This window comes from Malus sylvestris, chromosome 4, assembly GCF_916048215.2.
Source record: "Malus sylvestris chromosome 4, drMalSylv7.2, whole genome shotgun sequence".
In the NCBI taxonomy this organism is placed as follows: Eukaryota; Viridiplantae; Streptophyta; class Magnoliopsida; order Rosales; family Rosaceae; genus Malus; species Malus sylvestris.
In genome coordinates this window covers 17,582,391-17,654,479 of record NC_062263.1, presented here as the reverse complement: position 1 = coordinate 17,654,479, position 72,089 = coordinate 17,582,391, and the positions used below count along the sequence as shown (strand labels likewise).

General features: G+C 38.1%; 4 protein-coding genes across 27 annotated transcripts; 1 reads left to right on the top strand and 3 right to left on the bottom strand.

Annotated features, from left to right (window-relative positions):
- Positions 1-9,694: 9,694 nt before the first annotated feature.
- LOC126617634 (probable E3 ubiquitin-protein ligase ZFP1) lies at positions 9,695-18,065 on the bottom strand. 18 transcript variants are annotated; one of them, XM_050285667.1, is made up of 10 exons: positions 17,899-18,065; positions 17,042-17,148; positions 15,043-16,816; positions 14,881-14,917; positions 13,126-14,787; positions 12,199-12,951; positions 11,718-12,121; positions 10,433-10,531; positions 10,208-10,345; positions 9,695-10,067 (listed from the first exon to the last, which is right to left on the bottom strand). In XM_050285667.1, exons 5-10 carry the CDS (start codon positions 13,223-13,225, stop codon positions 9,918-9,920), a joined length of 1,644 nt encoding a protein of 547 aa, XP_050141624.1. In that variant the 5' UTR covers positions 13,226-14,787; positions 14,881-14,917; positions 15,043-16,816; positions 17,042-17,148; positions 17,899-18,065; the 3' UTR covers positions 9,695-9,917. The 18 variants fall into 18 exon arrangements, with proteins under 18 accessions (XP_050141624.1, XP_050141626.1, XP_050141627.1 ...); XM_050285669.1 differs by having other exon boundaries at positions 13,126-15,165; positions 15,383-15,457; positions 15,553-16,816; XM_050285670.1 differs by having other exon boundaries at positions 13,126-15,770; positions 16,699-16,824.
- Positions 18,066-35,920: 17,855 nt separating this feature from the next.
- LOC126617636 (uncharacterized) lies at positions 35,921-38,230 on the bottom strand. 7 transcript variants are annotated; one of them, XM_050285683.1, is made up of 5 exons: positions 37,671-38,230; positions 37,502-37,565; positions 36,883-36,999; positions 36,515-36,645; positions 35,921-36,407 (listed from the first exon to the last, which is right to left on the bottom strand). In XM_050285683.1, the coding sequence occupies exons 1-5, from the start codon at positions 37,671-37,673 to the stop codon at positions 36,201-36,203; spliced, it is 522 nt and encodes a 173-aa protein (XP_050141640.1). In that variant the 5' UTR covers positions 37,674-38,230; the 3' UTR covers positions 35,921-36,200. The 7 variants fall into 7 exon arrangements, 2 of the variants coding, with proteins under 2 accessions (XP_050141640.1, XP_050141641.1); XM_050285684.1 differs by having other exon boundaries at positions 36,883-36,987; XR_007621448.1 differs by lacking the exon at positions 36,883-36,999 and having other exon boundaries at positions 35,921-36,645.
- A 15,910-nt stretch (positions 38,231-54,140) lies between these two features.
- Positions 54,141-57,521, top strand: LOC126619632 (syntaxin-71-like). The gene is made up of 9 exons (XM_050288048.1): positions 54,141-54,475; positions 54,694-54,819; positions 55,118-55,280; positions 55,399-55,484; positions 55,625-55,693; positions 55,778-55,822; positions 55,915-55,977; positions 56,078-56,154; positions 57,148-57,521. The coding sequence occupies exons 1-9, from the start codon at positions 54,320-54,322 to the stop codon at positions 57,161-57,163; spliced, it is 801 nt and encodes a 266-aa protein (XP_050144005.1). The 5' UTR covers positions 54,141-54,319; the 3' UTR covers positions 57,164-57,521.
- A 275-nt stretch (positions 57,522-57,796) lies between these two features.
- On the bottom strand, positions 57,797-59,792 carry LOC126619631 (NAC transcription factor 29-like). Its single transcript, XM_050288047.1, has 2 exons — positions 59,205-59,792; positions 57,797-58,772 (listed from the first exon to the last, which is right to left on the bottom strand). The coding sequence occupies exons 1-2, from the start codon at positions 59,667-59,669 to the stop codon at positions 58,173-58,175; spliced, it is 1,065 nt and encodes a 354-aa protein (XP_050144004.1). The 5' UTR covers positions 59,670-59,792; the 3' UTR covers positions 57,797-58,172.
- Positions 59,793-72,089: the final 12,297 nt, after the last annotated feature.

The window sequence follows — 72,089 nt, the reverse complement described above, 5'->3', positions numbered from 1 at the left end:
CATTGAACACTGAGAGCCAGAGAATCCTTAACAGCCAACTTATCAGACCGTTTGGAAAGTAGTTTGTTATTTTTGGGAGTGAGAAGGTTCCTGCCCACCACCGCAGCGGTCATATCATTCTTCATCACAGAGTCCCCAACGGTAAGAGGACCAGTAGGGGATAAAAAGGATGGGCGCCATATGTTGTCTTGAGAAGGCATGACTACCTCTTCACCAAAGTTTAAGTCAAAACGGCGGTCGGATGGGTCAAACATTCTCAGAAATGATGAAGGAGAAATGAGATGCAATAAATTAAGGGGAAAATTCCTATAAGCAATAACTCTCTGAATGTACTTCTTGCACACAATTGGTGCCCTTATAAAAGAAAGGGTAACAGGGTCGTTGGTTCAAAAATCGAAGAGGCACCACTCTTCGGATTCTGAAAAGGCACAATTTTCCACATGCAACATCAGCTCCTCAGGTACCACAGATAACTTTGCCAAAGATCTCTGACAAAGTTTAGACACATAAATTTTGAAGGTCCAGCTACCCTACTATTACCCACAAGGGTAAAGGAATAGCACCACTGCTTGATAACTAGAAAGTCTCAATGTGTGTCAACCTCCGTGCTCCATGGCAAGGTAGACTGGCAAAAATGCCCAACCTTTACTCATATTCGAGAAAACACTTCCAACAAGATTGTTTGCTCAAAAATCGAAGAGACAGAGATCTCCGAATCTCGAGAACCAGACTCCCAATAGGATTACTTTCTCAAAAATTGAAGAGACACTGCTATCCGAATCTCAATAGTCAGACTCCCTACAGGATTACTTTATCAAAAATCAAAGAGACACTGCTCTCCGAATCTCGAAAGCCAGACTCCCAACATGATTACTTTCTAAAAAATCGAAGAGACACTGCTCTCTGAATCTTAAGTGTCAGACGCCCTACAGGATTACTTATCAAAAATCAAAGAAACACTGCTTTCCGAATCTCGAGAGCCAGACTCCCAACAGGATTACTTTCTCAAAAATCGAAGAGACACTGCTCTACGAATCTCAAGAGTCAGGTTCCCAACAGGATTGCTTGCTCAAAAATCGAAGAGGCACCGCTCTCCGAATCTCGAGAGCCAGACTCTGAACAGGATTACGTGCTCAAAAATCGAAGAAGCACCGCCCTCCAAATCTCGATAGCCAGACTCCCAACAGGATTACTTTCTAAAAAATCGAAGAGCACTGCTCTCCGAATCTCAAAAGTCAGACTCCCAACAGGATTGCTTTCTCAAAAATCGAAGAAGCACCATTCTCTGAATCTCGAGAGCCAGATCCCCGACATGATTGCTAGTTCAAAAATCGAAGAGGCACCGCTATCTGAACTTCGAGAGCCAGATTTCCTTAGATAAAGCTTGTCTGCAATCATCACACGCAACATCAGCTTTCCAGATACCACATACCACTTTTTCAAAGTGCTCTGACAAAGTTAAAACACGTGAAGCTTGCAGCTCCCATTACATTGGTATGACCAATAAGGGTAAAGGAATAACACTACTACTTGTTGTTAGGGAGACTTCTATATATGTCAACCTTCATCCTCCATAACCAGGCAAACCTGTAAATAAAAAAAATGCTCAACTTTTCTTCACATCCAAGAAGGCACTCTCAGTAGAGTCTCTCGAAATACTCAGCTTATTTTCCTCCCGATAATACCTCTGCAAACAAGCCACACCAGAGCAAGGGTATCTCATATCATTAGGGTTAAAAGCAAGAGTATCCCATATCATGCTTTTTCCATGTCTTTTCCTTTGGTCTTGTTCTTACCTGCAAGACAAGGAGAAAGAGAGCAATCAGTCAGCACTTGGAATCAAGCTTCCAGTCAGAAACTGACTACCTGGAACCCCTTGCCTGATTACTTACCTAGCATTGCTCTCAAGTACTCATCTTCAACATCTTATGCTTTCAGAGAAGATACCACATCTGCCTGAGGAACAAATAGGGCAAGTAAGAAGGATACAAAGAAGTATGTGGAGATAAGCGTAACAAAACACGTGCTGATACATCCACTACTTTGTCAACAGCAAAAGTATCCCATATCATCAGGGTCGAACGTACTCTATATTTGATGGACTTATTTTGACCCTCAAATTCTTGAGTCGGCCTTATACTCGGGAAGAAACCAGAAAACCCTCCAGCCTAGTTCAAGAATAAGCCTGTGGAAAGTTACTTCTTCAAAAGCAAAAGCATCTCATATCATCTCCTCTCCATTTGCTTCTCCTTATCCTTGGTGCTATTTACGACACAAGGAGAAGGAGAACAATCAACCGGAAGCCGAAGTCGAACCTCCGATCCAGGTTGCTTGCTTGGAAGTCTGATTGCTTACCTTGTCTATTACCTCATTCGGCAAATCTCCTAGCTCAGCGACTTGGGGGACTCCTACTATAAGGTTTGTATCGCACTTCACCAAACCTGAAACTACAAGTAAGCTTCAAGTGAAATTGATACATTACCTTGTGCATCTTCATCAGTTAAAGATACCACCCCTAGATGGAGGAAAAGTACTTCCAGAGCAGATGCCACATCTACACATGAGATAGATAAGGCAAGTGAAAATGATACCACACTTTGGTACTTAGAAGTTTCGTGATTACTCAATGGCTTGGATCTTGCAAGTCCCCAACCGATGAGCTTCCCTCACTCGGGAACTTAGGGGAGCACTGTTTGTACCATACTTGACCAATCCCGAAACTACTGAGCACCGGTCAACGTTATACTGTCAAGGACCCAGAAGAGTTTCCCTCCAACCAGGAGGCCAATAACAGCACAACACGTGTCGACATCAGAAGCCAATCATAGCGCGACACGTGTTAACATCAGAAGCCAATCACAACACGACACGTGTCAATGTCAGAATGAAACTAGAAACTCTCTTCTATAAATAGAGATCATTCTCTCACAATATTTCCTAATGTCATTTGTACTAAATCATTCACTTGTACTCACTAAAGGAGAGCTTGAACCTATGTACTTGTGTAAACCCTTCACAATTAATGAGAACTCCTCTACTCCGTGGGGTAGCCAATCTGGGTGAACCATGTACATCTTGTGTTTGCTTCCCTGTCTCTATCCATTTACATACTTATCCACACCAGTGACCGGAGCAATCTAGCGAAGGTCACAAACTTAATATTTTCTGTTGTACCAAAGTCCTCACTGATTTTGTGCATCAACAAGGTATATAAACAATAATTCAATAATATTATAGCAGTAATATAACTAGGAATATGCCAAGTAATGATGTATCAAATGCCACAGTAATAATCATGTGATAATCAAGTATAACTAAGTGCTCATCCATCTAAGCTGACACACAAGTTCAAACAAATAGTTTCTGACACGAACAGGATTGGGTGTAATCAATATGCTCTAGTACTAGGATCACGTGAAGACTGGTGCAGAAGCACATCACATACAAGTCGAATTACCTAATGCAATCTACCCGACAGGATTGGTTCCTAACTTGGATCCAAGGTGAGCGAACGGTGTAATGTGAACTTACACGTGAAGGACTGACCTTGGCCCTGGGGCGAGTACTAACACTGGGGTGCAGCAAGATGAGCATGTACACAAGTATGTATGAATGTCATGGCAGTAATATCTCAGTCATATAGCAACATTTATCACAATATATATCACAATAACGATACTTGGCAAAATAAGCATAAAAGTGAAGTAAGAAACTATAAATATGTATAGGTATAAAACAACTGCCCACTCACAAGTACGTTGCTGGGTCATAGCCCTTGAGCCTAGCTTGGCCTCGTAAATCCTTGGGATAAGTTTCCCTTATATGTGAAATAACTAAAATAACATTAATTAAAGCACATAACGGAAATCTAAATAAAACCCTCATAGTTTGCTCAAACCTAGGGTTTAAATATATGAAATCGATCTACTCAATGACACGAACACACGTGTCAACCACACGTCGACCGAAGGCCGGAAGCGCTATCGCGCACCTCCCAAAGTGGCTGCACAAAATGGCCACGCGCCCGCAAGTACAGACGTACTCGTTATTTTCTACAGTTTTTGCATATTTTTGGCCAACTTCCAAAGCTCTTAACGAGCTCGATTCTCAACCAAATTCACTTTTACAAAAGCCAAATTAAAGTTAGGAATGTGATGTATCGATCCCAATTCACAGAAAGTTTGAATACGTTCCGTGTTGTTCAAAAATTTGGCCTGAAAGTGGCCAAATGACCACGGTTGCAAATTTTCCAGAAACTGAAATTTTCTTCCCAACTTCCAAAGTTGATTTCTAACTTGTTACTTAACCAAACTTAGTGATTCAAAAGGCATTTTGAAGTTAGGAATGTAGAGAACAAGTTTGTACCTAGTAGGAGCCCAGATGTGGTCGAGGTTGACCAGAAAAATGGGTTGAAAGTGACCAAATGGTCACGGTCCTTGACTGAAAAACGTGCAGGTTCTTCTTCTTCTTGAGTTTTCTGGGTAAAACCATACGTTCAAAACATAAACAAGAGATCAATACCAACCCATAGAAGTGAAATGAAGGTTTTAAGGGTTTCTTGAGGCTTACCTAAGCCATGAATGGCCTAAAAATCGTTATGTCGAACTCGCCAAGTCGACCTTCCTAGTTGGTGAGTCAAAACTCATCTACACCAGATTTCAAGGACATGGTTGTGATTGTGGGACTGAGATAAACACAATGGTGTAGTTGGTTTGTCATGTTTGTGAGTTTTGGCGTGTTTTTGTGAAGGTTGCAGAACGGAAAAGGGAGCTCGGCGAAGGAGAGAGAGAAAGAGTGATGTGAGGTTGCTTTTCTGATTGGGGGAGGGAGAGATGGGATAGGTGAGGGAGTAAATAATGGAGGAAGGTGCATGGGATGGACTAGGTAGAAGCTAGGGATAGGCTTTAGACTTTTGTATAGAAAAGAGTATCGAAAATTTATCCAGAATAGTATTTTCGTACTGAATATATATACGTACACATGCACCGACATGTACAATTAAATGCAATAGTAAGAAATAAAAAGGAAAGCGATAAGAATAAGTCCACATCACTTGCCAATAAGGGCATAATCATCAAATTACATATTCGGGGAGAAATTACATATGAAAATTAGGGATGGGTCGTCACATCAACCGTCATGTATTCACTCTCCAATCCTTCATGGATGTGGATGCGAATAAAGATCATAACTTTCACCCGATCTTGGGAGGATGCAAGGTTTCCTTTCTTAATGGTGTCCCCAAAATTTCGTGCGTCAAGATGAACCTTGGCATCTACAACCCAGGTAAGGTAGTTCTTTCTAGTGTTGTCAAGGGTGACAAAATCAAGCTTTGCCAAATTCATCATTTTCTTTCTTTGAAAAATAAAAATAAAAATAAGATGTATAAGAACTTGCAATAATATGAATTCTGGAGAAATGTAGTGTTAGAACTTCTAGTTCTTAAAAATTGTTTTTTTTGAATTTCAGGCTAAAATGATAAGCACTTAAAACTTCAGACTTGAGATTAACATCAGTATCGAGTATTACTACCAGAAAGAAAGAAAATTAACAAGGAGAGCAACGGTACAACACCACTCTCATTAGAATAATGTAGTGTAGAATGAGCAATTATACGACACCATTCAAGTAGCAGGAAAATTAATATGTAGTGTAGGATGGACGATTATACCTTACCATCTAAAATTGCAGTAAAATTAAATATGCAGTGCAGGATAAGCGATTATACTGCACATCTAAACTTGCAGTAAAATTAATATAAATAAATATTGGGTTAGTAATCAGGGGCTACAACAAATAAGAAATAAAAAAATATAAGTAATTATTAATTGAGGACTAGGAGAAAGCATGGTGGCAGTAGCTCTTCATTGTGGTGGTGAGGGATCACAAAGCAGGTAAGGAAGAGAAGGAAGAGGAATAGTAAGATCCTTATAGGAAACATTTTTCGGCAAAGAAAATGAAAATTCGTTAGGGATAGAGAGTCGTGCTGATAACGTGTTATAAATAGGCAAAAGTAAGAAAGATAACCTTTAGTAGAGATCGAAGTGGAAGGAGAGCAATGTACCACAATGTTTATTTTCGTAACTGTATCATACAATGAATATGGGTAAAGATAGGGAAGGGAGACTGGTATTATCACTATCTGCTTTTGATCTTGTGTGTAGTTTGATCATACTTTGCAAGCTCTTTATATGGAGTCATTTACACACAAAAGTTCACAAGAGAAGTTAATGGATGTTGAAGAGTTATGCCTTACAACAATAATAAATTTGACAATACATCTATACTACTGTTTTTGATCTTTATTACATTTATTTTCGGACAAGAATTGTCTGCTGATAGGATTAAAAGCACACCACAAAGTAGCACACAAATGTCCTATTGATTTTCCTTATTAACACTAAGATTTGTCAATTGTAGCATATGAAAATAAGGGTCTTTCCCGCAGAAGATTGTTTTATCTAACTACCTAAAATGTCACAAAAACTGGGTTGCTGTCCATACTGACCAGCCACCGAAAAATAATTATTAGACCGACTTATACTTATCTAAAGTCTACGAAATTTTATATGCAGATACTAGACACACAAAGCTACACTCACACAAAGTTTTGGGATTTTTGGATTAGATTTGATATTTAAATTAAATCAAACAAAAACAGGACAGAAACATATTTTAAGTAGATCACATATTAAGAAAAACGAGTTAGGGGAATTGCTATCCACCACCAAATAATCATGCAAACATGTTATGTTTCATTCAAATTCCTTTTATTTCCGGATGAAGATGCTCAAGTTGGCTCAATGTTAGAACTCAACTTATTACTCTTTCTTAGGTAGTATGTTAAGAGAATGGCGTTTTCAACTTAACTTAGTCCCTAGCATGCAATCTAGAATGGCGTGTTCATAGATTTAACAAGTAGGAATCATTAAGAACGAAAAGAGTTTGAGTCATCACAAGGCATCGTAAGTACTGACGTTGTCTTACTTATCCTAGAAATTGGTTCACATGTTAATCGCAATTAACAAATACTACTCTAGAACATATGTAGGTCCTCATTCGACAAGGGCAGGCACACACATATTCATAGCATTAGAATCCTAGATATGCTTACTACGTATGCATCCATAGAAAACAAATAAAGAATTCATCAATGAGACAAGTAGTGAACCAATTTTCATCCATTCATAAAAGTAATTCAACGAAATGTCATAACAAACTTGCAATCATATTCGGGGCTTCAAAACAGCCCCTAACTACTAAAAAGTTTAGTTACACACAATCCTTAAGTTAAAACAAAAGATAGACATGAGTTTAAGAAGATAGAACCGAAAGAAATCGACCGTGGCCTCCTCTCCTCTTCCTTCCTTCCCCAATGCTGCTTTTAAACCCATTCTTGCTACATCATTTTCTTCTCCTTAACTCACCCACTAATAGCCATTTAGTGATGACAATAAGTGAGAGGAAATGTGGTAAAACAATTGTAACACTTTAGGTAGCCTTTATGCCAATTACTCCCCTTTAATCCTCATTTTTAATTCCATTTCATCTGATATTTGAATAGGTGTCTGTTGACTTGTTCTTGGCTGCATCAGTTTTGGCTGCTAGTTTTATTGGATTTATTGCCTTCAATGCAGTTACAAACTGCTCAGCGTCTTGGAAACCTTTCAGTGTTAAAACGGCCATAACTTCTTCTAGAAAAATGATATTAACAATCCGCGAAATGTTCCAGAAAATAGACATCCGTAGCTTTCCAAGCATATAAGGCTCATTCTCTAATTCATTCTGAGCGGTTCGCAACTTGCTTCCAAAGTCAGCTGATCTGCATAGGCAGTTTTGACGAATTTGTTACTAAAAATCCTACTTGTGCTATTTTTCTTTTCTTTGCTTGACAAATCCTACTAAACACAAAAACAAAGTAAATAGCTCAAAAATATAAGGAACTAACTAAGAAAAGACAAGTGAATTTGATGTAAAATATATATAAATATGAGCTTATCATCTGCCCTCCCACTTCTGGTGCCCTCCTGTTTGTGTGGTCACGATTAAATCACGTCAACATTTTATATTACTATTCATTTTTTGTCTTATTATCTTTATAAAAAAATATATAAAATGTTGACGTGGCTTAACCGTGACCACACAAAACAGGAGGGCACGGGAAGGCAGACAATCCTTGTCCTTTATTTTCAGTCAAAGTATGCGGGCATTCCCACAACTTTGACAACGTTAGAAGATTTTAGCCATTTTCGGTTTTATAGATTGGTGTTAAGTATTGTCCCTTTGAAATGAAGTTTTAGGGTCCATTTGTTAAAGAAAAAGTTCTTAGTGGACTAACAAGATATAATCTAGGGATGTGTGGATAGCACACTCCTATTTACTTCTCACACACCTCTTATTAATTTATATTATTTGATCGTCATTAATTCATTCGATCCAACGGATGTGTGGGAAGTAAAAAACGGTGTGTGGATGTCACACCCTTGTAACCTATTATGGGGATTCTCTCCCCTCTCTTTTTTACTCCCCTCCTTCCCCTTCTCTCACAGTTTTTTTTTTCTTCTTTCTCTCTCTACTTCTTTCTTCTCTATCTACAGAGATGAAATCTTAAGCGTTCAAACATGAGAATAGAAGAGGAAAGGGGAAGGAAAAAAAAAGGAGAAAAAATCCTTGTCCATTAAAGAGACGTGTTAACATCAAGACGACACATACCACATGTTTGCCAGGTTTAATGTGAATGTCATATAAAATTATTTGGTATTAAGCAATGTTGTAACAAATTAGTTTGAACATTAGCAATCCAAATTGAACACCGCCTAATACTGGTAAAACTTAAGCGAGAGTGACATTTTCTGTAGCACTTTTTTTTTTCTTTTTATTTTTCACCAGAAACGATAGCGGTATTAATTTACCATTTCACAATCATACAAACTGTCAAATAAATAGATAATTAATCATAAAATCTTAATTGTTGAAAGCCTTGTTTTGCCATGTTCATTAGCAAGATAAAATATATTAAAAAATGTCTTCTTGTACTCATAATAAAAATTTTACTAAAAAGTCTAATTATCTGATTATCAACCATGTAAGATTTAAAAACTAAAATGTCACTTGTATATGAGTAATCCAGTAAAATTCATCTCCGCTTGTATCTTAAACTCGACATTCATGACTGGCAAGTTGTCTACAAATTATTGTTCTCTCATTACATGACTGGCAAGTTGTTTACAAATTATTGTTCCCACATTGTGTAATTGAGCTCAAGCAAAACCAAATATCGCCATATAAATTGTCACTCTGATTCTCCCCTTGCACACTTGACATCTATCAATTTCTAGTAGTCCTCTTACATGCATCTACCAATTTTTAGCCGTCTGATTAAATAGTTCAATGTTGGTCAGATTAGTCAACATTTATATGTTTCGATGCAATAAAGAGATATTATTTGTAACAAGTAGCTTTGTTGGTTGGTTAATTGGTCACATTTTATTCATGAAATGGGTTGGGATGGTACTTAGGCTGGATACAAAAAATAAAAATCAAAGAAACAAAAGTTAGAAAACCAAAACCAACAAACCAGAGTTCGTTTTTCCCTTCTTTTTTCTTAAGGTTTACCCCTTTTCATCGTAAACTAGCTAGCTTCTCAGTTCTAAAAGGAAAGATTCAGAAGAATGGACTCATAAAACAAAACAAATAAAAATAAAAAAAAAACATCTATCCACTAAAGCCCCATACAAAACAAGAGTTGCAAAAAGGCTTCACAACATTTAAATTGAAGCCTGAAACAAATGAATTTAAATTGGCTAACAATCTCTTTAAATTATTCGCAACAAGTTCGCTTCCCCCGTTTTCGGGATTATCTCTAAATATATATACAAGAATGGAAATTTAATGAAGCCGCTGGCAATGCGGTTAAATTATTTCTCCTTCATATTATCAGGAAGAACACAACCTTTGCAGATTGGACAAGAGTTTTTCATTGACAACCACTTCTTGATGCAGCTCACATGGTAATCGTGACCGCAACTTTTCAGCGCACCAACATCATCCCTGTCATTGTACTCTTCCTGTCAATTAGAGAAAAATGCTAGTTAGTTTTTCAGCAGTTTAAGCAATTTATAGTCCAATTGGTTGAAAAAGCTTAAGATAAAACCGTATGAACTGACAGTGCAATCTCATAATTTTCGGTTTCAAGTGTTACTCTTACCAGGCAAATTGCACATGAGACTTCCTCCTGGATTTGATCTGATGAACAATATATTGTTTCTGTCAAACACTTCGGTATCAGATCTTCAGACAAGCCTGTGCTCACATTCCCAATTGTTTCGCCAAGTGCAAGGAGTTCCTGTTTGTTCGGACATTTCAAGAAATTCAGAATACATTAAAGTCCATAGGAAGAGCAAAATAATAAGGGCAGGAATATCAATGTTACCTCGTAACTCATGTTGTCTATGTCCAGCCTCATATCTCTATGATGATCAGGCATATTTCTGGACCCATAAAAGGCTGGGCGATCCACAGTCATAAAACCCTGCAGTGGTATATGAACAATTGGCTCATCCGTATTCAGTGCTAAACAAGATTTACGCTATACAAAAGAATTTTATTAGCTTTATCGAATTTCAAAAGCTGATCAAAGACAGAATATATGGATTGCAAGTTCAGGCCAAAATGAGTTAGGAGTGAAGATCGGAGGTCAGGAAATACCAAAGAGCGACCGCTTTCGCTACATAGGATCTATCTTGCAAAAGAACGGAGAATTAAATGGAGACCTCAACCATAGAATACAAGCTAGATGGATGAAGTGGAAGAGTGCATCCGGCGTGTTGTGCGACCGGCGTGTTATGTAACCGCCGTATGCCACTGAAGCTCAAGGTAAAATTTTATAGGACGGCAATAAGGTCAGCGATGCTGTATGACACAGAATGTTGGGCGGTGAAGCATCAACACGTACATAAAATGGGTGTAGCGGAGATGAGGATGCTTCGTTGGATGTGTAAGCACACGAGAAAGGATAACATTAGGAATGAGGATATCCGAGGTAAAGTAGGAGTAGCTGAAATTGAAGGAAAGATGAGAGAAAACCGGTTACAGTGGTTTGGACATATGCAAAGAAGGCCTACTGACGCTCCTGTTCGAAGATGTGACTACGGGACAGAGGTTCAGGGCCGAAGGGGTAGAGGATGACCTAGGAAAACTTTGGAAGAGACCCTAAGAAAAGACTTAAGAGTACTTGGATCTAACGGAGGACATGACACAGAACCGACCGCAATGGCATTCTAGGATTCATATAGCCGACCCCACTTAGTGGGAAAAGGCTTTGTTGTTGTTGTTGTTGTTGTATCGAATTTCAAAAGCTTTAATTAACAATAAAATAAGTTTCATAAGAGCATATTGTCCATAGTCACATGGATTGCTTGTGAACATGTTAGTAATACTAGTCCATACAGATGTATGAACCTGATTAAACAAGAGCTTGAGTCTCATGTTTAAGTTAGGTTCTCAAAAGTCACAACAGAATGCACAATAGCCATCGGCTATGCATTTTCAGATTTTTAAGTACTCAGAACTAGCTTGAATAGTTACTGTGGAAAGTACACAACAATACGTATGCACCGATTGGGAAAACGGTGAAGTGTTTTTTGACAATCACAAACAAGCTGCAACCTTCTTGAAAATAACAAGACATGCTAACATGCAGCGATTGAACTACATACCTCAGAAGTAAACCGCTCCTGGAGAGCAGATGCTTCAGGGACTCGGTATCTATCATTAGACATCCTTAATCTACCACTCCTGTCATTATGACGCCACCCAACAGAGGCCACTGGCCTAGGATGTCTTGGGTAATTTTCTGGCATCAGCTGCAATCCTTCATCTGAATGTGCTACATGTCCCAATCGCAAGTTGCTTGAAGAAGCCCTGAAGGCTGGGGTAGATCTTTGAGAGTAGGTACTGCGAACACCCCTTACAGTTGGGGCTAAGGCACCAGGATAACTTTGAGGGACCGCATTACTTCTGCTCGACATGAAATCATGATGGTATAACCCAGTATCCGCAGAAGCATTACCACTACTTCCCACAAGGAAGTGGTTCGGATCATGACCGAAACCACTTGAATCTGCAATTTAAAAGAAATCAATCAGTAAAAAGTAGCATGACCCTGGATACAAAGACACAAATGAACCAAAAACTAACCTGGAGCTATAATCCTTCCATGAGGAGCCACACTAATATGGTTCCACTCATTGGTCAAACCAGTGGAACCCTGACCAGAGAGATCCATTGTACTAGAATGGTCAATAGGGAGATTTGTAGAATAAGAAGTGTGCAAAGGATTGGTCGATAAATGTGTCCTCGCTAGGTTGGACTCCAAATCATGTTCAGACCGGCTTCTCACATTTCTCATGGATCCTTCACCCCTAATCGAGAGTCCATTCCCTCTATAGCTGGGGCCCATAGAAATGTGATCCCAAGGCACGTGTGAGGTATCCATGTTTACTTTCTCCTGCTGCAACTCTGAAGATCTAGGGAGCTCAGAGGAACTACTGCCAGAGCTAAAGTATCTGCTGGTGCTGCCTCTCTCAGATACTGAAGGGATCCCTGGGCTTTTTCTCTTGTGAGGACCTCTTCCGTTGCTCACTGTAAGATCAACAAAACTACCCTCAACACCATGGAATGTACGCCGGTCATAACTAGAAGAAGGTGCATGGTGAGCATAATTCCCACTGGACATGCCAAAGGTACCAGCATTTATTGGATGCTGAAAAGGGTCATGAGACGGACCAGAAGCATCAGGTTGATAATGTGGTACATCAATATTGTGGTTCATGGAAGAGTACCCATATGACCTCGGAGCCGGGTTCCAATTTGAAGCAAAAGGCGCTCCATCTATAAACATATTTTCTACAGGATAAAAGAAAGAACCGTTCTCCCCAGAGCCAGCCTGGCCTGCAGTATTTGGTCCAAAATCAGACATAGTTAATCATGAATACAAAAGATATTCCACAGATCAGATATTCAAGGTTAATACACTCAAAACTCATAAATGACCAAAAACATTTTGCAATTATAGACCAGAAAAAAGGAAAAGAAGAATATACTCAAGGAAAATAAAGACAGTACCTAAATGCCCAAAAGGTTGTTCCGTATTCATATGATTCCAATTTTGATCATTTTCACTTTCAAAAACATGAGATGTGCTGAACTGATGTCTATGCCCCATAACTTTCGTCAGCTTACAGCCACGAACAAGTTATGAGCTGGAAATAGAATCTACCAAATAAAACCACAGCCTGCACAAAAAAGGGAAAGGCACCTCAAAACATAGAAAAGTAATTAACTTCATTACTTTTCAGACTGCGAGAGTCACGATACGCATCCAGGACTCATAAAATATTGGACAAATAACAAAGGAAAGAGAGCGGTGCTGCAGGTTCCCCTACATACTTTAATTCCAAAACAAGGGCAACATCTTTTTACTTTCTTTGTTATTCTCAAATCTCTACACAACTTCAACCAAACTTGTAATTACTTGTGTAAAAGTAAGCTGGTATTGATAAATAATAAAATATAACATATTTTTGTACAAATACAGTGCAAGTAGTAAGTAACCAGAATGTTTAAAGTTAGAAGATAGCAGAAACAGACTAAAAGATCAAAATGATTGACCAAAGAGGACGTATCTGTATAATTAAAGAAAATCACAAAATACCAACGAAGGCCGACTAAACAGATTTAAAGTCTAATGAGCATTGAGCAAGTAAAAAGGGCAACTATATAACAGCATCCTCAACCGTTTAAGGATTTTGAAAAGATCCAAGATTTTCCAACATCAACCTAAGAGTGTCACATCAAAACTTTAGTTTCAGAAGATACATCTAAATAAATGTCACTTATAAAAATTTATTTATTTAAAATGAAAAATACATTAGTATTAATTTCTGCACGCCTTTACTCCAAATCAGCGCTGTATCCAACAAAGATTTTCTTGAAACGTCACCGTTATTAGATATTTCTAAGGTTAATCATGCATGCAAATCTCTTCTTTCAACATTTTGCATTTATAACACATGGAGGCCCACATCTAGGCACTACAGTAAGAAGTTAGAACTATTAACCATAAAATCTTGATAAGTAGCCCATTACAAAAATATTGCTTGTAATAAGGATTTTACTTTTCTAAACAAGCAAACGAGAATTCTTGTGTAACTCAGAGCGTGGATGGGAGAAAGGAATCAGCATCCTCATACAAATTACATTAAAGAAATTGCCTTCAGCTCTTTTCAAAAGATAAGAAAAGAACCATCGAACCAAAGCCAGACAGGTTTCAAAGAAGTTAAAACTGGCCATCAAGTTCCAACAACCGAAGAGGGCAACCAACACAGATGTAGATAAATTTAACTTCTAGAGATGGGCAAAGTAAAATGCAGTTTATTTAAACAAATTATTCCAGCAAGTTCCGGCTTCACATACCAATCGAAAAATTTCAAAATAGTTTGACTGAGTATGAAAAATATGCCACAACATCACCAAATAGTTACTCGACCAGGAGTCCTGCCTATAAATATGGTTTCACACTTTGACCCACGATCTCTGTTCTATTCAAGGCCAATACTGAAGTAAAAGTCATGATTTGTTCTGCTTAAAACAATTGTGCTGCAGAGGATCTGTCAAGTCTAATTACACAAAGGCTAGCACCCTATATCACCATCAACCAACTCCCTTACTTGCATTCCTCTCCAATAAGATGGCTTTTCCAATGATAATAGGGAGAGCCATTTTTTTCTGAGGGATAAAAAAGAATGGAAAGTGTAAAGAAATAATTAGCTGAAAGTGAGATGTGAAAGATGGAATCAGGACCTTCCTTGAAGATATTACCTGCGTTTGGACTTTGAATCACAGGATTAGAGATCACCTAGCAGGTGTAAAGATGTAACAATCTCAATAACACACTATATTGATTTTTAAATTATTTCTTGATATCCAAATATCAACAGGAGAATTTTAAAATATATAAACTAAGACGAGAAAACCCACTACCAGATGGCCCCTCGCCTCCAAATTCTGAAAAAAAAAGGCACAGTTCTAAATACTTTCAGCCCTAAAGACATTTAAAAAGATGCTCTCATCAAGGTTAAAGGTCGGAACTGTTCCAGATGAAAGCTGAAAATATTATGAATGAAAGGTACAATTAGTATATTATAAAATAAGTTGAGATGAAAAAAGTAAAATAAATGGAAGAGAGCCTTTGTAGACTGATTGTGAAAAATACATACTATACCATTGCTGTTTTAAACAATTTTTAAAACTAGGTAATCAAGTAATTAAACATAAATCAATAATGCAAAATTTGTCAAAGTTATATTCCTGCCTACAATACCTTTCTATCATGTAAAATACCAAGATGAGGTTAAGTCACTGAACAGAAGGTAACACTAGATATAAACTCTGAAAACTGTCAATCCACAAGATCAAGTTAGTACAACCATCAAATATATGTATTGCTTAAACCTGGAGCCTTCTCTGTCTACAAAAAGTTTCTACACTTACAAAATCCCATAGCCCAATATGAAGAGAATCTTCGTCCGAAGACTTAAAAGGGTGTTGTCTTCACATCATATGCATCTTGAGACATTTGGCACTTGAAGCTATAGAGTACACATAGTCGGTATACTTGCACTCTAAAAGATAGGCTTGGAGATCTCCGAAGAAAGGATATTAGTATTTGCAAAACTCTCTCCACAGAGGCTCCTCAGCAAGATGATGTCCTAAGAAGTAACCAGGATATTCTCATAATCTCAAATCTGGAAAATTTTATTCGTGTGGAATACAGAAAAGAAACTGTACACGAGTCAAGGGTGCCATCCACCCGATAACCTATGCCAATCTGAAGAAACCCAAACCACCAATTATGAGTTAGCAGCCCACTACCTCCCATCCAGGTATGACATGTACAAGACCCCAACTACTCACTCCACCCTGTTAGCCTACACAAATCTTAGGGCACCAAGCTCTGTGTATCAGTGCTACAAACATCAGCTCCTCAGAGTTCTTAGTGAAGGTTTTTCCTTACTCACGGGCAAATCATCCACCACAAGGGTAATGATAAGTGGCACTAGAAAACTCCACATTCAAACCAAACTACATGGTTCCATCCCATCACCTGAGCACAAGATTCTCCAGAGATGGTATGTATCAATGTATCAAAAGCTGGTCCGCATGTTCACCATCCATTGACAACTCCTAAGCACACAATCATCAGTATATCCATCAGCTCACTGTTCTATTTGACACCAACGTACAGAAACATCATAGAGGTAACTCCAAATCCTAGGAAAATGAGAAGCATGAATTGACCACAGAAACTTTACGTAGTCAATTGAATTTTCCCATGGCATTATATTATAGCCAACCTCTCCGTCACCTTAGTATGCATAATGTAAACACAAGGAAGATCCTGTGTGCTTAGTTTAGATCAAAGACCTCCCTAAACAGCATTGAACTCTGACTTTTTCCATCAGTAAACAGAGGGCCATGCATTACCGATCTAAAAACCATGACACTATCACCATCAAGGCTACATTTTTTCTATCTCAAAAATGACCTCCACTAGGTCAGGTTGATAGACCCAGTTAAAGTGAAATCCAGTTCATTACTAGTTGAGCAAGTAAAAATGGAGTCTTTAGTAGTTAGTACCATATACTGTGCTCTCACAAAACTACAGCTGGCAGCAGAGCGTACCAATAAATCCTGAAGAAAAGACAAGGCTTGAATTGAGATCCTTTTTATAGAAGACGAATTGATCAAACGGTCCCTGCAACACTATTCATAATTCAGAGAATGAAAGGAACTAAACCCCCCCCCCCCGAGACACCCACCCACCCACCCACCCACCCACCCACACACACACCCACCACAAAAACACACATTGCCAACACAAAAAAAAAAAAAAAACAGTAACGTAAACCATCATGTACAAATATTGACCACCATACAGAACCGCAAACCTTAGAAAGATATGGCTCTAAGAAACTCTCACCTGCAGATGCAGTTGTATCACCTCTCAGAACTTGGGTATTAATGCTCCTCTCCAGTCGAACTCAACACAAGCATGCAATAACGATACATGACCAGCACAACCAAAACCTGCATAATAAGAACGGTCTAAACCTAGTCGATGCTAAGGTAATCCAGAACGAACAATTTATTATCTAAAAACCCTCAAATCCACCAAGCAAACCTCGGATTAAACTAAACCGCAGGGGAGGTATAACCATTTTCTTCGAAACAGTATTTGAGACCCTGATATTAGTTACAAAGCAAAATCATTCTCCCTGAATAACTAATAACCGAGGAAAGTGACTTTACGATTGCAATAACCATCACTATCATAATGGTCATCATATTATCCGCCCGCCCGGGTTCATTACATACATGTTGGAACAATTATACAACAGAATAAAACCAAACAACCACAATTCACAGCTCCATTTTACACAATACAGCATCCACATTAAAACAAAATAAAAATTACCCAAAAATCACAAATTCCTAAACAGAGGGTAGGCATATATATATATATATATATATATATAGATGTGTATGTATGTGTGTGTGTGTGTGTGTGTGTATATATATATATAACAATTTTATATAGCAGCACCACCAAACAAGCAAACCTCAACGATCAGAGGCCGGAAACGGCACCACAACAACAACAATCAGAAACGCAGAACAAGAATCGATCGAGAAAATGACGATCGGACCTCAAAAATTAAACTTTAAAAAAAAATTAAGAAAAATGTGAAGAAATTATAAAAAATCGTGCAGAAACAATAAAACGATGATCAAGCTCGAGAAACTGAAATAGTTAAGAAAATAAAGGAAAAGTCGTACCTTTGAAGTCGATGAAGGGCTGGTTCTTTCTCAAAGGAACAAACTTGGAGAGAGAGAGAGAGACTTGTGCTGTTGAGGAAGGAGAGAAAGATGAATAAAGCGGTAGGGTGCGTTGTATGCAGAAAATAAGAGGAGGAAAAATTGTCTGGACTGCCCAACAATTTACCGGATACCGGCATAAGCCGTATTTAAATTATAATATTACTCTACACCCGAAACGCTGTCGTAGTGTACAAGTCAATGTGAAAATTCGCCTGGGGATAAGAATCATTCGGGATTGCTCAGAGGCATTACGAATTATTTTATTTATTTATTATTAGAAAATGGTAGGATGCTTTTATCCCAACTAGTTCCAAGCTTCCTTCCTACTTCCAAGCAAGTGCGAGTCGTGGATGCCGTGTTTGAGGTCACCAAACGCGTGGCGCATGGTCTTTCTTTGTGTATTTACATTTCTTTTTCTTCAAAATACTTGCATGTTTCGAGAATCCGATACTCCGAATGTTTTAACTGTAAAATTTTAATTTTATATTTTTAACCAAACATTTTAACTAGAGTATCGGTTACTGGTTACTCCAAGGCCAAGGCAAACATTTTTCTTTTTATGAGAAAATGTAGCAATGGTCCCTTAATTTTAATCCAATTAGAGCAATGCTCATTCAATTAAAAACGTGCTGTTATAGTCTTTTTCGTCAACTCTATCAGAACTTCCGTTAAAATGAGTCATGTTGGAAAAATCATTGTTACAATTGAGTTAAATATTAAGAGACTATTTCTCTAATTGGTTTAAAGTTGAGGGATTATTTTTCCAATTTTCTCATTTAGTTTCCCACTTTGCCTCTTGATTCGGTCTCACATGGGTGGCACGTGACTCATTTTAATAGAAGTTTTAACGGAGTTGACGGAAAGGACCATAATTGCACGTTTTGATGAGTTAAGATATCAATGTTCATGAATTTTTAATTAAGGTACCATTGCTCTAATTAAGGTTAAGGGACCAATGCTACCATTTTTTCTATTTTTATCGTATTAGTGTTTATTTACGTAATGAGTATTTAAATTATTTTATTTCTTGTGAATCGGTAATCTAATGCTTTAAAGTCAGAAATTAACCTTGATTACAAAGTTCTTATTTTACATGGCTATTCCCTTATTTCTATAATATATTCAATTATTCATGACACTCCTCCCATTCGAGTTGAGTAATTCCTTTCATTTGAGTTGAAATTTTTTATTATTGATGAACTATCTAAAATAAGTCTAGATACAAGTATGACAAATGGATTGAATTTTAACATATTTATAAACTAAAGAGAAATATTTATAACTAACTAGCTAAACAATTTAATTGTCAATTCAAGAATATATCCACATTCACCCTTGAAAATTACTAGGTATAGAGTGGAAGAACTTGACGTGTCATGTTTTATACCTCTATCATTCTCTGTAACTCTCATTGTGCAACATCTTACGTGTCACATTTTATAGCTCTAAGACTTTAACTTGCATGTATATCTAACGCCTACTTTTTCCTTATTGCACTCTAAATATCTAATTTGGTTCATGGCATTCAATGTATGTTAAAAAATCAAAGAGGGGTTGGAGACAAATATTACTTTAGTCTAAAGTAGAGCTTGAAAAGTCAGATGCCCAAGTTTACTTTGGTTCATGGGGTTACCCGCAAGAGCAAGAGGAAGAGACAGAGGGAAACTCAATGCCCAAGTTTAAGCAATGGAAAACGACAATTGATTTACAAAATCTAAATTTTGAGATGGGAATGTTATTTCCCAATAAGGAACAATTGAAAGAGGCAATAGTGCATTATAGTTGCAAGAATGGAAGGAGGATTTGGTTTAAGAAGAATGATAATCTAAGAATTAGGGTAAACTATGAGAATGAATGCCCTTTTCTGCTATATGGAGGTAGGCTATATAACTCTCATACACTCCAAATAAAAAAAGGAAAAACTAATGAAAAGGGCTTGAAAACTTTGAGTTTTAATGATAAGGACAAAATAAAGGGTAAAGTGAATAGTACCAGGATTGACTTTTTAGTGTAAAAATGTGGTTTTTCGTTAAAGTGAACAGTACCGGGTGCTTTTCGTTAAAATTCTCAATAAAAAAACCTTGTGATGAAACATGAATGTTCAAGGGATGAAAAAGTTTACTAGTTGAATTCAAGGTTTCTAGCCTCTAAGTATTATGAACAATTAATGATAGATCTAGAATGGTCAATTGAGGCATTCAAAGCTGCAGTAAATAAGGACTACGAACATGAAGTCTCAACACAACAAATATACAGAGCAAGGCAAAGGGCTGAGAAGGCTAACAAAGGAAGTTGGGTAGAGCAATATAATAAGTTAGGCCAATATGTGGAAGTGTTGAAGGAATTTAATCCAGGTAGTACTGTTGTTCTCAAGACTCAAATGAGAGGGAATATGTGTAAGTTTCAAATAATCTACATTTGTTTTGATGCATGCAAGAAAGGGTTAAAGAAGGATGCAGATCAGTGATTAGGTTAGATGAATGCTTGTTAAAGGCCAACATCCTGGACAAATACTAGCAGCAGTTGAGATTGATGCAAACAATGGGATGTTTCCTGTAGCATATGCAATTGTGGATATAGAAAACCAGAACACTTGGGAGTGGTTTATTGAAATCTTGAAGGAAGATTTAGGAATGGAAAATTCACATGGATATGCCTTTATTACAAATAAGCAAAAAGGTATTGGCAATGCTATTCAATCTCTAATGCCAAATGCAGAGTGTTGATGCACAAAATCCGGAAGATCTTGGACCAACGTAAATCCGGCCGTGAATCACAGAAACACTCAAGAACACAAAGATGTATCGTGGTTCACCCCAATGTTTGGGCTACGTCCACACTGATGTTGATATTGTTTCACTCTGAATGGTGAATGTACAAGAAGGCTAGAGGCAGTGTGCTCTCTAGCCTATTTTCTGTATTTGCCTTCTCTGAGATGTTTTCTCTCTTCTCATGGCCTAAACCTTAACCTCTCCTAATGAGGAGAGTGAGGAGTCCTTTTATAGAATAAGGGCTCCTCACTTATTACATATTTGCCCTTTCATTTATTACATAATTATATTTGAGTCCCCCGAGTATTTATACGAGGTCTAAATACGGAGGCCCCAAATATGGTACAAACAGTAGTCCTCTAAGTCTTCAGTCAAAAGAGTCTTTTGGCTAGAGACTTGAAATTCAGTCCATGTGTGGGCCGAAGTAACTAGATGTCATATAGAACTGATACTCGATATGAGGCGGTGCTCAATGTGAAATGATGCTCAACTAGAAGTAGCACATGTTGCGAGGCTGCTCGGCTTGTGGCTTATGTTGCCTTGGTTGGCTCAGCTTGTGGCATTGAAAGTGAGGGAGTCCCTTTTATAGGATAAGGGCTCGCTCTTCAATACATAAATGATGGGCTAGAGTTGATGTTCGCGGCGAGGCGGTTACTCAGCAGGCGGCGATGCTCTCTAATGATGGTGAGGGAGTCTCTTTTATAGAATAAGGGCTCGCTCCTCAGTACATAAGTGATGGGTTAGGAATGATGCTTGCGGCGAGGCAGTTGCTCAGCTGGCAGTGATGCTCTCTAATGAAGGTGAGGGAGTCCTTTTTATAGAATAAGAGTTCGCTCCTTAATACATAAGTAATGGGCTAAGAGTTTTTCTCCAATGAAGGTGAGGGAGCCCCTTTTATAAAATAAGGCATTGGAGATTGATCGTTTGGAGCTTCATTACGCGGTACAGCCCTAGAAGACGAAGGCAATAAATGCCTTTGGAACAAACCCACAAACCTATGATGATCAAGTAAAATCTGACCATCAGATTCCTGCATCTGGTCAAGCTTCATCTTCATGTTTGTAGCATAGTCATGTGTGAGCCTGTGCAACTGTTTATTTTCATGTTTGAGCCCTCTAATCTCCTATTTGACACTTATCACTTCAGCCGGTAATGATTCAACTTGGCGGGTTCGAGCAAATAGGCGTTGGGCCATATTAGACACAGAACCTGCACACTTGACACTGAAAGTCAGGGAATCCTTAACAGCCAACTCATTAGACCATTTGGAAAGTAATTTGTTATCTTTGGGAGTGAGAAGGTTCCTGGCCACCACCGCAGCGGTCATATCATTCTTCATCACATAGTCTTCAACGGTAAGAGGACCAGTAGGGGATAAGAAGAATGGGTGCCATATGTTGTCTTGAAGAGACATAGCTGCCTCTTTACCAAAGTTCAAGTCAAAATGATGGTCGGATGGGCCAGACATTTTCAGAAATGATGAAGGAGAAATGAGGTCCAAAAAATCTCTAAAGTATAAAAATAAGGGGAAAATTCCTATAAGCAATAACTCTCTGAATGTACTTCTTGCACACAATTGGTGCCTTTATAAAAGAAAAGGCAACTTGGTCGTTGGTTCAAAAATTGAAGAGGCATCACTCTTCGAATTTCGAAGAGGCACCACTTTCCACATGCAACATTAGCTCATCGGGTACCACAGATAACTTTGCCAAAGATCTCTGACAAAGTTTAGACACATAAATTTTGAAGGTCCAGCTACCCTACTATTACCCACAAGGGTAAAGAAACAGCATCACTGCTTGATAACTGGAAAGTCCCTATGTGTGTCAACATCCATGCTCCGTGGCAAGGCAGACTGGCAAAAATGCCCAACCTTTACTCATATTTGAGAAAACACTCCCAACAGGATTACTTGCTCAAAAATCGAAGAGGCACCGCCCTCCAAAACTCGAGAGCAAGACTCCCAATAGGATTACCTTCTCAAAAATCGAAGAGACACTACTCTCTGAATCTCAAGAGCCAGACTCCCAATAGGATTGATTTCTCAAAAATCGAAGAGGCACCGTTCTCCGAATCTCGAGAGCCAGATCCCCGACATGATTGCTTGTTCGAAAATCGAAGAGGCACTACTTTCAGAACTTTGAGAGCCAGATTTCCTTGGATAAAGCTTGTCTGCAATCTTCACACGCAACATCAGCTTTCCAGATACCACAGATCTCATTTTCAAAGTGCTCTGACAAAGTTAAAACACGTGAAGCTTGCAGCTCCCACTACATTGCTATGACCAAGAAGGGTAAAGAAATAGCATTACTACTTGTTGTTAGGGAGACTCTTATATATATTGACCTCCATCCTCCACGGACATGCAGACCTGCAAAAATGCTCAACCCTTCCTTATATCTGAGAGGGCACTCCCAACGAAGCATCTCGAAATACTCAGCTTTCTTCCCCCCCAATAATACCTATGCAAACCAGCCACACCAGAGCAAGAGTATCTTATATCATCAGGGTAAAAAGTAAGAGTATCCCATATCATGCTTTTTCCATGTCTTTTCCTTTGCCCTTGTTCTTACCTACAAGACAATGAGAAAGAGAGCAATCAGTCAGCACTTAGAATCAAGCTTCCAGTCAGGAACTGACTGTCGGAACCCCTTGCTTGATTACTTACCTGGCATTGCTCTCGAGTACTCATCTTCAACATCTTATGCTTCCAGAGAAGATACCACATCTGTCTGAGGAACAGATAAGGCAAGTGAGAATGATACAAGGAAGCATGTGGAGACAAGCGTAACAAAACACGTGCCGATACATCCACTACTTTGTCAACAGCAAAAGTATCCCATATCATCAGGGTCGAACATACTCTAGATTTGATGAACTTGTTTTAACCCTTAAATTCTTAAGTCGACCTTATACTTTGGAGGAAACCAGAAAACCCTCCAGCTCAGTTCAAGAATAAGCCTGTGGAAAGTTACTTCTTCAAAAGCAGAAGTATCTCATATCATATCTTCTCATTTTTCTTCTCTTTATCCTTCATGCTGCCTGCAAGATAGAGAGAATGAGAACAATCAGCCGGAACTTGAAATCATACTTCTGATCTGGGACTGATTGCTTGGAACTCTGATTGCTTACCTTGTCTGTCACATCTTTCGGCAGTTCTCCTAGCTCGGCGACTTGGGGGACTCCTACTACATGGTTTGTATCGCGTTTGACCAAGTATGAAACTACATGTAAGCTTCAAGTGAAATTGATACATTACCTTATGCATTTCTACCGGTTAAAGATACCACCCCTGGATAGAGGAAAAGTACTTCTAGAGAAGATGCCACATCTACCTATAAGACAGATGAGGCAAGTGAAGACGATACCACACTTCGGTAGTTAGAAGTTTTATGATTACTCAGCGGCTTGGATCTTGCAAGTCCCCAACCGAGGAGCTTCCCTCACTCGGAAACTTAAGGGAGCACTGTTTGTACCATACTTGACCAATCTCGAAACTACTAAGCACCGGTCAACGTTATACCGTTAAGGATCCAGAAGAGTTTCCCTCCAACTAGAAGGCCAATCACAATGCGACACGTGTTGACATCAGAAGCCAATCACAGCGCGACACGTGTCAACATCAGAAACCAATCATAACATGACACGTGTCAATGTCAAAACAAAGCTAGAAACTCTTCTATAAAATGAGATCATTCTCCCACAATATGGCCTAATGCCATTTGTACTAAATCATTCACTAGTACTCACAAAAGGAGAGCTTGAACATATGTACTTGTGTAAACCCTTCACAATTAATGAGAACTCCTCTGCTCCGTGGACGTAGCCAATTTGGGTGAACCATGTACATCTTGTGTTTACTTCATTGTCTCTATCCATTTACATACTTATCCACACTAGTGACCGGAGCAATCTAGCGAAGGTCACAAACTTGACATTTTCTGTTGTATCAAAGTCCTCACTAATTTTGTGCATCAACATTTGGCGTCGTCTGTGGGAATCGGCACGAAAAACTATGTCGGTTCTCTTTCATTTTTTTCATTTCACCACCGTGAAACCTCACCACAACCTCCACCGTGAATCTGTAGAAACCTAAGAACCAAACAACCCAACACCCACACTCAGAGACACACCCATTCATTCTACAGAGAGAGAGACTCAGATAAATCCCTATTTTCTTTTCTTTTTTTTCAATGAGATCTTCATATTTTTCTTCAACAATGTTTGCTTTGTAAAATCCAAAAGTTTTTATTTGTGTTTTCTCATCCATTTTGTGAAATTTTCTTTCTTTTTCTCTTCCTGGAAACATAAAATCAAAACCCTTGTCGGGCGAGTCAACAACCGAGTCAATGGGACTCTGTCGAGTCAAAGATCGAGGGTGGCGATAGGAAAGAAGTGGGTGGGCAGAGAAAATATCTCTCCCCACGAGCTGGTAACCTCGACCTCACCCAAGCCTTCTTCACCACATGCGTTCTAGCAAAAAGTTTATCAGAAAGGTCAGAATTCTCACCGGAACCACCGATGGCATCTTCACCGCTAATGCTCTCTCCCACCTCGAGTCCTCTATCCGTAAAAAATTCGATGACCCCAACACCGCCATCTCCAACTTATTCGACGTCGTTTTCGAGTCAAGTGCCAGTGGCATTCTCGTCGCCCTCCTCTTTATTCGAGGTTTAAAGGAAGGGTCGACTTGACCCATGTTCACCGCCAAAGAAGCCCTTCAAACCATATCCGGATGGGGTTTCCCAGTGGGTTTTTAGGCCATTGAAGGCTGAGAAAGAGAGGGAGAAACTCTTTCGGAAAACGTTCGAGTATCGACCGTGAATATGACCGGGGTGGGGACAAGGAAAAATGTCGATGTCTTGAAGCTGTGGACCAAGAGAGGGAACGACGTCGTGGCGGTGTACATAAGGAATCCGTCGGCGAAGCTCACTGTTCTGCACTGGCATGGGAACACAGCTGATCTGGGTCAGATGTATGAGTTGTTCACTGTCATACTGAGACAAAAAAGTAGGGACGCCGAGGGCCAAGTCCCAGAGGCGAAGCTCGCCGTCCCAGGATCTGGACAACGCGAACTGACCGTCGGAGGAGAGGACAACATCCTTGACGAAGTGGGAATTTTCGCAGCGTAGAGACAGAGACAAAGACAAAGATAGAGGTGCGATGGAAAAGAGAAAAGAAGAAGCAAAAGCAGAAGAAAAAAAAAAGGAGGAAAAGAATAGAAAAAGGAAAATGATGTCTAGAAAAAGAGAAAATGATGAGGTTTGTTATGGGGGAGGCTATAGACCACCATTATCAAGTTTACCACACTTAATCATCCATTTGCACTCGTGGAAAACAACCACAAAGAGTGCTAATAATGATGACAGCTTACAGGACCTGCCTTCACGTGAAGGTTTCCTCCAACAGCTGGACCACTGAGGTTGATGTGATGGGATAAATCCGCTGTTACCAAGTCCCAATAGTTTCTTTTTTTTTAATGATGTGATTTACTTTTCTTATCTTTTGGAGACATCTGTATAACCCCACCAGAGGGTAATAATAAAATAAAGAAATAAGGCAGCATGCCAAAAAAAAAAAAGGGCAAAATGTCGGCAAGCCCAAAATAGTGGGCTGGAATGTTATATGGAGGGCGAAGGCCCATATGCCCAAAAGAGCCAGGCCCTATGACTTCAAACTCCAACCGTCATCCCTCCACTTAAGGTTCACCCTCTATTATCACCAACCAGGTGATCAAAATTACGTCCAGTACTCCAAAATTATTCGGCAGCTTGCCGCTATTATCACCAACTAGGTGATCAAAAGTACGTCCAGTACTCCAAAATTATTCGGCAGCCTGCTGCTTTTATCACCAACTAGGTGATCAAAAGTACGTCCAGTACTCCAAAATTATTTAGCAGCCTGCCGTTATTATCACCAACCAAGTGATAAAAAATACAACCCGTCCTCCAAAAAATCATACATGAGCATCACTCATGTCAATCATACATAAACATTCATGAGCATCACTTATGTCAATCATACATAAGCATTCATGAACATCACTCATGTCAACATTCATAAGCATTACGCATGTCAACATCCATGAGCATCACTCATGTCAATTAGCTATAAAAGCTTTATTTACAGAGCTCTAGCTTCGAAAGCTTCATTTATAGAACTATTCGAAAGCTTCATTTACAAAGCTTCAGCTTTGAAAGCTTCATTTACAAAGCTCCAACTTCAAAGCTTCATTTACAAAAGCTTCAGCTTCAAAGCTTCACTTTCAAAGCCTTACTTATAAAACTTCACTTTCAAAGCTTCACCTACAAAGCTTCAGTGCATGGTATACAAAGACCGCCTCCGAACAACTACCACTTCGGCCCATACATGGATTGAATTTGAAGTCTCCAGCCAACAGACTCTATTGACTGAAGACTTAGGAGAGTACACTATGTACCATATATTGGGCTTCCGCAACTGGGCCTCATGAAAAATACTTGGGGGACTTAGCCCATTATTTATGTACTAATAAGCGAACCCTTATTCTATAAGAAGGACTCCCTCACTTTCATTAAAGAGCACCCATTATTCATGTATTGAGAAGCGAACCCTTATTTTATAAAAGGGACTCCCTCACCTTCATTGGAGAGAAACTCTTAGCCCATCACTTATGTATTGAGGAGCGAACCCTTATTCTATAAAAGGGACTCCCTCACCTTCATTAGATAGCATCGCCGCCAACTGAGCAACCGCCTCGCCACGAGCATCACTCCTAACCCATCACTTATGTATTGAGGAGCGAGCCCTTATTATAAAAGGGATTCCCTCACCATCATTAGAGAGCATCGCCACCTATTGAGTAACCGCCTCGCCGCGAGCATCAACTCTAGCCCATCATTTATGTATTGAGGAGCGAGCCCTTATTATATAAAAGGGACTCCCTCACATTCAACGCCGCAAGCCGAGCCAACCAAGGCAACATAAGCCACAAGCCGAGTAGCATCGCAACATGTGCTACTTCTAGTTGAGCATCATTTCACATTGAGCGCCACTTCATATCGAGTATCAGCTCTAAACGACATCTAGTTACTTCGACCCACACATGGACTAAATTTCAAGTCTCCAGCCAAAAGACTCTCTTGACTGAAGACTTAGGAGACTACTGTTTATACCATATTTAAAGCCTTCGTATTTAGACCTCGTATAAATAATCGTGGGACTCAAATGTAATTATGTAATAAATGAAAGGGCAAATATGTAATAAGTGAAGAGCCCTTATTCTATAAAAGGACTCATCACTCTCCTCATTATGAGAGGTCAAGGTTTAGGCCATGGGAAGAGAGAAAACATCTCAGAGAGGGCAAATACAGAAAATAGGCTAAAGAGCACACTGCCTCTAGCCTTCTTGTACATTCACCATTCAAAGTGAAACAATATCAACATCAGTGTGGACGTAGCCCAAACATTAGGGGTGAACCACAATACATCTTTGTGTTCTTGAGCGTTTTTGTGATTCACGGCCGGATTTACATTGGTCCAAGATCCTCCAGATTTTGTGCATCAACACAGAGTATAGGCATTGTGTGAGATATTTGTACAATAATTTTAAGAAGAAACACATTGGCTTAGCATTGAAACAGACCTTATGGAATGCAGCAAGATTAACACCAATCCTTTGGTCGTAAGCAATAATGGAAAAGCTTAAAAATGAAGATTTGGAGGCATATAAGTGGTTGAATATCGAACCTGCCAACAATTGGAGTAGGTCACACTTTAAGTAGGAATTTAAGTGTGACATTCTACTAAATAATTTGTGTGAGGCTTTCGATGAAGCTATTGTTAAGGCTAGGGACAAGCCTATATTGATTATGCTCAGAGTGATAATGAAAGATTTGATGGTTAGGATGGCAAACATAAGAGTGGCAGCATTGAAGTGAAAATGACAAGTTAGTCCAAGAATTCAGAAGATTATTGACGAGTTAAACAATATGATGGGTATTGCATTGCAACTCTTGTTGGGAATATGAAGTACCAAGTTGGAATCATGAGCGGAATGGAGTTTGCTGTGTACTTAGCTACCAGGAGATGCACTTGTAAAAAAATGGGATTTGTGTGGAATCCCATGTGCACATGCAATGACTTGTATTCCTAGAAAACATCAAGACCCACATATGTATGTAGATGATTGCTACAAGCAAGCAACATATCTAAAGGCTTACTCATCTATGATAACTCCAATGCTTACCCCAGATCAATAGGTCAATCATGTAATCTAAACCCATTCCAATTAATCCTCCAGTGTACAAGAAGCAAACTAGAAGGCCTAAGAAAAAAAAGGTCAATGAGCCTATTGAAGTCCCTTCCCTAGTGGCAAGTAATGAAGGGATAAAACTTAGTAGATGGGTCTACACCAAACCATTTACTTGTACTAAATGTGGAAAAAAGAGCCATACTAAGAAGATTTGTGGAAATGAGCCAAAAGAAGGATCAACTAATCAACCAAAAGCGAACAAGGTATGATTGCATTGCCCTTTGTTTTATATCTTTAACAATTTGTTCACATGTGAAAGTTTTTGTAAGCAATCAGGTTATATCAAGTTTTTTATATGTTGTTTAATGTGTAGCCCAAAAGGAAAAAGCAAGCAACAAGTACTTCACAACCCCAAGTTCAATCAATCACTACTTGTCCGCATAACTCACAATGGAAAAGGTTTGTAAACATCCTTGCTTATAATTTCTCTAAGGGTAAAATAATTGTACTATTTGAATCTAAGATGGAGTGGTTGACTTAAAATAGGTAGATATCAAAAAGCAATTCACCAAGAGGATAAAAGAGGTTTAAGTCACCTCCCAATAGAGGAAGGCCATGGAGGTTTTGATAGTCTACAAATATGTGAGGAGCACAATGGGAAACTTTGTTGTCATATGGTTTAATTTTGAATTTCAAATAGATGTTTTGCAAATTTGAGTTATGTTTAACATGTGTACTTTTTACTGGTGGATTTGATGTATTTTGTAAGTGCCCAATGTGTATCTTGGATTGGTATTTTGTTGTTGATATAAACGTGAAGATATTTGGCAATTATGTAACTAAGATTAATTTGGAAATGTTAAACTGATTTTGTTTCACTAGTAATTTTTTAGCTCAAGTGTGTTGGTTTTTTGCACAACTTTACATTGTTACAGGTCCATTGTATCTAATAGCTTTGCTCAAAACGAAAGCATCGCTTCCACATTCTTAATTGTATTTGATAGCTCTATGGAGAGAACAATTGTTACACTATCATTTATTACTTTTAGTTTTTCACACACTATAAAAAACAAGAAAATGAATACTTTGGCAGGTGATGGTACCTAATTTCTTTGACAAGAGAAATGATCAAAGGTGGACTTTGGCAGTAGCTTTTGGAGCTAACCCAATTTCTTTGGGAAAAAAATAAATGGATAAGATTGTAAATGAATTGGTCAAGATCTCAAAAGAGAAAAGTCTTCCAATATAATGAAAGAATGACATTAAAGCTGTATCTTCAATTTATGCTGGAAATGACCAGTTCATCTGTTGATTATTTTATTCTTTTAGTTTTAGTTAGAATTCCTTTTTACTAGATATTAAAAAAATTGAAATTTCCCACTTTTTTTGTTTTTATTTTAGGTTTAGCACTAAATCCATGAAAAAATGGAGAGAAAAGTGAAGATGGAGAAGGGAAAAGAGAGGTCATAAGTCAAATTATAAGTAATAGAGTTATTTTGGTCATTTTACCATGAAAAATTGGTTGTTTGACCCTTTTTAAAGTTAATTTGGAAGGAACACTGATGGAAGGACGACATTGATTCGCGAGGTTAAAATTCAGGGATTACATTGATCGATTTTCAATTTTATGGACCATCATGATTGATGGGGCCAATTCCAGGGACCATTTGTGATAAAAGCCCATCAATTTATATTTTCATTTTGGTTTTGATTTTCATTTTGATTTTGTTTTTTATTTTTATTTTTATCTTCATATAGGTTTAATTCTCTATAATCATAGCTGCTGTGATTTAGATTTTGATTTGGGTTTTGATTTTGATTTTGGTTTATATTTCTGTGATAGTAATAAAAAACTGAAGGCTACTTTCATTTTAGTTTAATTCTCTATCTTTGGAGTCCTTGAACAAATAGCCTTCATGGTTCATTTTTATTTTGTTTTTTAGTTGTGGTTATAGGATTTTAGCTAGTCTTGATCATCTGTTGCATATTTAATAATGGAACTTTACAAAATTGAAATATGTTGGATTGTTGCTGATTTTTTTAAGTAGAATGGGTATTAATTTGGTTTTTTTTTTTTAAAAAAAACAAATTTGGAACAGAGAAGATGACATATATTTTGCAACTCTATGTTTGGGTTTAGGGTTTATTAAATAGTTCACCAATTAGGGAAATGCTTGAACTTTTTTTTGCTATTTCTTGTGAAAGAATGGCTCAAAGTTTTGAAATTTTTTTGCTATTTGGTTTTGAAGTTACAAATTCCCCTGCTCTTATGTGTGTTTTAGCTGGAAAAAGCTTAAGTGTTTTGGTAATATTTAGGTAACAATATTAGGATATTGTGAAGTGATTTTTACAAAGTTGTATTTCAGTTGAATAATTGTTAGAGTTAAAAAATGTGATGGTCCAAATTTGCTTGTTCTTCTGCTCATAATTTGATAAACAAGTCTCATATACATCTTTATTTACATATAGCTTGGGGTCTGGGAAGTTCTTGAGTTATAGTTCCATTTATGAGTTATAGTTACTTGATGGTTGCTTGCAGTCTTGGCCATTAGAGTGTGATAATCTTAGCTGCAACATAAAATCAGTGGGCATGAGATGGTTCAGTATCACATGTCAAAGGACATGGAAGCATGATTTCATTTTCTTTTTTTAAATAATTATTGGGAGAGAAAAAAGCTTGAAAATGGCATGCTTAATTCATTCAACTTGCTTGAAAATGCTATAACTTTTTTAATACATTATAACCTTTAATACCTTTACAAATTGTGTAGGCTTACCTTTTTTGCATTAAAAAGTTAGAAATTGGATCCAGATAACCTTTTGTTTTTCTGTTTGTGTTAGAAAAATGAAGCTAATTAAGTAGTCAAACTAAGTTTAATTTTAAGGGTAATTTTGATTGGTTTAGTTAATTGATTACTTAGTCTGTGAGAGTATGGGGGTTGTGGAACTAATGAAGGAATTATTGTGGTTAGAACTGATGATCAGAAAATAAAAGTTTTATAATTCATTATAAAGTTAAGTTTTATAAAGCTTTTGTTTTGTGATCCTAAATTCTTTTCAAAATAGAACACTGAATTATTATGAGCCTAAATTGTTTTTCAAACTTTTGTATTGTGATATTTTACTCTGTTTGGTGCATTGAGAGCTTTACATGGTTTTCATGCTTTGTTTGGTTGGTTTTCATGCTCTAGCCCCTACTTTTGTAAACTAGCTTGTGAATATCTAGTGCTTAAGCATGATAAATGGTTGCTTTTGGTGTGTGCGGTCTGTGTAAATAGTTGATTTTGGTTTTGCTTCTCTATCTTCAAAGTCCTTGGATGGTTTACCTGGGCATTACATTAGTAGGGGCAAAGTTAAATTAGTGTACTCACTCATTCAATATGTTTGGTTGATACTGGTATAAGATATATCCTAATTATGTTTGTTATGTTTGTGAAGTCTAGAAATTTGAATCGTTGAAGGGAGCAATAGGCTTTGGCTTCTTGAGGTACATTGATTTTGCGAATTTTAGACAATTGGGCCTTAAATTTTGTTACATTCTTTGATTTATATGGTGTTTGTTGTGTTTTTTGGTACATTTTTAAATTTTTACAATGTTAAACAAAAACCAAGCCAACGAAATGATAGAAGCTTTTATAAGGCTATATGAATTGAGACTGCATGCTGCTTCAATTCCTTATGTTAAAACAATATTTTTTTGAGGTTACATTTTTTGTTATGCCAAACTTCTAATTTAGCCCCTTTGATTGTGGATGGGATGTTGATGTAAAGTAAATTCAATCTAAATGCAAGCTAAATATATTCTACCATAGTGGTTAACTTTTGTATTTTCATATAGTGTTTGTAATGACTCGTCCCCAAAAATTACGGTTTTTATAATTTTAAAATGTGAAATTATGAAATGCCTTTCAAGGCAAATGCGTTGATTTTGTTTGACCGCCTTGTCATGTCAAGTAAGATCCTTTTTCATAGTGTATCCTCATAGTATTCGTTGCGATGAACGTGTGGGTGCAAGCCGAATCAAATTTGAAGTTATAACGAAGAAGTTATAAGCGAGTAAATATAAGGGCAAAATGGTCATTTGACCATCATCCAGAAGGCTCTAGATTTGCTGAAGCAGTCAGATGACGCCACATGCATGGCTGTGATGGAAATAAGAGGAAAGAAATGAGGGAGGTGTTGCCCAACAGGGAAGGAGGAGAGGAGAGAGTGACCAATCAAAAAATAGTGTAAGAAGGGAAATGAGGGAAAGAGAAACTCAACAAACCTGAACCCTCCCTTCGATCCGACCCGATTCTTACGAACACCCCAACGCCGATTCTGGCGTTTTCCCAACGAATTGACCATCACCACCACCTGCACTATACTCCACGACCTTCCTTCTACCCATTCCACCCCAAAATCGAAGACATTTGGCCCTAATTCATGAATATCGAAGCTGACGACTTCGAGGACACCACGGCGACGATTCGTCGTTTCTGCAACCACCATTGTCAACCACCACCATTGTTCGACTCCTCTTGAAGCCAGGATCAAACCTTAACCAAGTTTGGGTACGGCGGAACATCGGAGAGGACGAATCGACAACTACACAATCTAGGGTTCCCAACAGTTCATGGTGGTTTTTAGGCGACTTCCCAGCCAAATTGGACTTCGGCCTAGGTATGAAAGTTGTTTCTATCATTGAGATCTTCATTCCTGTAAAATTTGGGAATTTTTGGAGTTGTTGAATTTTTTAGCTAGTTGCGGTGCGTGGCCTTTTAGGCCATAGACTCGTGGTGACTCATGTGGCAGTGCGTTGGGAGGAACCTGAGGTCCCTCCATAGGTTTTTTAACGTGTCGAACCCGAATTCACCGTCTGTTTTCCCAAATTCTATCGTTTAGGTATAGTTTTATTACATGACCTCTATTTGTGTTTAGGTGCATCGGTGGGAAGTAACACCATTCTTTCTAGTTCGAGCAGCTCCTTGGCAATGGAATACTGTGAGTGGAGCCCTTCTAAACTTACATATTTTTATAAAATATTAGCCTAGCATGCATTTTACACTTCATGATTTGAATATGTTTTATATATTGTTTTCTAGATTTCTATACTTACGGTTTATGAGATAGTTATGATTTATCGCACTTACGTTTTACGAAAGGTTATGAATTATTGGATTTTCTTATATGAAATTCCATGGATTATGAATATGTATTATTTTACAAATTTATGAATATGTGCTATCATGGATTTATGGAATGAGGCTTTGAGCTTGTGAGCTTCAGATTTGATATGAGTTTCTGAGATATGTTTTCAGTGCTTATCTAGCGGGATATCATACAACGCATCCACACAACACGGGTATGTAGATGTCTATGGCCATAGGACATAGTTGAGGATATGTGATGTATATATTTCTTCTCCAGTGTAACCCAGAGTCGTACAGCTTCACCTTTGAGTGATGGGGCCTACCATGTTTCCTCACTGGTGTAACCCATTGTCGTACAGCTTCACCTTTGGTGATGGTTATGCCTTCGGGCCACTATGATACCCCTAGTGAGTACAATGTTGATGAGATTTACGGAATTGCCTTCGTGCGGAGATAGCCTCATCATTGAGCATGGTTTTACACATACATGTTTTGCAAAGGTTTCCATGGCATGCTAGAGTTTTTAGAAAAACCTATTATGTAGTATTATATATGTTTTCAAACAGTTACTATGTTCAGAAAGAAAATGGTTTTCCTATTATTAGTAATATTATTATAAATTTTGGATCACTCACCTTTTCTGTTTTTGCGCCCCCTCAGGATTTAGATTCGAGGCACACGATCCCGGCGTTAGGGCACTTCCGCTTAGGCATCTTCGAGCCTCCTCTGTGTAGGACTTATTCCTCGGTTCGTATCTTTCTATAATAATTCTTTCACACTATATTTCTTTCTAACCACATATTTTAATTTGCATCCATTTTTAAAATGGCTTCGTCACCCTTGGGTGTTGGCCAACACGTACCTACCCTGATATTTGGGAATATCCGGGTTGGGGCATGTCAGTGCTGAATCATCTGTGTTAGTTTATGCTTTTTTGGGAGTGGCTAAGTTGGGATGTGCATTTTGTAGATTAATGTAATTGAAAATGCAATTATGTTGCTTCTGCCTTTAGGTGGTTTGATGTAGGTTTTGTGGGTCTTTCGATCGTGATGATTCATAATTACACGTATTTGTTGGAATTAAACTTTCAGTCTGTACTTTATGCACCATTAAATCTCATTCTAAGGCTACTATCGTTTCAATATTATTTGTTAAGACGTGATTTCATCAACAATTTGTGTCTCTTTTTGTCAAAATGATTCATGCTTGTCATGCATTACGGTTTCAAAACTTGCAGCAGCGCACAGGCAATTTTCTAGTATGATCTAAATGTGGCCTCAAGCCTTAAAAAGAGAGAAAAGTAGAGAACAAAACCTCATTTAAAAAGAACAAAAAGAAATTAAGATACAAGTCAAGATGATGAAGATGTTATAATGTCAAATGTGTTCAAGTAGGTTTGGTTTTATGAATGACAACATTGTGAACCATTTCAAGTTCATATTTTAGAATATTTAGGTTTCATTTAAGAAAAGTAATTTTCAATTACAAGAAACTAAAAGTTAGAAAGTTACTCTTATTATGATTTTCATATCACATTTGTACCACCTGTTTAGGTTCATCTCTGGTAACAAAATCTAAATACTTGAATTCTCTTGCCTACTACTTGAGTCTAAAATCATTCACTAAGCTGACCATCGGAGAGTTTTTGGCAGACACATCCCTCCCTGGTCTTAGGCTTGCTTGTGGTTGGTTACTATGTTACAGCTTGCTCGAATTATGCACAACCATCATTCACGGCGGTGCGCGAATTTGGTTCCAACATGATGTAAAATTAGTTAAATGTAATCTAAAAATTTGATACAATGGTACTGGGCTATGTGTGTGTATATGTATATATATATATGTGTATATATATGTACAATAGGAGCAGAGAAACCACAACCAAAACAAATCAGAACTTGCTGCTCATCTTCTGGTTTGAAAAAATAATTATTTAAATATAAATAAAGAACAAAATAGAAGCCCTAGGTTTAACAAGGTTGTGATTCTCCGTGAGTAGTGGAATTGTAGCAGACATTGAGTACGTAGGTGCAAAGCCGGGTCTGCTTGGCCCATATGGTCGTGGGCTGGAGTGTTCTGGGCTTGCACTTGGATTACATGTTGCGCTATTTGGGCCTTGACCTCCTAGCCTACTTGGTTGGCAGCTGTTGTTACAATGCTTTGCTGGCACTTGGGAATCTTGCCTGTGGTGCTCTTGAACCTTCTGCCCATGAGCTGTTTAGCTCCTACCATGGATTGCCATGACATCGACCTTGGTGATGCTTTGCGGCGGTGGTGCTCCTGCTGACATGCCCCAACCCCGATAACCCCAAATATCAAGGTAGGCACGTGCTGGCCGACACCCCCTGGTGACAAAACCATTTTAAACATGCATGCAAATTAAAATATGTGATTAGAAAGAAATATACTAATGCATAACCGTGTTCAGAGCATACAACTAACCAAGAATAATGTGAAAGATTTATTATAGAAAGGTACGAATCGAGGAATGGGTTATACACAAAGGAAACTCCAAGATGCCTGAGCGAAAGTGCCCCGACATTGGGATTGTGTGCCTCGACTCTAACTCCTAAGGGGGTGCAAAACAAAAAAGGTGAGTGGACCATAATTTATAATAATACTAATAATACAAAAAACCAATATTTTTTATGAACATATTAACCCCCTGTTTTGAAAACATATATAGTACTACACATATAATAAGTTTTGTGAAAACTCTACATGCCATGAAAATGTTCATAAAATCAGTACGTATAAAACCATGGTCATAAATGAATATAGCTGTCCAAAGGTAAATTCGTAAAACCTTCGTAAATATCCTCAGTGAGGTACTCAACTTGGGGTATCATAGTTGCCCGAAGGCAAAACCTGTCTATCACCTGAAGGTGAAGTTGTATAACATTTCCATCACCTGAAGGTGAAACTGTATAACATGTTAATCACCCCAAGGTGAAGCTGAATAAAATAGCATACATACACACCAACACTAGCTGAGGCTAGTGAAGCTGCCCGACATTGCTTTCTGCAGTGAAGCTGTGGGTATATCATAAAGATCACACTACTCCTCCACAATTTCCTATGGCCATAGACGTCATACTCGTGTTGTTTGTATGTGTCGTATGATAACCCACTAGATAAGTACCAAAAATGTATCTCAAAACTCGTATTAAAACACTGGAGCTCAAAAGCTTAAAACCGCATTTCATAAATCCATAGTAAATCATATTTGTAAATTTGTAAAATAAATCATATTCATAATCTATAGAATTTCATATATGAAAATCTAATAATTCATAACCTTTCGTAAAACATAATTTCAATAAATCATAAATAATACATAAAACGTAAAATTATGAAATCATGCTTTTCGTGAATGCAATCCTAATATTTTATAAAACATGCAAGTTAAGAAGGGGTCCACTCACAAATATTTTGTTGCCCAGGAACTGCTCGAGCTAGCAAGGATGGAGTCAATTTCCACCGATGCACCTAACCACAATTAGGGACCATTTAGTAAAACTCTACTAAAACGTTAGACTTTGGAAAAACGGACAGCGAATTCGGATTTGGCACATCGAAAAAACTAAGGGATACCATCTGGTTTCCTCATGTGCCGCCGTAAGAGTCGCCACGAGGCGGCGACCGGTAACCCTGACTAGCTGGAAAATTCAACAACTCCAAAAATTCCCAAAATATATAGGAATGTAGATCTCAATGAGAGGAACAACTTTCGTACCTGGCCGAAGTCCAATTCAGCCAGGAAGTGGCATGAAAACCACCACGAACCGTCGGAACCCTAGAAATAGGTGGTTCTCGATTCGTTACGAATGCTGACGCCCCAACCAATGCAAGGGCTTTGTTCCTAACCTCAAAGGAAGTCGATTGATGGTGGTGGTCGACTGTACTAGCTTCAAAAATGGCAGATTACCTCCGTGCACCCCACGAACTTGCCGGAGAAGACGACGTTCGTTCGTCATGAAATCGTGACCCACAACCGTTAAGTTTAGGTGGGAATTGGTGGTGGTGATTCCCCGTGACTTGTTGGAGAAACGCCATGAAAGACATCGGGGTGTTCGTAGCAAACGGGTTGGGTCGTGGGTCGAATGGAAGATCCGGATTGGGTGGTTTTTCTCTCCTTCATTTCCCTTCATTGCTTTCTTTTCTGATTAGGCAATCTCTCTCCTCCGTCCATCTCTCTCATTTCCCTAATTTATCCTTTCTCTCCTCCGTCTATCTCTCATTTCCTTCCATCATAGCCATACAAGTGGCATCATTTGACTACTCCAGCAAAATCTAGAGCCTTCTAGATGATGGTTAAATGACCATTTCCCCACTATCTTTGCTTGCCGATAACTTCTTCATTTTAACTCTAAATTACATTCTGCTTACGCCCATGCGTCCATAGCGACGAATACTACAAGGATATGCTAAGAAAATAGATCTTACATGACATGACAAGGCGGTCAATAAAAGTCAATGATTTTTTACCTAAAAGGGTATTTTCATAAATTCACACTTTAAATTTTATAAAATCGTAAAATTCGGGTACAGGTCGTTACAATCTACCTCCCTTAAGAAAATTTCGTCCCCAAAATTTAAAATAATTTGCTATAAGTAAAATACTCGAAGTAGGGAGTAAATATGTAAATATATATATACACACACACAAGGAAGAAATCAAGTTAGAGCGGCTACATAAAAGAGAATCATTCTGTTGCGATCGGATTGCAATGATTCATTTTCCATGCCTCCAAGCTCATATCTTCTTCCTCAATAATACAGTATCGTAATATACTTGTATAAAAATATAAAGTTGAAAATACAAATTATTATGTAATAACATAAGGTCAAAAATATATGTGTATAATCAAATAACGTAAAAAATGGATATATATAAAAACGTACGATTCAAATACTTGTACTGAGTTCAAAATCAAAACTGGAAATAACTCACCCAAAATTTGAAATAGCAAAAATACATATATAAGTAAAAGAATGTAGTTTAAAATATTTGCACTGAAAATTAAAACCAAAAATGAAAATGGGCATTGCCCAAGCATTTGTCATGTCACGTACTCTGAGAATGGGTGTGTCTTAAGTTGAGTTGACACACCCCGACCGAGATCAAGGCATGCTGGCTGTCATGTGAAAGTGACGTAGCCTTGTGCACAGTGCGGAAGCAATAAAAATAAGAGATATACAAATAATTAAAAACCAAATTACTAGAGTGCACTACTAAACAGAAAAAGATAGGAGTTATTTTTACACAATTCATATCAATTCAATTCATGCTTCACATAATCATAATCAAACATATATGTCATTCCAATATATAACAGAGTAAGCAATTCAGGTAAAAATAAATTCATAGAAATATGATATGTTAGTCGGAACCCCAATGGTAGTTTGTACGGCTGATTTGGCTTGGTTCATTTTCTTCCTCGATCTGCGAAGATTTGGCTTGGTTCAAGGTTGTCTGTACAGAGGAGAGGGAAGAGAGAGTGAGTTCGAGAGATAGAGAGAGAACACGGGAGGGAAGAGAGAGATAAAGTAATGTGGATGTGTGTGTGTGTGTGGTCCAATCTACACACCAACCACAACTAACCAAGGTTTAGTTCTCATTGGCCCCAAAAACTTAGGAAAATAATTATGTTGGTCCACTTCTAAAACCATGTCACATACGACTCATCTCAACGCCCAAGGGCATTCTAGTCTTTTCACACCTTTGATAAAAGTATTTCGGAACGGGCTGTGACAATCTCCCCACCTTATAAAATTTCATCCTCGAAATTATACATAACAATTACATCCACTAATAATCATAAAACAATCGTGGATACATTTCTCTCATTCGATCATCTGTCTCCCAAGTAGCTTCTTCCACTGAATGATTTCTCCATAATACTTTCACCAAGTGCACGGTCTTGTTCCTCAGTTCCTTGTCCTTCCAATCCAACAGAGTCACTGACTCCTCATCATAAGTCAAGTCTGAATTGATTTCCAAAGGTTGAGGAGGAATCACATGTGAAGGATCTGAAACATAATGTCGAAGCATCGAAACATGAAATACATCGTGCACCTTGGATAACTCTGGAGGCAACTCAAGCCTGTAAGCAACCACACCGACTCGCTTGGTGATCATATATGGTCCAATGAACTTAGGACTCAACTTCCCTTTCTTTCCAAATCGTACTGCACCTTTCCAAGGTGATAGCTTCAAAAATACCCAATCACCTACATCATATTTCCAATCAGTAGCATGCTTGTCTGCTAAGCTTTTTTGTCGATCTTGGGCCACTTTCAGGTTACACTTAATTACCTGAACATTTTGCGTAATCACATCCACAATCTCAGGGCCTACTAAAACTTTTTCGCCAACCTCTAACCAACATAGAGGCTTACGACAAGATTTCTCATAAAGTGCCTCAAATGGCGCCATACCAATACTTGAATGATAACTGTTGTTGTAGGCGAACTCCATCAAATCCAAACAATCATGCCAACTATTTCCAAACTGCAGCACTGAAGATCTCAACATATCTTCTAATGTCTAGATAGTCCTCTCAGATTGTCCATCTGTCTGAGGATGATATGTCGTACTATAAAGCAATCTCGTCCCAATCCGAGATGATATTAACTGGCACACCATGATACTTCACAATTTGCGATATAAATAACTTAGCTAATCGGCTTAACGAATACTTCTCCCTCACTGGAATAAAATGTGCTGACTTCATAAGCCGATCAAGTACCACCCAAATGTCATCATAACCATTATGTGTACAAGGGAGCTTGTACACAAAATCCATAGTAATATTTTCCCATTTCCACTGTGGAACGGGAAGTGGCTGCATCAACCCAAACAGCTTCTTCCTTTCGGTTTTAACCTATTGGCAAATGGCACACCTACTCACATATTCGGCAATTTCTCTTTTCATACCCGGTCAATAATAAAATGGTCTAATAGTATGATACATCTTAGTGCCTCATTGATGTATTGCATATGCCGAAATATGTGCTTCATCCAAAATTTCTTTCTTTAATTCTACATTATTCGGTACATACATCCTGCTTTCCTGCATAAGCATGCCATCAGTTTCTCGAATCTCAAAATCTTTCTTTTTGCCTTGATTTCTTGCTTGAATTATTTCCTGGGTCTCTTCATCATTCATCTAAACCTCAAGCACACGATCAATTAAAACTGGCCTAACCTGAAAATTAGCAAGCACGGCTTCTTCTCGATCTTCCACTCCTAGCTCCACTCCAATGGACCTTAAATCTGCTAGGAGAGGAACATGACAATCATAGATGGCATTAAGTCTAGCAAGAGTCTTTCTACTAAGTACATCTGCCACTGCATTTGCATGACCAGGATGATACTCAATCGTGCAATCATAGTCACTAAGTAATTCAATCCACCTCCGCTGACGAAGATTAAGGTCTCTCTGAGTAAACAGATACTGGAAACTCTTATGATCTGTGAAGATCTTACATTTCTCACCATAAAGATAATGTCTCCAAATCTTCAAAGCAAAAATGATAGTTGCTAATTCCAAATCATGTGTAGGGTAATTCTTCTTATAAGGTTTCAATTGTCTTGAAGCATAAGCAATCACCCTACCATGTTACATTAATACACAACCCAAACCATTCAGAGAAGCATTACTATAAACCTCGTAATTACCGCTATCATATGGAAGTGCTAGAATCAGTGCATGAGTGAGGTAGTACTTCGACTGTTGGAAACTTTGCTCACATTTATTATCCCACTCAAACTTAACATCTTTTTTAGTCAACCTCGTCAATGGCAGAGCAATCACTGAAAAATTCTTAACGAACCATCTATAATAGCCTACTAGGCCAAGAAGACTCCGTACCTCGATAACAGTTCGAGGTTGCTCCCAATTCTCTACAGCTGCCACTTTCTGAGAATCCATTTGAATGCCTTGAGAAGAAACGACATGTCCCAAAAATGCCACTTGATTCAACCAAAATTCACATTTGCTAAACTTAGCATACAGTTGGTGTTCCCTCAAACATCTCAGCACCAACTTCAAATGTCTAACATGTTCAGCCTTAGACTTAGAGCATACCAGAATATCGTCAATGAAGACAATAACAAACCTGTCCAAATATGGCTGGAATACTCGATTCATCAAGTCCATAAAAGCTGATGGTGCATTAGTTAACCTGAATGGCATCACAAGAAACTCATAATGACCATATTGAGTCCTAAATGCGGTTTTAGGGACATCTTCACTTTTAATCTTCAACTGATAGTATCCTGACCTCAAGTCAATCTTAGAAAATATGCAGGCACCTCTGAGTTGATCAAATAAATCATCTATATGAGGCAATGGATAACGGTTCTTAATGGTTACTCGATTCAATTGCCTGTAATTAATGCACAGCCTCAAAGTTCCATCTTTCTTCCTCACAAATAAAGTTGGAGCTCCCTAAGGTGAAGTACTCGTTTGAATAAAACCTTTATCCACTAACACTTGTAATTGCACTTTCAATTCCTTTAATTTAGTAGGAGCCATTCTATAAGGAGTTAAGGATATGAGATTCGTACCTGGAAGCAGATCAATAACAAACTCCACCTCTCTATTTGGTGGCAATCCAGGCAAATCCTCAGGGAATACATCCGGAAAATATCTAACCACCCGAACATCCTCCACACTACTAAGAGCATCATCATTCAACACCACATAAGCCAAATATCCTTGACAACCTTTCGACAACAATCTCTTTGCTTTCATGGCTGAAATAATACCATGCCTCACCCCACTAGGCTCTCCTACAAATGTAACTTCAGGTAATCCAGGACAATGAAATGTGACTGTCTTCCCATAATAATCTATCTTGGCACAATTATAGTGCAACCAATCAGTGCCCAAAATCACATCAAAATCTATAATATCCAACGGCATAAGATTAGCCGGCATAATAACGTCCTTTACTACCACTGGACATCCTGGATATACCCGATCCATAAAACATTTATCCCTTCGAAGCATAGAAAATTCTAAATTATATCCTAGAGGTGTAGGATAAGGTTGTGTCACTTGAGCAAATGTATGAGAAATAACAAAATGTGTAACACCACAATCAATCAACACTCTAGCAAAATGACCAAGAATATTTAACGTACCCATGATTAAATCTGGAATATTCTGGGCATCTTGCAATGACATGTTGTGGATACATCATTGATTCTACTGTCGTCCACCGCGACCTCTGGTGGCATGAATACCACGTCCCTGTCTCTGCTGACCCAACTGCTTCGAATATCCTGCACTACTAGCAGTAATATCTCCCTGCTGGGGCTGTCCCCATTGGTACCACTGAGATCCACAGGCTGAATGTGGCTAATAAGATATAGATCCTCCCTGATACTGAGGATACCCACTCTGATACTGAGGATCCTGAGAGTACTGCTGCTGTCCTGAGGTGTAGGGAGCGGCGTCACCTTGGTGGTGGTAGGCACCTCCTCGTCCAGTCTGAGTATAACCACCAGATCCTGAAACGTGTTGGGTAGATGCAGGTAGTGGGAAGGAAGGCTGCTGGGGTCTCTGCTGACTTTAAGGGCATTGAGCAACCCTATGACCCATCTGTCCATAAGTAAAACATTCATTGCTGCCTCTCATACACTCCCCAAAATGCTGATTATTACACCTGCGGCATAAGGGAGCACCAGATCCACCTGAACCACCAAAATATCTCTGTCTCTGGAACCTCGAACCTCTAATGAATCTACCACCTTTCCTCTTCATATTAGTAATAAATCCTCTGCTAGAAGAGCTGGAACTGTCACTACTCCTCTTAAAGTTCTAGGTCTTGTAGGTCCTTGAAATGCTTGCCCTTTTCCTTTGTCATCTCGTTTCTGGCCCCCATTCTTTCCTTCCTCATCTTCACTTTCACTAGGCATGTTCTCGGATGCCTCAATCCTCAGTAGAATCTCATAGAACTCCTGGTAAGAGGCATAGTGAGTCGACGTCGCTATGGAACACCATTTTTTCTTAGTACCCAAACTGAAATGAGGAAGCATCTCTACTGGATTAGCAGCAACCTCCGAATCATATCTCAACAAATCCGTAAACATCTTGTAATACTCAATAGTGAACATCTTTCCTTGCCTCAGATGAGTAAACTTTTGTTTCTTAAGATCGATATATGCAAGAATAATGAACCTTTTCTGAAACCGTTCCTTAAACACTTCCCAGTCTACAATCTCTTATAGGGTCATCTGGTAAGATTCCTGTCTCCACTAGGATGCAGGCTGTTCTCCCAAAAACTAGGTAGTCGTCTCGACCCACCAATCAGAAGAAACATTCCCCTGACTCTGCATCACATGAAAGGTATTCTCCACATAATACAGCCATTTTTCTGCCTCCTCATGACCTTCATTACCCATGAAGTAAGTCAACTTCAGATTATGAACTGTCTTAAGAGGTGTTCTCTAGGGTGTACGGAATGCTGACTGAATGGCAGAAACTATAGCTTCCCCTAATTGAGCAATATCAGGGAAATTAGATTCAGCTGATTGATGGGGCTCTCTATGAGGTGGTATAGTTTTGACATAAGACATCACAAGGATTAGAACATTCAAGAATTATACAAGACTGCTAAACCTAGGCTCTGATACTAAACTGAAACACACCGACTGAGATCAAGGCATGCTAGCCGTCACGTGAAAGTGACGTAACCATGTGCATAGTGCGGAAGCAATAAAAATAAGAGATATATGAATAATTAAAAACCAAATTACTAGAGTGCACTACTAAACAGAAAGTGATAGAAGTTAGTTACAACAATAAACACTCCTAATCAGAGCATAATAGTCTAGGTGCAGTCCAGTAGGACAAGTACTAGTTATACAGTACCAGGAATGTCCTACTATTATTTGGATAAGTTAGAACTACCGACGTCCTTAAGCCATCAACAACAAGCTTACTTAAAACCTGGAGGGGTGCAAAACAGAAAACGTGAGTGGGCAAAAACAAATGTTTTACAAAACTATTTTCTTTTATCAATATACAAACCCCTCGCTGTAACACATGTATAATTTTTCCCAGAATCAGAATATAAGCATATGCATAATATATATACATATATCTGAATTTATATCAATTCAATTCATGCTTCACATAATCATAATCAAACATATATGCCATGTCAATATATAACAAAGTAAGCAATTCAGGTAAAAATAAATTCATAGAAATATGATATGTTAGCCGGAACCCCTGTGGTAGTCTGTACGGCTGAATTCATAGTTCAATATCAATCTAGCCGGAGTCACTACAATGACCTATACGGCAATATACTGCACATAAGTCGGAACCCCTATAAAGGTCTGTACGACAAGATTGGGTGTAATATAATTATGCTCAATTTTACTCTCTCATAATAGCCGGGCGATAAATTGCTAGTCACCTACGAGTCGAAACCATAAATAAGGTCTGTACGACAAGACTGTGCACTTAAGTTTGATCCTGTACTTCATATCTCTGGCTAAATCACAATCACCCTAGGTGCAGTTTTATGAGCTCAACATCATTCAATCACATATCACATCATCGATGATTCACATAGTCAAACATAACTTACTTGAACTTACCTGTGCCTCCATAGCACCACATATATATATATATATATGCAACCATGAAATGCATATTCAGAATATAAAAGCATTTGACATATTATTTCAAAGCATACCTTCCTTAAAATGCATTTCTGGGAAATATATCAAGTATATAAATATATACTGAAAACAAAAGCCCACTCACTGGTATGTCGATGGGTCGTAACCCCCGAGTCGCCTGTGGATACACCCGTCCTCGAGATAGGCCTCACCTATATGCGAATTAACTATAAAAACGTTATTTTAAAGCACATAGACAAAACTAGCTAATAATTTCTCATACATTGCTCAATTTGGGTATATGAATATATCACAGTGATCTACACAACCTCACGAACATCGTGATATTTTTAGAAAAAAATTTCTATGGCTCACACACCCTCACGCGCCGGGGACGGCACGGCCTCATGCGCCCTCACGCGCATCACCTTCAACCTACAGACACCGGAATTGTGTCACCGGTGCCGGATTCTGGGCAGACCTGCAACTGCCTTTTTCTTGCTCATTTTTGCATCATTTTCCACGAAATTTTCACCAAAATGTCACAAATTTCGAAAGGAAGAAGATTATACATTTTTGGAGCTTCAAATCCCTCGAAAATTCGTTGGGAAAATCCCATCAAAATTGATCACCTTCGAACCTCGTGATCCCGACGTCAAAATCGAGCTAACGAAGCACTCTGAGCTTCATGAAAACCTCTTAGAGCTCGTTGTAAGCTTGGATTGTCCTAAAACATAACCATTCAAAAGTTCATGAATAATGCACAACTCGGAGCTTGAGTTTTCAACGTGATATCAAACGAGTTCTTACCTAAAATGGGTACCTTTGAACTCGTGTGGTCCTCACGAACACAATGGTACCATTTTCTTCCTCGATCTACGAAGATTTGGCTTGGTTCAAGGTTGTCCGTACGGAGAATAGGGAAGAAAGAATGAGTCCAAGAGATAGAGAGAGAACACGGGAGGGAAGCGAGAGATAAAGTAATGTGGATATGTGTGTGTGGTCCAATCTACACACCAATCACAACTAACCAAGGTTTAGTTCTCATTGGCCCCAAAAACTTAGGAAAATAATGATATTGGTCCACTTCTAAAATCATGTCACATACGACTCATCTCAACGCCCAAGGGCATTCTAGTCTTTTCACACCTTCGATAAAAGTATTTCGGAACGAGCTGTGACAAGTCCTAATCATAGCTAACTAATAACTGCTGCCATAGACGGGCCGACTTGCCCACTTGCTTGGCAAACCCATAATTTAGCCATCGATATTATAGTTTACACCCTGTAATGTCGATAACTCATCGTTGTCTCGGTGTGCAAATGAGAAGTTTCCCGAGGGTGCCACAATTACCATTTTGCTCCTTAATGTGAAAATGTGCCTAGATTGTCCGATTCATACCTCGATCGTGTTACTGCACTGCCTTAAAGCGCATTAATCAGAGCTACTTAAAGTGCTTCGACGTCCACCTACATCTGAACAGTAAGGCTCTGGATTGGAGTAGTTGAAAGATGCATATAGATAAACACATGTCATAAAACATTTCTTTCAAGACTCATCACTACAGTCGCCATCTAGATCGAAGGTATAAGATTCGAAACCTATGTTAGAAAAACCATAAATCTAACCACTTCCTTTGAATAATGGTTGCCGTTTCAAACCATTCACTGAAACTAGCCCCACATAGAAATTTAGGCCACAATCGCCAAGCTCATAAACTACATTTCTACATTCACCAAATCCATACTGAACAAGTGCTCAATCCTCAAGACCACTTGAAACTGTTCTTGGTAAGTCTGGTAAGCTCATGAGAAGATTACGCTCTAATTGTTCCTACTAGCATCGATATGAAATTGGGCGCACGTATTTGCCGAATTGATCCATTGTGAATTCCTCACGGATTTAGCGAGAAACCATGTCAAGAAGGCTAAGAGAACACTCAAGAATTAGAGGGTCAAAAGAAGTTTATTAAATCTAAAGTACAAGATATTTGGATATGATTACACAACTCTAATGCTTGAGTACATATAAGTACCTAACATGATTAGGTAATAACAAATTAGGAAATAGTTGAACTTGGGAATTGGCTAACTCGGTTTCCTAATTATCAAGAAACAATGTCTGAACAGTATTCGAGAATGCCGCTTAAGGTGGAAATAGGACTGATGGAAGAATATTCAGGTATCGATGTGTCTTTCTACTGCGATGCTTAGCAACTACGCTTGCACAATTAGGGTGGTACACGATGGTCCATTCGTAAGCATTGGTACTCTATCAATCACCATCATAAGAGACTTAGCTCGTTTCTAGTGGAAATATGTCTAAGAATTTTGCAAGGTTGAACAATAGTTTAATGAAAATTGACGAATGGAAATTTAGATATTCCCTCGAATCAAGATTCACAAAAATTTGTTACAACAGTGACCCTAGAAACATTAAATCACCAATAGTGAAGATTCGCTAGATAGGATGTTGATTGGGTGACTCAGGGACTGAGGATCTCAACTAAAAATCTCAACGTTTGAGTGATCATCCTGAATAGTCTGTCTAATTCAAAGGTGATGTGAAAAAACAGTAGGATAATCCAAGATTGACTAAGATGTCTCTTAATACTAGGAGGTGAAACTGAGATGACGAACAGAGCTGATGTAGAACAAAAGTCAGCGAGTCTGGAAAATTCGAGAATGAAGAATTTGACTAAATGGTTCAAGGTATAGTCTTCACTGACTGATGGATAATACACTGAGTGTGATGGTCGACAAACATCGAATCATTACCAAGGTCTCCATGGAGGGGTATCATTAGGTTTTCAAGCCAGGATGGTAGCCGTTGACCCTAGGTAGTGGATAAGACAGTTCATTTCATGTTGTTCCAACATTGAAATGCCTAAGTGTTACTCGAACATACGTCATCAACGTACGTCTACACGTTCGATAGAACATCTTAGTAGGAATCAAAATTGATCGACGTTATCAAAGGGTGTAAGAATAATGATAGGATGAGACAACATCTCAAACAAAACTAACATTTTCCTAGCCAAAAGAAATAGAAGTAGGGGTATGGTCAAGGAATCGTTGACAACTGTCGATAGGATCGACAAAACCAATGATATTTCGCAATTCACAACACTCATTATGATTTTTTATTTCCTACAATTGCAACCTTGGATTTGGTAAGAATATCTTCTGCTACGCCCACGTCTCCCAATAAGACGAAGGCAATAAATGCCTTTGGAACAAACCCACAAATCTCTGATGATCAAGTAAAATCTGACCATCAGATTCCTGCCGCTGGTTGAGCTTCCTCTTCATGTTTATAGCATAGTCATGTGCGAGCATGTGCAACTGTTTATTCTCATGCTTGAGCCCTCTGATCTCCTGTTTGAGACTTATCATTTCAGGCGCCAATGATTCAACTTGGCGGGTTCGAGCAAATAGGCGTTGGGCCATATTAGACACAGAACCTGCACACTGAACACTGAGAGCCAGAGAATCCTTAACAGCCAACTCATCAGACCGTTTAGAAAGTAGTCTGTTATCTTTGGGAGTGAAAAGGTTCCTGGCCACCACCGCAACTGTTATATCATTCTTCAACACAGAGTCTCCAACGGTAAAAAGACCAGTAGGGGATAAGAAGGATGTGTGCCATATGTTGTGTTAAGAAGGCATGATAACTAGAAAGTCCCAATGTGTGTCAACCTCCGTGCTTCATGGCAAGGCAGACTGGCAAAAATGCCCAACCTTTACTCACATTAGAGAAAACACTCCCAACAAGATTGCTTGCTCAAAAATCGAAGAGGCACCACTCTCCGAATCTCGAGAGCTAGACTTCCAACAGGATTACTTTCTAAAAAATCAAAGAGACACTGCTATCCGAATCTCAAGAGTCAGATTCCCAACAGGATTGCTTTCTCAAAAATCGAAGAGGCACCGTTCTCTGAATCTCGAGAGCCAGATCCCCGACAGGATTGCTTGTTCGAAAACCGAAGAGGCACCGCTCTTCGAACTTTGAGAGCCAGATTTCCTTGGATAAAGCTTGTCTGCAATCTTCACACGCAACATCAGCTTTCCAGATACCACAGACCACTTTTTCAAAGCGCTCTGACAAAGTTAAAACATGTGAAGCTTGCAGCTCCCACTACATTGCTATGACCAAGAAGGGTAAAGGAATAGCATTATTACTTGCTCAAAAATTGAAGAGGCACCGCTCTCCAAATCTTAAGAGCTAGACTCCCAACAAGATTGCTTTCTCAAAAATCGAAGAGGCACCGTTCTCCGAATCTTGAAAGCTAGATCCCCGACAGGATTGCTTGTTCGAAAACCGAAGAGGCATTGCTATCCGAACTTCGAGAGCCAGATTTCCTTGGATAAAGCTTGTCTGCAATCTTCAAACGCAACATCAGCTTTCCAGATACCACATACCACTTTTTCAAAGTGCTCTGACAAAGTTGTATCAGAGCCAATCCTTGGGCGGATGTCTGCCTACGAGGACATCGGGCCCCTAAGAAGGTGGATTGTAACATCCCACATCGCCCAGGGGAATGGATCATGTAAGCCTTATATGTATATTCCCACCTCTTCCTAGCATGAAGCCTTTGGGAGCTCACTGGTTTCGGGTTCCGTCGGAACTCTGAAGTTAAGCGAGTTTGCATAAGAGAAATCTCATGATGGGTGACCCACTGGGAAGTTCTCGTATGAATGTGAGTTCCCAGAAACAAAACCGTGAGGGCGTGGTCGGGGCCCAAAGCGGACAATATCGCACTATGGTGGAGTTAAGCCCGGGATGTGGTGAGGGCCCCCGGCCAGGATGTGACAATAGCCGCCCGAAGGAAAATCTATAAAACCTCTGTAAATATCCTCAATGAGGTACTCAATTAGGGGTATCATAGTTGCTCGAAGGCAGTACCTGTCTATCACCCGAAGGTGAAGCTGTATAACCTGTCCATCACCCGAAGGTGAAGCTGAATAACCTATACATCACCCGAAGCTAAAGCTGAATAACCTGTCCATCAAAACACATCGACATTAGTCGTGGCTAGTGAAGCTATCCGACACTACTTTCAGCAGTGAAGCTGGGGGTATATCATAGATATCTCACTACTCTTCCACTGTGTCCTATGGCCATAGACATCATACCCGTGTTGTTTGTATGTGTCATGTGATAACCCACTAGATAAGTACAAAAAACATATCTCAAAACTCATATTAAAACACTGGAGCTCAAAAGCTCAAAACCGCATTTCATAAATCCATAGTAAATCATATTTGTAAATTCGAAAAATAAATCATATTGATAATTCATAGAATTTCATATACAAAAATCTAATAATTCATAACTTTCGTAAAACATAATTTTGATAAATCATAAATAATGCATAAAACGTAAAATCATGAAATCATGCTTTTCATGAATGCAATCCTAATATTTTATAAAACATGCAAGTTAAGAAGGGGTTCACTCACATATATTTTGTTGCCCAGGAACCGCGCGAGCTAGCGAGGACGGAGTCACTTTCCACGGATGCACCTAATCACAATTAGGGACCATTTAGTAAAACTCTACTGAAACGTTATAATTTGGGAAAACAGACAGCGAATTCGAATTCGACACGTCGAAAAATCTAAGGAATAACCTTGGGTTTCCTCACGCGCCGCCACATGAGGCATCACGAGGCAATGACCCGGAAGGTCACACGTCGCTGCATGCAGCGGCTGGGAACCCCGACTTGTTGGAAAATTCAACAACTCCAAAAATTCCCAAAATATATAGGAATGTATATCTCAATAAGAGAAACAACTTTCATACCTGGGCCGAAGTCCAATTTGACCGAGAAGTGGCCTGAAAACCACCATGAATTGTTGAACCCCTAGAAATGGGTGGTTCTCAATTCGTTATCCAAATGAATTCCGACGCCCCAACCAATGCATGGGCTTTGTTTTTGACCTCAAGGGAAGTCGATTGATTGTGGCGGTTGACTATACTAGCTTCATAAATGGTGGATCATCGCTGTTTACCCTATGAACTTATCGGAGAAGGTGACATTTATTCGTCGTGAAATCGTGACCTATATCCGTTAAGTTTGGGTGGGAATGGAAGATATAAGGACGTTGAGTTGATTGGTGGTGGTGATTCCCCGTGACTCGTAAGAGAAACATCGTGAAAGACGTCGGGGTGTTTGTAGCAAACAGGTTGGGTCGCGGGTCAAATGGAAGATCCGGATTGGGTGGTTTTTCTCTCCCTCATTTCCCCTCCTTGCTTTCTTTTCTGATTGGGCAATCTCTCTCCTTGGCCCATCTATCTCATTTCCCTCCTTTATCATTTCTCTCATTTGTCTATCTCTCTCATTTCCCTCATTTATCCTTTCTCTCCTCCGTCCATCTCTCATTTCCTTCCATCATAGCCATACACATTGCATCATCTGACTGCTCTAGCAAAATCTTGAGCCTTCTAAATGATGGTCAAATGACCATTTCGCCCATATCTTTGCTCGCCGATAACTTCTTCATTATAACTCCAAATTACATTCCGTTTGCACCCACGCGTCCGTAGCGATGAGTACTACAAGGATATGCGAAGAAAATGGATGTTACATGACACGAGAAGGTGGTCAATAAAAGTCAACGTTTTTGGCCTAAAAGGGTATTTCTGTAAATTCACACTTTAAAAATTATAAAACCGTAAAATTCAAGTATGGGTCATTACACATGCCGCCATCGCGTTGACCTTGAAGATCGTCAGTGTTGGTCCACGTCTTGGTTTCCAACCCTTCGGTTTGTATCCTTAGACGTATGGTGTTCTATTCATCATGATTTCGAAATTTTCTACCACTGTATCCTTTCTCCATGGACTAATCATAGAATTTTTCTAGGAAAAATTCAAGTGACTAGGAGTTTACGAGAAATTCAACGTAACAGAAAATTCCAAAATAAGCGAGAGTCTTCTTTGATTATTTGAATCAAGCTTTTAATGAAAGCATCAATTTGTGGTAACAAAAATTCGCCATCTTCAACTTTGACAAATTTGTAACTACAAAATAATTAATAACTTTGATCAAAGACCAAAACCTCACGTGCCCATGAAGATGTGGGGTTTATCTAATGGATCTCTAATGCCTAAGTTAATGCCTCTAAAAAGAGTGAGTGTTTAGGGCTTGTATGCATAGCTAAAAGCTTACCAAAATTTGGTGGAGATGGAGACATTTACAGGAGGAGGTGGTCGACCATGGGGTTAGAGTTTTGCCCTACACATGGCGGAATCCTATTGGCCAAAGTGTGTCATCTGTTGAATGAATGAGAAAAGAATATTCCCAAGATACTAATTAGGAGAAAATATTTTGGGATAATGGTGGAAGTATCCCTAATTGATTGTGTAGGGATTACTTTCTTGACGAAGTTGATCTTCAATTGAGAATGTATTAAAGATATGATTTAGTAATTAATTCTTATCATTAATGCCTTTTGACTTTTCCATGCCACGAGCAGGGGAGCCTTGAGCAGGCGTCATTGGTTGTTTGGATTGGGATGCTGAGCTGTGCGTGAGAGTATTTGGGTGCCCTGCCCATTTAATAAGGGTAATCTTGTCCTTTTTGAGGAAAAATCCACGTGCCATCTTCTGGATTTTTTGGATTATTTCTAGCTCCATAGCCATGGTCGGCCATCACTGAAGAGCAATGAAGATATAAGGCTGCTGGCATGGTGGTCTTCAGTACAATTGAGGAACAATGAGCAAAAGGAGGAAGGCGACGTGAACGATGTTGTTACCTTCTGTGGTGACAAAAAAAATAGACCCATAGACTCGTAGAAACCAACCTGTTTCAAATAGGTTAGGTCTAGTTCCAATTTTAATTTTCTATTACCCGGCCTCGCTTGCCCAGTTTTTTATTTTCAAATAGGTTTAGTCCAGACCTTTCAATTTTGGGTCGACCCAGTTCGAGCCAACCTCTACGCAAACACTTGACAAGAGTCACATCCTAACCACTCCAATCCAATCTTAACCTATCCTACCTAACAAACCCAATCTCATCCGACTTACCAAATGAACTCTAAAATGTCTCTTTTATTAAGCAAGATTATCGAGGCCACCTCTCTACCATTTAATGTGAATCCAAGCGTTGACTTGAGCATATTTTTATCAACTCAAGCTCCTTGTTTATATGTTGAATTCTCAATGAACAGTAATTCTTATTATCACAATAAAATTCGAGGTTCTACATTTGAATTCTCCTCTTAAAATATCACCTTGTCTTAAAAAAAGAAACAATTCACTTCATAAAAAGAAAAACTTGTATAATTCGAAAAATTTTAGTGGAGACCAGTAAATTGGGTTAAACTAGTGCTTTTTTTTTTTTTTTGGTCAATAAACTAGTGCTTTTTTCAGAGCTAAATATAATTTCGTGAAAATAAATAATTATATTTTATAGGAAAAATATTTTTTCTGAGATTTTTGAAGTTGGTACAGGCTGTAGCCTGCTGCTGTGTTGCTTCTTCTTTGAAACCGCTTTCCTCTTCCGGTTCTCCACCCACAAACTCAAGCTTTGAAACTCTGCAATCCCAACTTTCAACTCTGTAATCGAGAAGAAGAAAGGTACCAGAAGAGATGAGCGTCATCGAAATCTTGACGAGAGTAGAGGCGATCTGCCAGAAGTACGACCGTTACGACGTCGAAAAGCAGAAGGATCTCAATGTCTCCGGCGACGACGCCTTTGCTCGCCTCTACGGCTCCGTCGAATCCGACATTGAAGCCCTCCTCCAGGTCCCTCCCCCCCCCCCCTCTCTCTCTCTCTCTCAGAAACGCACATACACACGCGATTTTCACTCAATTCGATCTCTGTTTGGTTTCTGAGAAAACTTGGAAAAATTGGAGAAACTAGTAGCTGATCCGGTCGAAATTCTCGACAATTTTAGGGTGAAGTTAGGGTCTTTTCTTCTTTTGGTGTGTTGAACTGAATTTGAGTATTTTCTGATCTGCAGAAAGCGGAAATTGCTTCGAAAGAGAAAAATAGGGCATCGGCTGTTGCGCTGAATGCCGAGATTCGTAGGACCAAGGCTCGATTGCTCGAGGAGGTTCCCAAATTGCAGAGGTTGGCTGTAAAGAAGGTCAGCATTTCACTGATTTAATGAAATTCGTTAGTTTTCGTATTTCAGAATTGTGCATTTCATAATTTTTGTATTTAGAGGGGCACATTCTATTCAAAATTGAAAATTGGAAGACGATTGTGCTCGTATATGTGGATTTTAGTACTTGTTTAGTGAGAGTATGTCGAAGGGTTTGTGTGTGGGATGCCTCTGTGTTTGTGTGTAGTTGAATTGCCAATGTTGACCGGATAGTATACAAAGAATGCTTACTTTGCGGTTTTGGTTATTGTGTTTCATAATTGATGCTATTTTTTGGCAGGTTAAGGGGCTTTCATCCCAAGATTTTGCTGCTCGTAATGATTTGGTCCTTGCGTTGCCAGATAGGATCCAGGATATTCCAGATGGGACTCCAGCTGCACCCAAACAAACTGGAGGAGGTTGGGCAGCTTCAGCTTCTCGTACAGAAATCAAATTTGATTCTGGTAATTTCTTACATTTTATTAAGATTTTGTGGTGCCTATGAATATAATATATGGGCAGCTGAATTCTATTTGATTAATTTTGGTTAAATTTTCTTATATATTTCATGTATACCTGTAGAGGGACGGTTTGATAATGAATTCTTCCAACAGTCTGAGGAGTCAAGTAATTTCAGGCAAGAGTATGAAATGCGGAAAATGAAACAGGCAAGTCATATACATATAGAGTTGTTTTTTGTTTACACTGGGGATTTCTTTTTGAAAAATGGAAATTGCATGCTTGCTAGTTAGATACTGCGAGTCTTATGGATGTGGGTTTGTATTTATGTATTTTGACATGCTCACAGGATCAAGGTTTGGATATGATATCAGATGGTTTGGATACGTTGAAAAATATGGCTCAGGATATGAACGAGGTTAGTTGTTTTTTGTGTGGTTCTACTTGCTCATTTGCAATAAACATGCATATGTCAGCTGACTTTATCATGTGCTATGCGTAGGAATTCGATAGGCAAGTTCCTTTGATGGATGAGATTGACTGCAAGGTGAAAAACATTGCCGTCTCCTAGTATTTCTCTCAAGATGTTCAGTTGAATTCTCAAATTTAATTACTAAATGTTCCTTCCCTTTTTAATAGGTGGACAAGGCATCTGCGGACCTTAAGAATACCAATGTTAGACTGAAGGACACAGTCAACCAGGTGAGTGTAATTGCAGCTTTTTTGAGTTTATGATTGCACATTAGAGATTTTTCTTTTGTTTTTGTTTATAGATCTAATGCAAGTTTTGTTTTGGTTACAGCTGAGGTCTAGCCGAAATTTCTGTATTGATATTGTATTGCTGTGTATAATTTTGGGCATTGCTGCGTATTTGTACAAGTAAGCTCATATCCATTTAAATGAACCTACATGTTGAGATAGATAAACGTCTAGATGTGTTTCCGTGTAATTTGGTTGTACATATGTGAAAAATATTGAGAAGTTTGGGTTAGTACTATTAGAGGGCCAAAGAGATAACTTGATGTCATTGCACTCTTTAGCGGAGCCAGGATTGACATGTGGGGGCATTAAAAAAACTAGCCAATACGTAGTTAAGTACAAAACTTGAATTGAATATTTGAGTACATTTCCAATGAGTATATTTTATACTTGTCCTCAATAACATTTCTTGTTTGAACATTGAATAAAAAACTTTTTAGTTTATTGAATATGTCATCCTCAGAATATGCAACCAAGTAATCACAGAAAATACATAAATGAAAAACAAAGGTTGCAAGATCATTTTTTTGGCTTTCAGCTTGCAAAACCAGTTGAAATTTGAAACTTGAAGATTGTGAGCTCACAAATTATTCTGTGCAAGTTCTCCCATTTTTGGGTGCACTAGGGTCTAGATATTTGGGAAAATAAGCAAAACACATGTAAAATAACTTTTTCTTTCTGCCTTAGAGTACGTCGTTGCTTTTTTGCCATTTTCTGTTATTGTAATAGTAGTGGGATTTGGGGTTTGAACTGAAGTGGAGAGTGGTCTTTAATTGAGTTCAGTGGGGGCTTAAGGTTTATCAAAAATAAAAAGTAATATTGCTTGAATAATTAGTTGTATCATTTAGATCAATTCAAACTATAAAAGAATTGAAGTGGGTGCAGATTAATACACTAGTTCAGTAGTCCCTCTGTACTTCTGCCCCTCTGCACTGTTCAGACTATGATTATACATGAGAAGACTTTACTGCTACTTGAACAACTAGATATAGGACCTTACGTTCTCTGAATTATTGGTTTAATGGAGTAGAGTTGAACTTGATCATTTGAACATCTGCATTCTTGTGAAGATGTGTCATTTTTCGTATTCTGATGTGGCACTTACATTTGCAGTGTACTGAAGAAGTGAGGTTTGATATAGAGGGTGGTTTGGCCAGATTCCAAGTGTTGGCTTGTAGGGTATTGTTTTGCAATTTAAGGACTCACTTTGGTGCTTGATACATATTATTTGATCGTTTGTCTCATGATTAATTGTGTCTATTCTCACTTCCATGAATGTATTTTTTGTATACATCAGTCATGCTGTATGATCATACTTTTATGTGGAAGTTGATTGAGTCCCCTAATGTGTGTCCGTTGCTAGTCGGTGAGGCGAGTTTGAATACTTCAAATTGTTAAAAGACTGTTGTTGGCCATTGTAGTTGGTAGACAGGATTGACAGCTTCATTTCGATCTTATATGAATCCTCTCATGGAATTGGTGTGTTATTTTTGGGCCTGCTCGAGTTTTTCTGTCGCCTAATCATCGATTGAGCTAAAGATAGTTGATTAGTGGTAATTTTGAAGTTTGTAATTTGTTATAAGCGATATGACCTTGTGAAACCAATACTACGATACCATGTATAATATTCACACTTACCAATACTACGATACCACGTATTAAGAATATACATACAAATTCATTTAAATGCCTTGATTGTAAATGAGTTTGGTGATACAATGATTACTCCTTAAATGATGTAGCTAATTACAACCAGCAACACCAAACTTATTTACTTGCTTTATTCGCCCCTAGGTATAACAAATTCAACAATACACACTATTTTGCATAAAAATCACCATCGTAGAGTTCCGTTTGCACGGAAGTTTCTGTCTCTATTTGGGATCTTAATATGATGTAGCTAATTACAACTTGCAACACCAAACTCATGTACATGCTTTGTTCATCCCTATGTAAAACAAATTTAACCATACACACTAATTTACATAAAAATCACCATCGTAGAGAGCCTTGTTTGCACGTAAGTTTCTCTTTGTCAGACACGTCTGTTTGTGATCTCGAATACGTACCTTTATCTCCAGAATAATAGATATATACATCCACATACGCACTTCTCATCACTGCTTGTAGCTAGCCACTCACACCTGAAAGCCAATTAATTGGCTAAGTTCTTGATACTGGATCATGGAACTCCCTTGATCTGCATTCAAATTATTATCAGCTGAGCCAGACTGGTCTACACCCCACAAGTTCATCGCTCGACAGTCCCGGCTGGTCGAGGAATTAACTTCCTCCTCCTTGTAATCTCTGCTACATATCCTCTTGCTTGGTGTGGCAAAACTCTTGTACCCATTTCCTTCTGTAGGTTTTCTCTTCAAAGGGTTAATCAAATCATCAAGGGAATAAACTAAAAGCAGCTCATTGGTTTCGTTTGAATTGTTCTCGTGAAGGGAAGTACTGCAAGATTTCGTGTTTCCAGTTCCCTGAAAGCTTATGCTTGAAGCGGTTTTAGCGTAAGGAAGTTCGGGAGAGGCAAAAATGTAGGGTAGCATTGGACAATCTTTGTACAGATAGTTCCGGACCATTTCGATGCTAGGGTTTGTATCATTCGAGCAGGGCCCATCCACTTGCTTAGTGTAGGCACCTAGTTTATAGCTAGGAGGGCTGTTTTGATCTTCCCAAATGCTCCTGGTGTTGTTGCACTTTTGTCGAACCCGACATAACACCCAATCATCCAACTGTTGTACAAAGAAGAAGAAGAGATTAGGTTTTAACAATGTTGAAACATGCTAGGACTCTGCTCTATCTTTTTTTCCGTGCTTGTCTAAGTTATGTCCAAAACATCGCCTAAGATTAATTAAGCCTAATTAAATGAAATCTATTCGACAGTTTTGAACATAAACAACAATATCAACATAGCAAACAACTTTTTAATTACAAAGGTGGAAGAGAAACGACGCTAGTTAGCTAGTCACTAGCTTGTTGTGTTGTTTGAGTGAATTATGAACAACGTGCATATCCAATCACGAGTCATAACTAACAATATTTTGGTAATAATTTCACGTAATCAATGGTCCGGATCCATACCATCACCTGTCAAAACCGGCAAAAGAAACTTACTCGTACCTACCTGCATATTTGTCAGGATAGGAAGTGATGAAACAACTTACCCTCATCGACCCTTTTTGCTTTGAAGTCCACATGGTTGTGTCAAGCAATCTGTACTCGTTCATGATCCACTCCGTCTTAACACCTTTCGGAGGGTGTCCAGTGTAGAACACAAGTGCTTTTTTAACCCCAATGCTTTTTGTTCCACAAGAACTAAAAATATGCTTATCAGTTCCCGTGGCCTTCCAGTAACCCAAACCAGCTGCTCTATTAGGCCTGCTTCCATTCGGGTACTTCCGATCCCTTGGGGTGAAAAAATACCACTCTTCTTCCCCGAAGGAGGCTTTTGGTGGTAGCTCCCACGGGTTGTACTTATACAGATCCAGTTCAGTGATGATGGTTGCCGGTAGAGGACTTGAAGTGACTTTGTTTTTCAGATAATGAACGATGAGTTCTTCGTCGGATGGGTGAAAACGGAATCCAGCAGGAAGCTGGATGTTTTCGGTGGCTTGGTTTTCCCTCTCCATTGTTGGATGGAGGAGGGATTGTTCCTTGGTGGTGGAGGAAACTAGGAATCGAATGAGCCACTGAAATTATCGACCAAATGGTTTGTAAGTTTGGTTGTACTGTGCACTAGTTTTATAGGGAGATTACTCTCATGCAGAAGAGGACATATTGTCAACATATAATTCATCTATCAATATAAAATATATTAATTTCAAGTTGTAGGTTCATAGCAAGAGATTGGAAAAAAAAAAGAAAACTGATTGTTTTGTTTTATCCCAACCGTTGGATATCACATCCTTTATCTGATCAATGATGTAATGTTTTTATCATTTCAAAAAATAGGCACGTAATTAAAGAGAGACGAGATATACTCCATTTACGTCCAAATATTTGGCCATTTGAGGGTATTGAATTTGATCATATAAATTCAGCTCCTATATTTGATCATATAAACAATTAATACATATAATAAAAGGCTATCATTGAGATAAGATCTTCACTTTGGATACCTTTCATAGTAAAAACCCTAGTGGACTTTATTTAAGAGTTTAATTAAAATTTAAAATGGAGATGCGTTAAGAGTACAATAATAGTTGGTGTTTAAATAGTTAGTTGCCAGGGAAATGAGTCGGTGAAGATCAAACGGCACTAAGATTTATAGGCTTGCTTGATTTTCACCGTTAAAATAAAGCATCATCTACAATATGATAAAATTTTAATAACTGAATTAACAACAAAAAATTCATGGTATCAAAGTATGAAATGTTTTCAAAATTCTTGCAACTAAATCAAACAATTTCTTACTTCTGATTTCTTCTATTGCTAGCAAATATATTTCTTATTGTGTTTTAATTTGTTTAACTATTTTGGGCATCACAAAGCATATCATGTGGTGATATTGTTGGCAATGTGGAACACCAATGGCATATATAGTTCAATCAATGCGGAAAACATTATCAGCAACATTTCTTCTTTTGGGAGGGAGCATGGCCCGTAGCGAGTGATTGTTGTCTTGTCCCCCAAATCATTAAGCACTTTATTTTGTGCCACACTGCACTGCATGCTTGCACTCTACTGCATTACATTACAGATGTCCTTTAATTTCCCTCTTGACATGCAATGCCTAGCAATCCTCATGCTAGCCTCTTCTCTCCATAGCTAGCAATGACTAGTCTTGTTAGACACACATTTACGGTCGTTTAATAAGCATTTTGTTTTTAGAGTTTAGTTTTAATTTTTATGTTAATAGAGGAAGAATATATGGGATAAATAAGAGATGTATAAGAGTAGAGGACCAACGGTGTGAAAAATATAGAAGAAATGCGTAATAAAAAGAACACAAAATGTAAACCGAACACAAAATATAAAAAACTATTTTGAATTGTTTTATTTTTTCAAGATTTTTTTTCATTCATTATTCTTTACCTCTCCCCTTTCTTCCATCAACCTTCTGCATCCTCATTTTCTCCATATGTTTTCCTCATATTTCAAGTACAAAAAGTAAAAATTAAAATTAAAAATAAAATAGTTATCAAACGGACCTTTATATTGTTGGATTCTCAATATGAATTTTACTCTTGGACAACAACTAATTAAAGATTAAAAAATAGTTCAAAGTCATAGTTTGAAAACATAAAAAATTTATATTGCCCTCGCGACTGAACATTTTCCATTTTTTATCCAACTATATATATATCATATATTTTGCACTTGAGAATGAGAAATGTAACAAGGGACATTCAATTAGGAAAAATATATAAGTCGGCCATATTCTCAACTCTGCAGTATATATCTTCTGCTTTAAGTCTTGTTTAGACTTCTTTCATGTGTGCAATGCATGTATAGTATAATAAAGTCATCACTGGTGAATTTTGTTTCACACTGATGCATAAATCGCCAAAGAATACCCTCAATAGAGATGACTTATTTGTACATATAGTCATATAGTCAAGGTACGTATACAATCATATTGAAGTTTGATGGCAAAATTTGTCAGGGGATGGTGCCTTTGGCTTCAGTCCTTCCATCCCATATACCACAGATCTCCATCTTAACAAAACTCCAAGAAATAGAACAATAATATAGAAAAAAAGGAGAAGACAGAATAAGGCCAACTTGATCCCCAAGATTCGATTGCATGTCTTTTCCTCCATGGAATCACTTTGTCACCATGCATTTTTCTCTGTCCACATTTTGGAGTCTCTTTCAACACTTCTCCTCCTGTCTTTTATTTTTCTTTGAAATTTCAGAAATTGCATGCGCAATTATTTCTCCATTGAATTTTCATGCAATTGAATAATGTATGTATGTATGTATGTATACTAGGCCTGACAATTCTTGACACGACCCGATAATCCGACAAGACACGACACAAAATTAACAGGTGTTCGGATCGACACGATAACGAATCGGGTTGTTATCGGGTAACCCGATAAGCACCTGTTAAGATAACGGGTTGGTTCGGGTATACACGTGGGTAACACGATACACGATAAGCAAAATATTAATTTTATAATTTTATAACCCTAAAAAAATACTATAATAATTTTATATATTAATTTAATAATTTTATACCCCTAAAAACTATAATAATTATATGTATATATTAAATTAAATTTAAAAAATTAGTGACCATTGGATCGGCTAAGATTAAATCTCAGCCGTCCATTGTGCATTAGGTTGGAGGCTAATATATTTTTATATGGTATAGTACTATTGTTTTATTTCTTTTCATAATTATTTTGGTAAACTTCTCATAATTTGAATGGCTTTTAATGTTTGGTCTTTCTATACTTAATTTATGCAGAAGAGAGTTTGACGTGGAAAACCTTACTGAAAACATCATCAACATAACTCTTGAAGGCAATAGATCAAGCCAAAGTTCCAATACAATTTCCTCATGATGATCGATGAAAATTGAGGATTTTGTATAAGGAATAACATGCAAGTTTTGAGTTTCATTGGCAAGGTTTAAACTTTTGAGAAGGGCTTCACAACCTTGAAAACAAAAACTCTTTCAATTTGCATATCCTTGCACATTTAATATTTTGTAATAGACTAGTAGTGTATGGATGCTTTTTTTATTAGGCTCTTATTTTCGAGTGTAGATGTAGCACTTAAACGACATATGTGTTTTAATGTTTTGAAGTAATATTTATGTCGCAATGTGTGGTATGTGCAAATTTAAGAAGCAAAAAATATATTTTTTTTAACAGGTCGGGTCACTTTATCTGTTGGGTAAAATGACCCAACCTCTTAAGGACCCATTAAGATAACGGGTGTGATACAACACGACACGTTAAGATAACAAGTGTTACACAAAACGACACGAACACGACATACACGACCCGTTTGCCAGACCTAATGTATACACACACACACACACACACACACACATATATATATATATATATATATATATATATATATATATATATATATATATATTCATACTACCTTCTGATTAAATTAACACACATATATAGCCGTACCTGTACTATATACAAACACAAACCCAAAATGTAAAACTAATCATATGTTAATTAAGTACATACATAACAATTTAAAGTACTTCCATTGAAAAGACAAGAAATTAACATTCTTTTTACATGATCAGTCTGATGAACCGAGGTTTCTAGTTCATCGTTTATGTTGACCAGATTTCAGAACGTTAACTTTGAGGAGCTTATTTGTTTTCAAGCTTCAAACCTTTCCTACTGGCCTGATATTTCCAAAAATAAATGGAGAAAAACATGGCCAACATCACTCTTGGAGGACAAAGATCCCAATTAAATGTGACATACTTTGACCCTCTTCCTCTTCCTCTCTACTGTCAGTCCATTCAATCCATGTGTGCTATAAATATATATTAAGTTAATTAAAATTTCTATTAATTTATTTGTCACTATGCTTATTAGAGTCACATCTAGAAAGCATAAGGTCATTTTAATTGAGAAGGTAACGAAGTGACCAAGAGATTGAAAGAGATTGAGAAGGTATATACATCTTAAACTATGCTTTGTTCTCTTGTTAAGAGGTTCAGATAACTATAAGTTAAATGATCAACGTGTGAACATAACTTACTAGAATCGTTTTCACTGGTTTGGATGATGGATCCCGCAAACAGATTTACTCAATTCGGTGAATGGAGATTGATATGAAACTGTAAGCCATATATAAAATATAAATAACTATAACTGTTAAGAATATGATTTACAGCTGTATATGGAAATAACCCATTGGAAGTGACAAAAAGAGGGTTTGTATAACAAGTTAGCAATTTGTTTTATTTTTTATGTTAGGTTATCTTTGGTATTTTATGTACTAGGGTTTTTCAGTAGAGTAAAGATTAGCCACTTAGTACGGTCTAGTGGTATTCGTCTTCACCTGTAAATGAGAGGTTTTAGGTTCGATTATCGCAAAATACGAATTTGAACCCTATTATTGCTAGCACACTCCCTCCCGCTTAATATAGGAAAAAAAAAGATTAGAATTGCCGTAGCCTCTTTAGGCATTCGGGGGCTATCCGATAAAATTGAAGGTTTAGGATAATTACTTTCCTATTTTTACCTAGGGTAACGACAGTGTTCTTGTTAGTTAAGAATTAGGAATAAAGTTTTAGCAAGAGGTCTTGACAAATTGTAGTCTCTTTGTTTTAGTCATTCCAATAAGAATCAGAGTTTGCAATCAACTTTTCTTTCCTCGTCATTTGATTTATTAACATGGTAGCGAGTTTGATCCCTCTGTAAAGGGTTCGATATGCCCCCTGTACATGCAAATTTTCACCGTCTTCTTCTTTGACGAAAATGTACTTGCAAAATATTAACACGTAAGATTAAGGTCAAAAGCCTCACGCGCCCATGATGAAGGGGGCAGGAGGCTTTGACTGAAGAATCTCCGATGCCAAAGTTAGAATTCTGAAAAGAATTTGTTTAAGAGTTTGTGGGTAGCAAATGACTTAACTTTTTAGTGAGGGAATATGGCTATTTATAGGGGAGTGACTGGCCCTATTTGGAGAATAGTGGTCGGCCATATATGGTGGAATTGTGTGAATAATTGCAAGATATTATATGAAATAATATCTTGCAATTAACATGGCAATTAATCCTAAATTAAATAGGAAAATTGAGAGTTAACTTTCGAATAAGAATTTCATGAGGAGTGATGAGAGATATTTGAATAAGTACCATTTTGATCACCTTTCTCTTCCTTGATTGAGCCCTTATTGTTCGTTGCATGTACATGGGAATCCTAGTATGCTTCGAGGGTAATTTTGTCCATCTCATCCAAAAGTTCACGTGTCGCCTCCATAATTTTCTTTATTATTTTTATCTCCACAGCCTTGATGAATACTTTGTTCTCTCTATCAAATTTGATTCCTTTTTTGAAATTTTATCAGTTATCGTTTTACATATATCATAGATTTTTTTCTTTTTTTGGGCTTCCGCTTTCTTTCTTTATTCTTGTTTTGCATGTCGACCTTACTTTCCTATTTTCTTTTCTTGTTGTCTTATATATATGCTGCTTCTTTTTTTGGTAAATAAAAAAAGATTTGGAGTTCTCAACGGTAGTTTTTGCTTAGGCTGAAGTTATGCCCTTCTTCTTTTCTCGATTGTCTTCATCAGTGGCAAAGCTAGGAATTGGCGAGGAGAGGGGCAGATTTAAAAGGGTGCAAGGTTAAAAAATTATGAAGATAACCAAATCATTTACATAGTAGAAAATATTAATGATGTTCATAATTTATCAATATTAATTACGAATTGTGACACTAGGACGAATTTAGTGAAAACAAATTCTCTATGACGAATTTAATAATTGAGCACATACATGTGGTTTGGTTGACTGTACATATATAATGGGTGCATAGGTACATCGAATGTGTAAAATTGTAACCATATTGTTAATTTGCAATTGTTTAAAATTGAGACACATAGTGGGTTGAAAACAAAAAATACCTCATCTAACAAAGCGTAAACTAATATTTAACTAGCTAGCATACATAAAGAAAAGAAGACTGCATGTACTAATTAATAATTAATTAACCTTTCTTATTAACAGAGGAGGATACGAGAACAACATAGCCAAACAGAAGACCTTGAAAAATCAAAGCCTTGAAACCTTTCATAATTCTCTAACTCTTGTGCTAACTGTCAGTTCCAATTCTAAAATGCTAGCACTCATGCATAAGAGTTAGAGAATCATAAAAAAAAATTAGAATGAAATCAGTTCCGACTCAAAAGGAAAAATCAAAGCCTTGAAATCAGCTCTTATTCCATATCGAAATTATTAGGAATATTCTAGCCTTGAAATCTTTAAAAAATCCCACTGGAAAGAAGACTAGAAGGATGTTAATTGTTAATTATAAGTCTTCGATGATCACGTGCTACTAAATGACAAATAAAGCATGGTCTCCTGCTATCAATTTTTTAGTAGAAACTAAACGCACCGTTCTACTTAAAAAAATAAAAAATAAATAAAAATTCTTTGCCCAAGTCCCAAACGACATCGTTTGCCTTGGGTTTGAAAAATTGGAAACAGAAACACAACAGCACTGGGCTCTGTTGTAGAGCACCAAAAACCAAAGAACTAGATGGAATTGCTCACTTTCAACGGGACCAGAGCGGCAGAACCACCGCTCTTAGCTGCTGGGATTTTGGGAGCAGCTGAGGGACCTCTCTGTCTCTGATTGGCTATCTGCTACTGCTGCACATAGCAGAACAGATCACCCAACCCAAACAGAGGATGAACCAGTAGGTTTTCCAGCGAGGGGAGTGGCGAACCCAGCTCTCCAGTGGTGTTTCTTGGTGAGGGGAGTGACGGCCGCCACTCCTCGCCCTCACGTGGCTTCGCCACTGGTCTTCATAGTTGCATGTTTCGATGAAGTTCTTAATTAGCCCTTGTTTGTAAAAGGAGAAAAACAAAATAATATGGGTGGTGTCATGAAATAGCGGTTGATGGTTTGATTCTTTCTTTAATCATTAAAAATGGAATCTAATCATCAACCACCATATCATATAGTTACAAAATATGGTCTAATAAAAGTTTACCTAGCATTTTCCAAATAATGTTGGTCTAGACAAACATTGGTCGCGAATGCTAGGTCTATGATGGTTGTTGATTTTTGAACAAAGATTGACCACTCATGCTTGGTGGATGGACTTCGACGTTTGTATTGACATTGGCTTATTAGAATTTGCATAATTGGTATTGAAATTGATGTTGAAATTTTGCATTGGCATTGACGTTGACATTGAAATTTTGTATCGGGATCAATAACAGACGTATTTACCGGCTTTATTATTGACAAACTCGTGAAATTGAGCAAAAAATAAGATAGCAGTTAGCTTGTGAGTTTAAAGGACAAATGGTCCAATTGTGGTTTGCGGGACGAAAGCATTATTCGTCGGCTAAGTAACATTATAATTACAGTTTATTAGGCAAGGGATGACGATGACGCGTTAAAAACCAGCGGTAAATTCTTGACCCAATGATGTCCTTGTGGTTGCCCGATGAACTTTTCCGTTAGGCAAATCCTAATTCATAAAATAGATCCGTGTCTTCTTCTTTCTCCTCCATTTTCTTTCCTCTCTTCTTCCCCACCCCCTCCTCGCTCCCCGCCGCTGCTTTTGTAAAACAAAGTCTCTCTCTCACAGACACACACACACACACCCTCTCATTCACCTCTTCCTTCCCCCAATTAATTGAAAGTTAGCTCTTTTTCGTTGTTGATTGATTTATGTAGGTTTGTGATTGGATTGCAAGTAAATTAAATGAAAGGTATGTATTTGTCTCTTAATTATAAATAGTAAGTGTCACAGCCCATTCCGAATAATTGATTTTCGACAGTGCGAAATGACGGTTCTAACCTTTGAACGTTAAAGCTGTAATGTGTGTGTGACTTGTTTTGGAGACTTGATATTTTTCCTTGGTTGGTTAGTGACCACATGGAACTCACACACACACAATACTCTCTCTCTCCTCTCCCGTATCCTTTCATCTCTCTCAAACTCTCTATGTCTTTCCCTTACGTACAGACAAGGCTCAAAGCTCACCCTCGAGCACGGATCGAAGCTTTAAAGGTAAGGTCCTAGTTCATTGTAACCTCCTGAGTCTATTGATACCCTTGTTAAGACGGGAATGCGTCGGAAACCTGAGAAACACTAACCTCGATTGTGTGCACTGTTCATGCACACGTAAAACCTTGCATTTCAAGGAATTCTAAGCACATAGAAGGCTTAAGGAGGTCCTCACAAACCTTGGGGTAGTTCGTTGGAAGAGTTTGGACGTCGGAGGGCCGAGATCGAAGCTTTTCAAGTTGACCGGATTATCAAGCTTCCTCAGGTAGATTCTAGTGGAATTCAAGGCTTAAAAGTAGTACAACGTGATTCTACATGTTATTAGCTTCATTTTGGTACCAATTGCATGAAAAATGGTGATGAAACGAAAGAGAATAGTGAGTTTGAAGTTTTGCCCAGTTTTCGGCGCCAGCAACGGTCACCGGAGCTGGAGGTAGGAGGTGAAGGAATATTCCGTCAAGTATGAAGGAATATTCTCACGCCGTCAGTCAAATGTAACGGAATTTGTTAGGGTTAACGGAATATTTCCTAACGGTGGTTAGGGAATCCATCAGGTTTGGGCCGCGCGTGGGGGCATGTTTTGCCGTGCCCATGCCAGCGCGTGAAAGGTCCAAAAATATTTCTAAAAATATGGGGATGATCCTAAGGTTGTGTAGATCATTGTGGTATATTCATATACCTATTTTGAGCAATATATGAGAAGTTATTAGCTAGTATTGCCTATGTGCTTTAAAAATAACGTTTTTATAGTTAATTCGCATATAGGTGAGGCTTATCCAGACGACGAGCGTATCCACGGGCGACTCGGGGGCTACAACCCTTCGACATATCAGTGAGTGGGCTTTTGTTTTCAGTATATATTTATATACTTGATATATTTCCCAGAAATGCATTTTAAAGAAAGTATGCTTTGAAATAATATGCCAAATGCTTCTATATTTTGAATATGCATTGCATGGTTGCATATATATATATAAATGTGGTGCTGTAGAGGCACAGGTGAGTTCAGGTAAGTTATGTTTGGTTGTGTGAATCATCGATGATGTGATATGTGATTAAGTAATGTTGAGCTCATAAAGCTGCACCTAGGGTGATTGTGAATTAGCCAGAGATGTGAAGTACATGCCTGTTTATTTACGTCACCTCCCGCACTATATGCTCATATTGGATCCCACTTAAGTGCACAGTCTTGTCATACAGACCTTATTCATGGTTCCGACCCGTAGGTGACTAGCGATTTATCGCTCGGCTATTATGAGAGAATAGAATTGAGCATAATTATATTTCACCCAATCTTGTCGTACAGACCCTTTTCAGTGGTTCTGACTTATGTGCAGTATATTGCCGTATAGGTCATAGTAGTGACTCCGGCTAGATTGAGTTTGAGCTATGAATTCAGCCGTACAAACTACCACAGGAGTTCCGGCTAACATATCACAATTCTATGAAATTATTCTTACCTAAATTATTTACTCTATTATATCTTGGCATGGCATATATACCTATGAGTATGATTATCTGAAGCATGAACTGAATTGATATGATTTCAGATATATATATGTATATGCTTATATCTTGATTCTGGGAAAATTATACATGTTTTACAGCAAGGGGTTAGTATATTGATAAATGAAATGATTTTGTAAAACATTTGTTTTTGCCCACTCACATTTTTTGTTTTGCGCCCTTCCAGGTTTTAAGTAAGTTGCTGTTGGTGGCTCGAGGACGTCAGCTGTTCTAACTATTCTGTATTATAGTAGGACATTCCTGGTACTGTGTAACTAGTACTTGTCCTACTGGAATGCACCTAGACTTTATGCTCTGATTATGAGTGTTTACAGTTGTAACTAACTCCTATCATTTCTTATTAGTAGTGTACTCTGTAAATGTGGTTTTTTTTTTAATTATTCGTATAGTTGCTATCCTTATCGCTTCCGCACTATGCACATGGCTACGTCACTCTCACATGACGGCCAACATGCCTTGACTTCGGTCGGGTTGTGTCAGTAAGTTTGAATTTTTTTTAATTATGATTTTCATGTATGTTAAAGTTGTGTATTATATGATTTTGAGTTGGTGTATTATTGAAATATATGTAGACTAAGTGAATTTAATTTGCATTAATGTTATTCATACCATATTTTTATACCACATTTCTATACCACCTTGGTCGCATCTGATGTATACCACAATCATCATTTAATTAACTAGTTTTCTTAATTATTAGTTTATTAAATAATGAACTAAATTAAAAAATCTGATTAATTCAAATGATGTGTTTGTCCACATCAAATGCCACCTAAGGTGGTATGAAAATGTGGTAAAAAAACATGGTATGAATAACATTACTCTTTAATTTGTGCAACATTAGTCAAGGAGATCGTGGTGTGAAATTTTTCAAAATTTCATAATTGTTTATACAAAGTTAATTATGTTGATTAACTTCATATAATAAATTTGAAAAAAATCTTAAACCCATTTGAGATTTTGTCAGATTCATGAGTAGACGCAGCATGCTGCTCAGTGATCTAACTTAATCTTGAATTGTTCAGTTCGGACAGTTGTAACAACTGTGTTTGGACGACACTCGAATAAGTATGATATCATTTGTATATGAATGGTATGGTACACACTTACTCCAATTGATGGGATAGTTAGGCATGAATCCTCTTCATCTAACCGTGTTGATGATGACCAAGTGATGAACATATTGAATGATGCTTTCTTTGATGCTTTGCTCAATATGGACGAAGAGTCGTCCACAAACCCCAAAAAGTACGATAAACTGTTGAAAGAAACCAAGTGAGGATTGTTCCTAGGTTGTGAAGATTTTTCCATCCTAGCAATTGTTGTAGAGTTGATGTACATGAACGTAGAGTGTAATATGACCAATTGAAACTACGATATGATGATAAGGATTTTTAAACATATGTTTCCGAAACCAAATGCATTGTCTGCAATCATGTTGGGATATGACCCATGCATGCACAAACATTTGTGTATTGTTTTACCATGAATGCGAGAAGTTAGATAAATGTCCCAAGTGCAATGAGTCACGATATCGAAAGAGCAAGATTTCAGTAAGATGTGTAATTCTCCCCTTACACCAATATTACAAAGATTGCACATGTTATCCTGCACATGATATGAGGATGCATAAGGAAGAATGGATTGATGATGATGTGCTGCGTCATTCGACCGATGACAAAGAGTGGAAAGAATTTGATAAAATCTATCTCGATTTGGCCGCAAAGCAAAAAAAATATCAACTATGACTTGTTTCTGACGACTTCAATCCTTTTGGAAATGTTTCCCATAAGCACAACACTTGGCTGGTGATCATTCTTCCTTATAACTTGCCCCCTGGAAGTGTGTGAAGAAGTAATTTACGGTCATGAGTTTTTTAATACCCGTGCCAATATCACTAGGTGATTTTATTGATGTTTATTTGTGGCTGATGATTGATGAGTTTGATAGATTGATGGACAAATAGTGTACAAACATACGACATGTCCACGAGAAAAATGCTTGCTTTAAAAGCCATAGTTATATGGACAATTATTAATGTCCTTTTTATAGTATGTTGTTGGGTTAGAACACCAAAGGGTATATGGAATGCCCAACATGCAATGAGGACACATCGTCCTTTTGGCACGCTGAAAAGGTATGCTACTTAAGTGACCTGAGTTGGCTCCCCTAGGGTCACGAGTGGCGTGACAATCCTAAAACATTTGATGGGACAATATAGTACCAAGAGAACTATTCGGAGATAAGATATTGCCCAAGTTGAATACACTCTAATTTGAGGAAGGCTCGAGACTAGTGGAACAGCTGAATTTGACAAAAAAATAGTATATCCTTTGACTTGGAATATTGGTCAATTGAAAATCAAACACATTGTTGATCCTATGGATATTGAGAAGAATGTTTGCGACAATGTGGTAGGAATGACTCTGCTTATCGGGGAAAAATCGAAGGACACCATGAAAACTCATATTGGCATGCAAGCAATCAGGATAAGGTCTAACATGTGGCCTACAGTCGTCAATGGTAAATATAAGAAAAAAACACCAATTATACTTTTAAGATGGAAGGCAAGACGAAGTTCTTGAAGTGGCTGCAAGGTGTGAATTTTCCAGACGAGTACACAAGCAATAAAGCAAGACAAGTTAAAATGAACACTTGGACACTGTCCTGTTTGAAGAGTCATGATTGTCATGTCTTATTGCAGCAGCTCTTTCTGATTGGTATTTGGCTGTACTTGGACTCCGAGGTTGTTGAGACAATTGTATATTTGTCTCAATTCTGCTAGAAATTATGTTGTAAAACGTTACGGAAGTCTGACGTAGATGATATAGAAAAAGA

Excerpts from the sequence above, each read along its gene's own strand:
- LOC126617636 (XM_050285683.1), bottom strand. Across the intron at positions 37,000-37,501 it reads TCCTGGGCAACAAAATATTT|TTTCACCTTCAGGTGATGGA; the intron begins GTGAGTGGACCC and ends CATGTTATACAG. Across the intron at positions 36,408-36,514 it reads TTTCACATTATTCTTGGTTA|CACGTGCCTACCTTGATATT; the intron begins GTTGTATGCTCT and ends GGTGTCGGCCAG.
- LOC126619632 (XM_050288048.1), top strand. The coding sequence starts at position 54,320 with ATGAGCGTCATCGAAATCTTGACGAGAGTAGAGGCGATCTGCCAGAAG. Across the intron at positions 55,694-55,777 it reads TGGCTCAGGATATGAACGAG|GAATTCGATAGGCAAGTTCC; the intron begins GTTAGTTGTTTT and ends TGCTATGCGTAG. Across the intron at positions 55,823-55,914 it reads TGGATGAGATTGACTGCAAG|GTGGACAAGGCATCTGCGGA; the intron begins GTGAAAAACATT and ends CCTTTTTAATAG.
- LOC126617634 (XM_050285670.1), bottom strand. The coding sequence starts at position 13,225 with ATGGGGCATAGACATCAGTTCAGCACATCTCATGTTTTTGAAAGTGAA. Across the intron at positions 10,346-10,432 it reads TAGACAACATGAGTTACGAG|GAACTCCTTGCACTTGGCGA; the intron begins GTAACATTGATA and ends CCGAACAAACAG. Across the intron at positions 10,068-10,207 it reads TCTCATGTGCAATTTGCCTG|GAAGAGTACAATGACAGGGA; the intron begins GTAAGAGTAACA and ends TCTAATTGACAG.
- LOC126619631 (XM_050288047.1), bottom strand. The coding sequence starts at position 59,669 with ATGGAGAGGGAAAACCAAGCCACCGAAAACATCCAGCTTCCTGCTGGA. Across the intron at positions 58,773-59,204 it reads AGCAAAAAGGGTCGATGAGG|TTGGATGATTGGGTGTTATG; the intron begins GTAAGTTGTTTC and ends TTTGTACAACAG.